Raw genomic sequence first — 58,421 nt, forward strand, 5'->3', positions numbered from 1 at the left:
ACAAAACCATGGTAGGTGTTACTGACTTCATGTGAAGCTTCTATCTTCCCACTAATTTCTCCAGAAGAGAAAGTCAATGTTGGGAGGTCAGGAACACCTGACGATTCACTAGTGATGACAAACAAGTGGGACCATTTTCTGTTTGTTTTTTAGTGTGGTAATGTCTTTTTTTATTAATACATGTTTTCAATACATAACAATTACACTCACCCTGAGAACTGATACATCACATAATCACACTTTAATCATTTGTACATCGTGTTCTCTGTCTCACCCTCCAACCTTCCCACATCTCCAGTGTGGCGAGGTCTTGAAGGAAAAAGTGAGCAAGATTTACCTGACAGCATGCTCAGGAATGGATTTAGAAGGACAAAATGCCGGTAATGGTGGCATTTAAGGACTATAAATGGGGGAATGTAGAGACTGAATAAAGACTGAAGCTCCTGGCAAGTGCAAGGGCCTGAGTTCAAGCCTGGTTCCGCCAAAAAAAAAAAAAGACTGAAATGAAGGAGCCCAAATAGGAAGAATTCACAGATTTTTGTAATTAAATGAGTGAAACTGGCCTTCCAAATTATTTGAAGAAAACAAGCCAATATCTTATGAATCCTGGCTGACATGTTTAAAGACAGACATACCTTATCTAACACCACATCGCTCTTCCTGAGTTCTAAGACCTTGGAAAGATACCGACAGAGCTCAGCGTTGGCCTCTCCCTCTGATGGAGGGGCTGCAATCGCTACATTTATAGCTTCCGTGGTCAGATCTGGAATAAAATGGTATGAACTTTATCCCTGAGGAGTTTTCTTTGTGAAATGAGGAAATTTTGTAAAAAGAGTTTGCGTTTGGTTGGGCACACAGATTTTTCAGTTAACAACTATCAAACTCAGTACAGTTCGCAGTACCAAACCCAGCCAAACTAAAACAAAAAACTTAGAGAATGATTCATCACACTTTGGAGACATAAACATGAGGAGTATGTCTCTATCATTACATGCCATAAATCAAGAAAAAACAAGACCTACCCTATACTACCCCGCTGACCAAGAGGGACCTAGTACCCTGAGAAGTGTCTTGGACTTGGCTCGCTGGAAATGGCACTTTATCTATAGGAAGAGCTCCAGCCTGCAGTTGGAGGAGCCACGCTTCAGCCCCGAAATGTGTCCAAGGAGTTGCACTATGAGGCAGCTCACAGGAAAATACAGGGCTACTCAGGAAAAGGAGAGCACCTTTTCTCTTACATGGATCGTCTCTTACATGACACATGTTTTTGTGAGACCCTTCTCATGCTGCAGTTCAGGGTGGTCTTGTGCTCACTCTAGAGCCCAGGCTGGTCTTGAAATTGAGGCAAGTTTAGCCTCAGCCTCTAGAGTACTGGGATTACAAGCATGCACCACCATGACACATTTTGAAGGCTTTTTTTTTTCCCCAGCACAATTCAGATCAATGGTTTTAGATTTTAAATTCACATAGGAATTAATGAGGGGCCTTAGATTACAGGTTTTCTCCCATTCCTTAGGCCAGTGATCACCGAACTAGACCAAAACACTTCTTTTTTCCTTTTCTGTCCAGTGCCTCTGGGTTTGGAATAGCACAACCTAAGAATAACCTAGGCCAGGGTCTCCAAGTCCCAAGTCAGGGACTAGTACCTGGTGGGGAGCGTGTTAGGAAGAGGACCACAGTATGAAATGAATGGTACAGGGATAAGCCAAGCTTCGTTCCTAGTGACAGCTGCCCGCACTACCTCCTGAGCAGCAATTCTGTCACATCGTGGTGGCATTAGGTTCTCGGAGGAGCAGGAGCCCTACTATGAACTGCACACCAGAGGACTCTAGGTTCTGTGTTCCTCATAACAATCTAATGTAATAGTAAGTTATGTCATTATAAATGACAATGACAGAAAATATGCAGAAAAGTAATTTGCTTGAATCATTCCACCCCTTCCCAACCCAGGAAAAACTGTCTTTCACAAAATGGGTCCCTGGTACCAAAAAGGCTGGAAGTCACTGAACTAGAGTATAGGCACATCCTCCCTAAAATACCAACTTTTTACAAAGTAAACATACAGTGGTTTACATCTAACTTGGTATAACTTAAATAGCATGTATTCACTTTCAAATACCTTTAACATGAGAATCTAGAATTTTTAAATGGAGAACCCTCTAACTGCAAATATGAAAAACATGCTCCGCTGTCACAGGACAAGCGGTCAGCTAAGTGAGATGACAGGAAGGTGGAAGGCGCAGGTCGAGAGTCCCACCACTCCCGCAAGTGTTCACACATACCTGTCACGGCGCTTTGTTTGGAGCCAGGCTTGGCGTGGATGGCTATTGTGACACAACCTTTAGCATCAACTGTCACAGGACCTAACGGACGGAGTGGCTTCTCTGGTTCCTTGCTCTCGTCTTTACTCTAAAATGAAAATCACACAACTTTAAATGGGTTACAAAATGTTTCTACTTACTTAATGCGATCTTCCCAATCCCCTTTATCAAGAGCCAAGACAAACTGTTTACCAGAGGTTCTGAACACCTGTAATACTCCCACACCATTCACCACTATCAGTTGCTCCACCAGGCCTTCTCAGCGCTCCTGCCTCAGAGGAAAACCTGACTTCACGTTGTACTTAGCATTCCTCAGAAGCAAGGACTATCTCTCACCTCTACCATTCTGTGATACATCCCAAGCCCCGCCCCTCCTAATTTCTAAATTCTAAGAAACTCTCACTTAGCACGAGAAGATCTCACCTAGGGATCTTCTCGCCAGTTTCCTAGTGCTGGGAGTACAGGCATGTGTCACCTTCCTCTCTCGGTTTACCGCTGGTGTTGCAGCATAAGGATGAAGTGACAACAGTGACTGATATTTAAGGCCACGCTAGTAATTTATTCGTTCGTTCATTCATTCAACAAGTAACCAATCGCAGGGCAGCGGCCGGCGCGCGGATCCCGGAGGATCAGCAGGACCCCTAGGACTGTAGCGAGGGAGGGGGCGGACGAACCACACAGCATGCGGCGCGGAGACCCACGCCTGGAGAGGCCCGAGCGGCTCCGCCGGGGGAGACGCGGGGCCGGGTCTGGGGTGCAATGGAGCCCACCTCGCCGCGACAGGGACGAGCGTGTCCCCATGGGACGGAAGCGCGCGGCCCGGCGAGGGGCGGTGGGGACCAAACCCGCGCCGCGCCGTCCGTGAGCCCCGCGTCTCCTCCGCGCCCCGGGACTAACCCTGCGGCCCACCTTCTGGACGCCACGGGATTCGCTCTTGGCCTTGCTTGCCGCGCCAGCTTTCTTAGGCATCTCTGACCCAGAAGGGAGCCGCAAAGCTGCGAAAAGCCTCAGCCCACTCTCGAGACTCAGCATCCCTGCCCCAGCGGCCCGGAAGCGGCCTCTGCGCCTGCGCACGTGGAGGTCCGGCGGCGCGCCGACATCCCGCGCATGCGTTCTTGCCCGAGATCGCCCTGTCGCACCTGGCAGGCGTAAGTCCGGTTTCCCGACTTGCAGTCTGAATTGTGAAGAGGCACAGGGCGCCGGGCTCAACGTTCCGTCACTTCTAAATGGCCTAGCAAGACCAACAGAGACCACAGGTGCCCAGCCGCAGCCTGGCCTCAGCGCCTCCATTCATCATCGGGCCACTACTTTGTGCCTGACGCCGAGGGTCCCACAACGTGGAAGAGGCAATATACTGTGACACGTGACATAGCAGCCTGTGAAACTGGGGGAGTGAACAGAGGTGAGATCATGGAGTCAGAGAGGACCTGAAGCTAGGGATCCGCACAGATCAATGTGCTGTTTTAGAAAGCACCAGCTGCAGTGTGGTCAACAGCGACACCCAAGGTAGGAAAATCTGCCACCAAAGAAGGAAAGTGGAGGCCTGTACTAGCGCAGCTACGCAGGGACTGAGAGCTGATCATTGTAAGGACATTCAGTAACTGAAGCTGTCCACTGGGGGATAAATGGATGTGGGAAGGAAAATGAAGAGTGAAGGCAGACTCCCAAGCTTGGGGCTGAAGGAGCAATGTGGAGATCTGAAGTGGACTGTTTTTGATGTAGATAATTAGGACATTGGAGTAGATCTATTCAGGAGATAACTATATAATCCAAGGTTGAGAGATCTGGGTTTGTAATAGATTCTGGAGTCCTCTAGGAGCTGGAAATCAAAGTCATGGCAGAATATTTGGAGCACATGGGGCCAAGAGTGCACCCTAAGGACAGGAATAAAAGTTACCGAAGGATGCTGGCCAGAGATAGGTAGTGTGACAGCTAAGGGAGGGCCCTTCAGGAGTGACAAGTGTCACAGAGAGGGTAAGGAGATGGCCACAGGAAAGTGGGTTTCAGTGGAGAGGAGAAAATGAAAGTATGAAGAACGTTTCAGTGACTTAACCTCGAAGGAGTAACTGTTTGGAGGGGCAGAGGACCCAGTATTCTTAAACTGAATGAATGTTAACAGTTTCTGAAAGTTGATACGAACGAGCCAGGAGAGGAAGTTACACCTAAGGTTCCTGAGTTGGGGGATCTGAACATGAGTAGAAAGAAGCTGAGGTACTCAGGTAAATTTTTTTGCTCCGAATGCCTTCAGGGCAGGTTTGGCTGGCTTGAGTTGTGGGGATTGAACCGCAGCAACCTGAGCCTGACTGCTTTGTTGAAGCAGCCACTTAAAGAGCTGAGCTAAGGGGCAGGCCCCCCTTCAGGTAAATTTGATGGAAGTAACTAAATTTCTATCTAGCTAATGGGGAGGTGTTGATGGTGTAAGGAGGGACAGTGTGATCAGAAATAGTGTGGACAGTTGCCACCGCCAAAGGAAAAGAGGGCTGAGGAGCAACAGAAGCACCCCACAAATCCACAGGCTGTAACCAGGTACACAGAGTGGCACTAAAACTGAAATCAGCTGGAATTACAGCTATACGGCAGACATCTTTGGCCGACTCTGCCAGCAAGAAAGGCAAGACAGGACTCAAGATTCACGGAAAAATACTGAGTGTGGAAACAAGTCTTAGTAGGGACTCACTATTCCTCTCCCATAGCTGGTGGATTGCAATACTGCAGACCCTAGAAAACACTCCTGCAAAAAACAGAGGAATATTATTTGAATTTTGCTTCATTTTTGTCTTTGTTCTTTTATTTTTACCTAATTTTATTTCTTTAACTTAATTTAGGATCTCACATTTGTCTCCCTATGTTCCTTTTATTTTTCAAATGTTATTTCATTTTTCCTTTCCCCACCTCTCCATCCTTACCATTACTGTCAGGCTTTATTAATCTTTAGATATTTGGTTGATGCCATTGTTGAATTCTTTTGTTAATGGTGGCATAATTGTATTTAATAGATACTGTACATCAACACTTGGTTTGTCTTTGTGCCTATAAATACAGATCTCTTTTCTATGGTTAAGGGTGGTACTGTGCTAGATCCATTAGACCAAATATAGTGTCCTACCCAACACAGAATACATTCTTCTCAGCAGCATATGAAATTTTCTCCAAAATAGATGATATAATAATCTGTAAAGAATGCTTAAGTAACTGCAAAAGAATCGTGATTATCCCATGCATAATACCAGATTGCAGGGCCGGAGAGATAGCTCAGTGGACTACGTCCCTGGTTAGGCAAGTGCAGGGACCAGGGTTTGATCCCCAGCACCACATGCCTCACCGGCCCCACCCCCCGGGGCATGCTGAGCCAGCCACTGAGTCCAGGCATGGTGGGGCATGCCTGTAATCCCAGCACTGGGGAGGCTGAAAACAGGAGGATCACTATGAGTACAAGCTACGTAGTGAGACCCTGTACCAAATACATAAAAATAAAATATCAGATTGTAGTGCAGTGAAACTAGAGTCAATGGCAAAAACCCCAAACCCAGAAATTATGCAAATATATGCAAATTAATATATTACTGAAGAACCAATGGGTCACAGAAGAAATCAAGAAATTAGTTCCTAGATACAAACAATAATGCTACTACAACATATCAGAGCCTATGAAACACAATAAAAATAGCCCTAATAGGGAAACTTACAGTTATGATTGCCAACATCAGAAAAGCAGAGCAAGCCCAAATAAATAACCTAATGATATGCCTCAAGGGCTTAGAAAAAGAACAATCCAAATCCAAAGCTAGTACATGGAAATCACAACAGAAATTAATGAAATGGAGACTACAAATAATACAATAAATTGAAGGGCTCATTCCTTGAGAGGATAAACAAAACAGACAAATTCTTGGCTAACCCCCCAAAAAATGCAAAGAAAAGATGCATTTCAATGCAATCAGAAGTTTAAAAAGGCAAAAGCCCAGTACACTGCTTAAGTCTAGATTATTAGCAACTACTTTGGAAAGCCTATAACCCAGTGAATTAGAGAATACAGAAGACATAGCGATTCCTAACACACAAATTGAGCCAAAATGATATAAGGACCCTGAATAATCCAATAATAGGCAATGAAATTAAGCAATAATAAAAAGAACCTACTGTCTAGTGAAAGCCTAGGATCCAATGAATTCACTACTGACTTCTACAAGGACTTCAAGGAATATCTATACTCCTCAAACTAAGGAAACTTGAGAGCGAAAGACCACTATCAAACTCATTCCTAGAAACTAGCATTACCTTGATTCTAAAAACAGGTAAGAACTCACCTAAAAAAACCCTACCAATCTTTTAATGAACACAGATGTAAAACTCCTAGTAAGATACTGGCAAAATGAATACAAAAATTAAAAAGATCACACATGGCCAAGTAGCCTTCGCTTCAGGGGTTCAAGGAAGACTCAACATAGAGAAATCAATAAATGTAAAATACCACATATTCAGAACCAAGGACAAAAATGACAATTATGTCAAGACACAAAGCTTTTGAGAAACCCAACATCTATTCATGATTAAATGCTTAAAATTAGCTAAAGAAGGGTCTTATTTTAAGCTGATAAAAACCATTTATGACAAATGACCAACATTATATTTAAAATGGGGAAAGGCTGAAAGTTTCCCCTCTAAAACCAGAAAGGAGACAACAATGTCCACTATGACCACCCTGTGCTGTATAATGCAGAGATTCCTCTAGTGACCTGTTTCAACTGTTCAGACGTAGGATGAAGGCACACCACTTATACTGACAACCTGCCACTGGAACATGAGACTTGTCTTCTTTGGGAGGGGGATAACAAGTCTGTACATCTTGTTTATAGAGCCTCAATATCTTTTTTTGTACAGTCCCCTTTTTAAAAAAAATCAGTGGTTTAATTTTGGCTGATTGTGCTGTATAATACTGTAGTTTTATGGTCTGCTACACATTATAGTCCTGCATACTGCACGTAATACGCAAGTAAAAGCGAAGTCATCAAGTTAAAATTTTCTTTGACCATTTCTTTGTTCCGAATACTGTAATGTGTACACTGTGTACAAATCCTCATTTAGCAACCAATTCATTTAATGATGCCATCACAGGAATGTAATTTGGTTGTTAAGGAATGACTGTACTCAAAACATTAATCAGGCAAAAAACAGAAAGGGAATAAATATAAGAAATCATTTCCACATGACACAATTCTTTACATAGAGGGCTAAAACATTCTACGAAAGACTTCTAGAATAACCAAATTAGCAATGTAGCAGGATATAAAATTCAACACACAAAAAGCAATAGAGTTCTTTTACACGAATAATACAACAATAGCATTTGTTCACCAGGAAAGAAATTAGGAAAATACTACCATTCACAATAGCATCAAGAAGACTTAGGAATGAACCTAGCCAAGAAAGTGAAAGCCCTCTACAATCAAAACTACCATATTCTGAAGGAAATAGAAAAAGGCATTGGAAAATGGAAGGGTATTTTTGTTTCTGGATAGGTAGAACTGACACTGTCAAAATGATACTTTCGGGGCTGGGGAGATGGCTCAGTGGAATAAGCGCTTCCCTGGCAAGCACAAGGGCCTGAGTTCAATCCCTGGTTCCGCCAAAAAAAAAAAAAAAAAAAAAAAAGATACTTCCAACACTTGTAGTGTTTAAATGTAATACCAATCAAAATACCAACAGCACTCCTCTCAGAACTACAGAAAATGATCCTAAAATTCATATGGAGCCATAAGAGATCTAGAATTGCAAAAGCAATCAAAGGCAAGAGCATAGGCAAACACTTTGTAAACAGAACCCCAACTGCACCAAGAAATAACATCAAAAATCAACAAATAGGATTATATCAAATCAAAAACTGCACATGGGCCAGGGAGATGGCTCAGTATAATAAGCCCTTCCCTGGCAAGCACAAGGGCCTGAGTTCAATCCCCACTTCCGCCAAAAAACAAACAAAACAAAAAACTGCATAGCAAAAACAACATCAACAGAGTCAAAAGCCTACAGAATGGGAAAAATTTGTAAGGCGCTCCTAAAGGACTAACATCTAGAATATATAAGGAATTAAAAAAAAAATTAGACCCCACCCAAATAAAAGATCTAATCAGGAAATAGGCAAAAGAAATGAATACAATTCTTAGAAGTATAAGTTGCCAATAAATACATTACAAAATTATTCAACATCTCTTGACAATTAAAAAAAAAAATGCAAACTGAAGCAACAGAGATTCTATGTTACTCCAGGAAGAAAGGCTACCATGAAAAAGTCAAATAACTGCTGATGAGGCTGTAGGGGGGTGGGAGAAGAAACAGTCTACATTGTTGATAGGAATGTAAATTAGTACAACCACTATAGAAATCAGTATGGAGATTCCTTAAAAAAAAAAAAAAAAAAACCTTACAAATTCTATCCAACCTAGTTATTCCCCTCCTAAATATCTTCCCCAGAGTAAAAAACATTACACTACAATGACACATACCCATGTTTACAGCAGCACAGCTTATAATAACTAAATCTTGGAAGTAGCTATCCAACAGTGAAGTTAAAAAAAAAAAAAAAAGCCACACTGCTATAAAGGCTAAGCAAGTCAGACACATAAGTTTAAATATCAAAAGGTTTCTCTTGTATATGAAACCCAAAGTATAAATAACATTTTAATGCATCTGCTGCCAAAGTGAGCACCAAAGTATAAATAATTTAAAGAGCAAAATAAAAGATAAAGAAAATAGGGGGCTGGGGAGATGGCTCAGAGCATTTGCCTGGCAAACACAAGGGCCTAAGTTCAATCCCTGGTTCCGCAAAAAAAAAAAAAAATCTTTTTCAAAGGAAAGGGGACCAAGAGATTAAGGGGTGGAGGGAAAAGAATGAAAAGAACCAAGATGTGTTATGAACATGTACCAACTCTCCACAATGAGTATAACCATTATATATTGGAAACATGTACTAATAAAAATTTTTAAAGGTGGGCATGCTGGCACAAACCTGTAACTCTAGCACTCAGGAAGCTGAAGTAGAAGGGTGCAGTGTTGGAGCACAGCCTAGGCTATATAATGAGTTCAATACCAGTCTGAACTGCATAAGAAGACTTAACTCTAAAAATTAAAATTAAAAACAAGTACACTTTCTACAGCTCCAAATAAAACATTAATGTGCCTGTAAAATTGGTATTCTAATAATCCTTCCCTAATCCTGCTATCAAGGTATGTAAAATACATGCTGCACACCTAGGTGCCTAGCATCACCCAGGTGTAATTAATAAGCAACTGTGAGATGACAGTTACACTGCTGTAGTTGTTCCTGTGAGCTGCTTCCAGAAAAGCAATGCATTCTTTTTTTTTTTTTTGGTCAGGGGGGCCTCTGTGCCTTCAGGGCAGGTTTGGCTGGCTTGAGTTGTGGGGATCGAACCACAGCAGCCTGAGCCTGACTGCCTTGTTGAAGCAGCCACTTAAAGAACTGAGCTAAGGGGCAGGCCCCCAATGCATTCTTATATGTTGCATTACTTCTATAAATGTAAAACAATTAACTAGAACCTTTGTTCCAAAATGGTAGTTTTCATTCAACTTTTAGAAGGAAAAAGAAAGGGGACAAAATGACAAAAAATAAAGGATAATACACATTTATTTCTTTAAAATTTCAGGTGATTTCTCAATGTCAGTAGAGTTGTTCCTTGTATATACCTTCTACTGCTGCATTCATTTACAATTGTTCGATGTAACACAGAAGGCATGTGAAATTCCCCACATCCCAAAGTCCCTCACTAACTTATCTCTGGCATATCATACTTTCAAAGGCAGAAGTACCTTTCGGTAATGGTTACTACTTTTTGCCACTTAATCTTTAGTTAACCAGAACCACACATTTGATATGTATTCCCTTAAAAAGAAAGATATATCCATAAAGACACAGTACCCAAAACGGAAAAATTGCTTTTTTTCAACCTCAAGAGAGCTTAGCATCAACATATTTCATGACCTTCTTGAAAATGTATAATGAAATAGTACTTTTGATGAAAAGCTTTTATTTCCTATTTAGAAAAATTCTTTGATATTTAAAAGAATTTTTTGTCATCTTCCACAAATATCTGGTATACTTCCAACTTAATTATAGAATTTTTAAATAACAGTCCCTTTTAAGGGAAAAGATTTATATTTTAAAAACCTGCTGTATATAAAAGTATATAAATGTCACTCTACCTTATATACTTCCTACCTCCTCCTAAAATAGATGTGCTGGTCACATTCATGAGGTCACAAATATTATACATATTTTACGTCTTAAATAGAACTGTGCGACAGAAAGCATATTTTTGGTAGGAGTGATTCTACTGGACAGCTTTATCATTTCAAAGTAGCTGTTAGAAAAGTTAGTAATTATGTTGCATTCTTGCTGCATAGGATGATCATGACATTGAAGCACTATCTTTAAATGATCATCACTCACCACCATCAGCTCAGTCTTGGGACTCATCAGCAGGACCCAAGACAGGCAGGCAGGTATGGTGACACAGCTGAATGATAAAGAATCTGGGCTTATATTATACCATTAGAAACTTCATATATATCACATTACTGTGAACTTATACAAAATCCAGCTAGAGTTTGAAAGCTATACTATATAATGCATTACTATACTATTAAAAAATGTCCTTTCCTATAAACCCATTGAAAAATTTCTTGGGCATTTATTAGGCCAAGTTTTAGCATTATTCCAAATATGAGTGAGCACGTATTTTAAAATTTCAAATATAAAGCCAGTTTTCCTAATATTCTGAAATCAGTTAATAGCAATTCTGCAGGAATACTGACCCATTTCATCTAACCTTCAAAAGTTAAAATAAAGAAACCAAACTGACTACATATAAAAGAATCTTTCAATTCCAAAACTATTGAAAGACCATGAGTCAGTTGATCTATGAAACAGTACAGGAAACAGCTGTATTTTTTATACTATTAAACCCAGCTCTCTTTTCTCCCAAGGTGACAAATGAAGTGGAAAATCTGCCTTTAGTTCACAGAGATTTAAATAAACATTTTCCTATTTCTCCTAAGAAACTACTACGTTTCTTATCTTACAATCATAAATATTCATGACACTCAAACTATTTTTCCTGTGGCCAGTTACTTATGTTTCAGTCAAGATTGTATGGTAGGTACTACTTAGCAAGATGTAGTAAATGTTAAATTATGTATAAAATATTATTTCTGGTATTTGTCCATCCTCTATTGAAGTGCCATTGTTATTGCCAGGGGAACTAAAGAAGAAGAAAACAGTCTTGCTGGCAGCAGGTGTTTCGTGCACAATTTTCTTCAGCCCTTTTGTCCCATAGTGGGAGTCTGGCCCCTAAACAGAAACAAAGGTTCATTAGCAGTTTTCACTTATTAGGCATTCAAGATAATGTGGTATAATTAGATTAAAAATCTATTACATTCATTAGAGCTCCTATACAAAATTCTATGCTAAATCATCTAATGGATGAAACTTTTATCAAGGAGCTAATGAATAAGCAAAAATATAGGATGTAGAGCACAGCCCTTAGAGAATACTGAAAAAATTTTAATGAAAAGTTATATTGTAAACATCCAACATACTACTTGAATAAAGAGCCCCTTCAGAAAAACCTTTCACAATAGAGCAGTGCTGAGATGCACTGTTTTTCTTAAAGCAGCTTCCTTCCTTTCTAAAAGGCTTAACTTTTGTTAAAAGTATAATTCTAAAACATGCTTTGTGCAATACTCAAGCATGGCCTGAACATTGTGGCACACTCCTGTGATCCTGCCAGCCAGGAAGGCTGAGGTAGGATCACAAATTTAAGCCCAACCTGATTTAACTTAGTGACTTAATACAACTCTATCTCAAAATTAAAAAAAAAAAAAAAATCAAGAAGCCTGGGGATATCGCTTAATTCCCAGCACACACATGTGCACAGGCAACACACACACACACACACACATACACACACACGAAACCATGGCCCATGTGCCCTGGGACGCTCAGAACCCTTACTTTGAGCGTTGCACATGCTGTGTAGCACACGTTGGGCAGGATTTCTATGGGCTCCTTAAACATGACTCTGAATGTGTTAGCAGTGCCGTCACAACTGAACCCGGTATCATTTTGTCCCAGAGTCTGTTTTTTTTCATATTCAATGATCTGTAATTTTTAAAAGAGAAGATACATTTAAGATAAATCAATTAAAATACAGTTCTGCAGAGAAAAATACAAAGCCCTTAGAACTGTCGGAATAGACTACTAAACCTCTCATTTTTTCTCTTTATTTCTAACCACCAAAAATGGCTTTAGGCATGCTGCCAGAAAATGGCCATTTCTCATTTGTCACAGTGTGAGTGAGGAAGATGTTGAGAACATGGGCTCAGCTGCAGAGGGTAGCCACTGTGGTACAGACTCCAGGATGTGCCCATTTTCCATATCTAAAGGAAGTGGGCTTATTGCTAGCCTGTCTTGATGCTAGGAAAATTCTTTTAACATTTCTTATATTTCAATGTTATTTACTGGAACTATAAATGAGCTTAAAGCAGTAAGTCTGTGAATGCTCAAAATGTACACTGTCTTTTCACTTTAGTTCTCTCCCCACTGGGTGAGCATGTGGGCCTCCAAGAGCTTCTGGAAACTTTCTTTCTGGGTTAATGGAAGTTGAAAAGGAAGAAAAAGGTTATTAAATGACAGCTACTACAGCACCAGGAGTTTGCCATCTTTCACTATGGTCTCCGGAGCTAGTAGTAGTGGGTGTGGTTTGGTGCTGACTTTCCAAATATTCAAGCCTGGAGTGTACACCCTGCTAGAATGAGACCTTGACACTACCCTCTAACACTGGAAACTGAGCCACGGCCATGTCTTAAGAACATGGCTATTTTTTAGGCATTAAAAAAAAAAAAGTGGTTCTCCACAAACAAGCTGATGGAGACAAGGAACTTCCACAACCAAAGGCCATCCTGGCAATGCCCAAACTTGCTACTTCTAGCTTCAATTTCTTTACTTCATTTCTCTAGAGTAAGGCCCCAGGCAGACCTTATGGAAAAGCCCTCTAGACGCTTCTAACATACTCCTGTTTTAGTTTTTTATCTTTAGAATCACTGCATGGTGCTAGTGATTCTAAAGATATTAAATTATCTTAAAAATGGAGCCTGGACAGATTTCATATAAAAACCTTTACTTCTGGCTTTTTGGACATCCTTAGGCTTTTATTGTCACATCGTAACTACTGGCAAGAGCTAAGCAGTGGTTGGCCTTTAATTATCCCATGTCTCAAAGCTCCTTGTCTCTTACACCAGGCCCTCAGTCTCTATTTAAGCCATCTGCCTATGACCTGGCCAGCATTCCAGTTGGCCACTTTGGACACAAGGGAACAGGTGGTAGTGACAGACAGCGAATCTGGAATAGGCATAAGACTGGCCGTCGGGGAAGGAAATGAAGACAGCTCTGCTATTTACTTTGATCACAGTATGTAGACTTTATCAATTTGTTTTTAGCTGCACCTCGGACTGAACTATCCCAACCCTTTACAATTTGGTTTTTACATCTTACTTTGAGACAGGGTCTCATTTAACACATTCCTGAACTTGTGATCTTCCTCCTTAGGCCTCCTAGAATGCTTGTATTACAGGAATGCACCACAATACCTAGCTGATGTCATTGGTTTAATCTACTTATAACTCTGCTGCCCACCCGTTTGTGCACAAGGAGTCTAGTGTCTTCTGTGACAGATAGCAGACACTGAAGAAGAATGGGGTTTCATCGTAGACTTCCAGTGAGGTTCTGGCCCCTGGCAGGACTGTACCTTATTTAGCCTGCTTAAGTGTATAAAGTACAACAGGAACTCATTTTGAGAATCTTTCACACTCTTCAAAGGTTTGCTGAGGTTTCTCAGTACTTAAAAACCATTGGATATTCCTTTTTGTGTGATGTACTGGTATTTAAACCAAAGGGTCTTTGACCCAAGCTAGTCTCTAGCCCCCATCCACCTTTTATTTTAGTTGTAATGGTTGATATATGGTATCAACTTAAGAAATTTATAAGTTTAACTCAGCAGGGGACCAGGGTCCTTTCTTTCCTTTTCTCTCTCTTTTTTTTTTTTTTTGGCAGAACCAGGGATTGAACTCAGGCCCTTGAGCTTCCCAGGGAAGTGCTTATTCCCTGAGCCATCTCCCCAGCCCCCAGGGTCCTTTCTGTAAATATCCTGAGCCTGTGCAAAAGGAAGGTGGAAGATGATGTGGGTGCTACACATCCAGAGTGGGTAACCTGCTTACAATATAAGGGGGGGGGGGAAGAGGCTTGTTTCCTTCCTCTTTGCTCTTATCTTCCCCTGCCATGAACTACTGCCCCTCTGCCACGTGCCACCCTACCTTGGAGCCAGCTGATAATGGACTGAAACCTTTACAAACTGTGAGCTAAATAAACTTTTCCTTTCTGAATTTGCATGTCGAGTATTTTGTTCCAGAAACTAGAAAAAGTAACTAAGACAACAGTCTTGTTAAAAGTTGGCCAGGATGGGCTCAAACTTGAATCTCTTCTACCTCAGCTCCTGGAGTGCTGGGATCATAGCTGTGTGCTGTCATACTGTGCTAGTTTTCCAACCTGTTGAAAAATCTTTCAAGTAAATAATTTCAGGTGGATTAAAAATCTACTGGTAATATTTACAATGGAACTTTCCAAATGGCTTATAAGAACAATCAATTAGCATACATGACACAAATATATAACCTGAATCTCACTATACAAGTCAGAGGAAGGGTCAGAGAATGAGCACAGAACTCACCAGTACAACCAGTAACGCAATTTAATTCTTCCATGGGGAGCAAGATCTCTCCTAAGATTGTGAGGTATTTTTTAGCTATCATCAAACCACATCTCTGAATATGAAGCATAAAACTAATATTTTAGCGTGGTTAAAGCTTTACTATTGGGCCAGCTAAATAGCTCAGTGGATTAAAGCACTTGCAAGCAGGTGCAGGGGCCAGGGATTTGATCCCTGGGTCTGGCGTGCTGGCCCCGCCCCTGGGATGTGCTGAGAAGGCAACTGAGACTGCACATGGTGGTGCATATCTATAATCCCAGCTCTTGGGAGGCTGTAAATAGGCGGATCACTACAAGTCTGATCTAGTAGTGAGACCTTGAACACCCCATAGACCCTTCCCTAAAACACACACACAAAAAAAAAAGAAAAAGAAAAAAAAAAGCTTTACTATTAATTATATTCTTAGTAACATTTTAGAGCAGGGGGTTTTTAGGTTTATCATTTACCTCCTTTTCTCATATTTTTCATGTTTTATTATTTATATATAAAAGATACACATATTTCATATAGTTTGTAAATAAAAATACATTTTTTCAAAAATAAATTTATTAATTAGGGTCTGCAAGTAATAGCTCTAAAAACATTGATTTATTGACAGGAAAACAAAGGTAGAGGGATTGAGGTGTTTGACTTCTGCTTCTGTTGGGGAACCTGTGGCCCCTCTGAAAAGAGGTGCAGGAGATCTAAAGTGTAAGACAGGCAAGGCGAGGTGAAGCAAGATGGGTTTGGACAGACATTCCCAGACTGAGGTTTTCCCAGCAGTTTCAAGTAAGGAGTCAGTTTCAAGGTCCTAAGTTCAAAGTACCTTGAGACAGGCGAAAGGTACTTTAAGATAGTTAACACACAGCAAAGGTGTCCTGCACAAGGAGAACTGCTATGCTGATGCTTATGGGAAGGACCTCAATGTTTTGAAACCAAGTTACTTAAAACCTTTCTCTCAGCTTAAAATGATACAGCCTAATTCCTCTGAAAATTATCCTGAAATGTGGATTTTTATCAAGATAATACTTATTATAGTCTTGTACACTGGTTTATAAATAATGGAGGAAAAAGTGTACCTGTATATTCACTTGATAATCTGTGGGACCATGGATAGAGCCGTATAAGCCAAACCCAACTACGCAGATTCTTCTATTAACTGTGAACCTGAGACAAAGAAGTCAAAAATGAAATAATCTACAAATGTTCATATTCTGCAGGTTTGTAATTTGATGAAGTATTACCTGGATCCAATTTTGCTTATAAAAGTGAAAACTACCATAGAACAGACATCTTTAGAAATGTTTACTTATAAAAACTTTTCTAAAGTAAATGTGAAGTTAACAGAACCCAAATTTCTATAAGAGGAATTCAACCTAAATACCCATTTTTTTGTTCTATTTTTATTTTTCTACTACTAGAGAGGGACCCAGCGCCTCATGCATGCTAGGCAGCACTACCCACTTCTGCTGTCCTAACTACAGCGCTCTGACTAGCCACATTCAGCTACCTAGCTCCTCCAGGAACACAGCTGCGTCAGCCATTAGAACCAAAGCCCATCCCCAACCACAACAACTCGTAAGTTCAACAAATACTTACTGAAGATCTATCATGTTTAGGTACCGGTCTTTCACTGGGGAACTAATGGTCAACGAGACAGACTTTTTATCCCTACTGAGCAGTTTACCCTAATGGCAAACACTGAAAACAAAAAGGAATAAATAATAATTGTGATAAGAGCTGTGGAGAAAGGAGACTGCTGTAACAAGGACTCCAGGTAGAACAGGGCCAGAGGTGTGACTTTCTATTAACTGTGAACCTAAGACAAAGTAAAAAATGAAATAATCCACAAATGTTCATATTCTAACTCATATACTTAAAACTCAATTAAGGATTAATATGAACAAATCCAGTTTTGTCATAATAACTAAGAAATAATGCCCTATCTTAACCCATTTTATAAATATATAAAAATTGACAGGCCAGGGAGATGGCTCAGTGGAATAAATGCTTCCCTGGCAAGCGCAAGGGCTTGAGTTCAATCCCCGGTTCCACAAAAAAATAAAACTGACATTAAACATCTATGCAACCAAAAGACTATATAACAATCTGTGATGCAAAACAAATAATTCTCAGTGTTTTCAGCCCGTGTTTCATTATTACTGCTATTACTAGCATACCACCGCCACTATAATGAATATTTCCTAAAAGCCCTGAGCTTCAGTTCTTACATGAATTGCTTCATTAATCATTGTAGCCGTCATATAATAGTTAACTATACTATTTTTATTATCCTAAGATTTTTATAGCTAAAGAAACAGGTTTTAGCTGGGTGTGGTGGTGCATGCCTGTAGCCCTAGCTACTCAGGAAGCTGAGGTGGAAGGTTCACTGATACTTACATATTTGGGACCTGCCTGAGGATGTATAATGACCTTCTGACAAAGGCAGCGGGGAGGAGGGAGAAATCAGCAGGGGGAGGAGAGAAGGAGAAAGAGAAAAATACAAACCGAGGTTTAGAAGAATACACTTGTTCCAGTCAGAAAGTGTGGGAGGGCTGGGACATAACTTCAGGTCTCTTTGGATCAAAGGCCCATGTTCTTTAATACCCATCCTGCACACCTCATTTCAGTAAGACGTCCATGTTAAAATTTTGCTAATATATTACTTATAATACTGTATTATGTAAACAATATATTGTTTTTAAAAAGCAGAAAATGGACCAAGGGTGTACGGTGTACTCAGAGGTACAGTATGCTTTTAGCATGCATCAGGGCCTGGGTTCAATCCCCAGCACTATATTCAATCCTCAAGATATGCAACTAAACAAATGAAGACAAATTTAAAGCATCTATAAATCCAAATAGTCCTGGTAACCTTTTGCATTTTTACTTTTCTATGAGCATATATGCACACTCTTAAAATCATTTTATATATATAGTTTCACAATACCTCACCAATCCCTTGTGGGATAATATGCTATTATTAATTTTTTAAAATCTAGGTTATTTACAAGGTGTTTTTGTTTATAAAACAGGCTCTTGTCCTGTAGTTCATGTAGTTGAACTATGTAGCCCAGACTGGACTCCAACTCAGTAATCCTCATCCTGACTGAGCCTCCTGAGCGCTAGAATGACAGGGACACATCTTCACACTTGGCTTGTTCGAAGTTTTCATGCTAATGCCATGGTTTAGAATGAAATTTTTCTTTCAGAAAATTTCTGTAAGTAGAACTGTTGATAAAATGAAAAGAACACTCTCAGAGCTTCAAGAAGATGCGGTCAGCTGAAAGTTACTTCCTGGAAAGATTAACATGCTGTACTCCTACAGATTCTTAGGGTATAATGGTGTATGCCCACAGGCTAAGCTAGGGGGAGTCCTGGAGTTCCAAGTTAGCCTAGGGCAGCTGAGTTCAAGGGCAGCCTGGAGTTGTGAGACCCTGTCTCAAAAAGTGGGGTGTGTTGATTTCTCTCTCAATCATGAGTATTTTAATTTCTTTTGCTTTTGAGAAACAGATGATTTTTTGTTTTACTTAGTATGTATTTAGTACAGGGTCTACAGGGTCTCACTACACAGAATGGACTCATGGTAAACCTCCTCTTTTCAGCCTCGCAAGCACTGGGATTACAGGTGTATGCCACAACGCCCAGTCTCAACCAGTATCTTAGCATGCCGGGGGCAGGGCCAGCACTACACCCTGGGATGGAGCCTGCCTAAGCAGGCACTTTAGTCCACTGAGCTATCTGGCTGGTCCTGAGAAACATGATTTTTAAGTTCTATTTATATTTATCAATGAGGTAAATAAAACATTTGCTCATATGCTGCTCACTGCCTACTGTATTTTCTTATTAATTAAATACCCTTGCTGTTCTTTTCTCAACTGGTGAGTTTGCCTATTTAACATAGCCTTGAAAGAGTATGCTGTATACAGATGGTGGTTACTTATTTTTGTTTATATCTGTTTAAAAAGTTTCACATTTGTCATCTATCTTTTAACTTGATGGTGATTCTGGACATAACTTTTTTCAATTATATGTAGCTAAATTATGACCTATGCTGAGTTTAGAGAGGGCTACTTCATCCTTATAGTGAAGAGATATATTCACTGGTTCCAGCTTTTGTAGTTTTAACTTGTGTTGAACACTGATACCTGGGATCAATAAGGCTCTAACTTTATTTTCTCAGTAGTTAATCCTTCCCTCATTCTAATCATGCTCTGAAGGCTCATTTATGTTCCCTTGGTTTCTGACCTCTACAGTTAATATCTTTCCCTGTTTCGTCTGTATCACTGTCTTTTGGAGATGGTCTTACTAAGTTTGCCTAGCTGGTCTCAAATTTTCAAATTTCCTGCCTCAACTTCCTAAGTAGCTGGGAGTACAGATGTATGGCACTTCACCAGACTATATACCACTCTTCTTTGTAGTATGACCAAGACCCAGCACAGGCTAGGCAAATGTTCTACCATTGTGTTGCACACACCAGCCCAGTACCACTCTTTTTAAAAAGATAATTTACTCTTTTGTATTAACTTTGAAATAATATTTCTAAGCCATTCCTATCTCAAAAAAAAATTGCTACAATTTTACAGAGACTAGCGAACACGGGTAGGTAATTAGAAGGGACCATCCTTACAGATCCCGCTCAAGCTAGAGCTCTCCAGTCCTTCCTAAAGCCACTTGCTGTAGGCTTCCACTTACTCCTACTGCTTTGTCATCTGTCATGGATGACATGGATAGCTTCTTCACAATATTTCAGTTAACACTCAAAGTGACAATATATCCTATTACCGTAACACAGTAATATGCCATATACAAATGTTATATAAGTGACTCAAACTTTTTTAAAGTTTATGTTTGTACCATTGTAATCATTTCTAAGTATAAAGTTCAAGAGCATTAAATATTAATTGTGAAATTGAAACCACTATTCATGTCTGAACCTAAGTTCTGATAGCAAACAGAAACAATTCTCCAATACTGTATCCAAGCATAGACTAGCTATTCTCACTAGCTTTCTGAGCTGATCCTGAGGTTTAATCAGGTGGACTAACTTCCAAAAGGAGCTTGACCATCACAGAGGAATCCTCCATATTCAAAAGGTTCAGAAGCACCGGTGGGTCACGAGCCAGGGGTAGGTTCCCTTAATTGTACACAACAGTTTCCCATAGCAATCCTGGTCAGCTGTCACAGACTGTCATGCTAGACTCGTGTAGGAGGAAAATTTGTTTTTTTCTTTCTGACACAGGGTTTTACTATTAGTTTAGGCTGGTCTTGAACTCACTTTGTAGTCTAGACAGGCATCAAACTCACAAAGATCCTCCTGTCCCAGCCTCCCCAGTGCTGGGATTATAGATGTGCACCACTATGCCAGGCTTTTTACTAAGTTTTTACACAGATTTCATTTTATGTATAGATCAAAAATTATAGTATAATTCAAATGTTCATTGACTTTTTTATGTAGGAGGCAGAATCACATAAATAAGAGAAAATATTCTACAGTCAGCTGGTTTTTTTGGCGGAACTGGGGATTGAGCTCAGGCCCTTGCGCTTGTTAGGGAAGTGCTTATTCTACTGAGCCATCTCCCCCAAGCCGTTCAGTTCTTGTTTTATGTGGTAGTTATAGTCTACAAAGTTGCTCCATACAGAGAATTAGCAAATAGGTAATCACTACTAATGGGAAAATATGAACATACATATGTAGACACATAGCACAAATGTGTATGCACACACATCGATTATAAACTTAATCCTAACCTGCTACATTCTATTTGCTTTATTTTACAAAATAAACAAATTCAGATATAGCCTCAAGTGTTTTGTCTGAAGCTGCCCCATCAAGAGTCACAGCTGGGGTCCAACTCACTTAATGAGACAGAGTTCCCTGCACCACTATCCCCCACTTCCACCACCATCACATACTGATTTTATAGATAAATTACAGCCAGCAGGTAAGCTCACAAATTTGGAAAAATAAACAGCATTGATTCAACTGTTTTATCTGGAAACACTCCTATAACACACCTGTATCCTGCAGTTGAAGCTGTCCTGTTATTACTGTTTTCAGGACACTTCAGTTTGTCCTCTAGTGCTGTGCTGTCATGCTTAATGCCTACACACTGAAGTACATACTTATATACTTACTTGTACTATCACTTACACTTACTTCTTTCAAACTAGATATTTACAAAATAAAACCATATTGTTAAAGAAGAGCAAATTGGATTTGGACTGGGGAATTACTAATGTCCATACCACTTGTGAATAATGAAGAATGGCCTCTCTCAATATTCAAGGCTTCGATTTCTTCTTAAAACTTTCAATGAGAACTATACTAACACTATTATAAAATAGATAGTAGGTATTCCTAACTTGAGGTTTCAAAGTCTGTTATACTACAGAATTACTTTAATCTACTAATAGTTATATCGAGAATAAAGGTCAAATTTTATCAATTCTTCTCAGCATCTATTGAGATCAAATTGTTTTTCTTTTCACCTACTTTTTAACACTGAGCCATTTTCTCCACCCTTCAAATAAACTATTTGCTCATATATTATTCTCCTATGGTACTGCTACATTCAATGTGGCAACACTTAATGTAGAATTTTTCCTTTGTAATGTAAATGAAGATGATCTATTTTTTTTCTTGTTAGACTCTGATATAATGATTTTGCATCCTTCAATAACTAACCAAGAATTTTCTTCTTTTAATGCTCAAGGAAATGTGTTCCTTGAATGTTTGATTACAACTCACCTGTGAAAACCACCTGGCGAAGGGACAGTTCTTTGATAACTTAATTTCTTCCACGGTAACTGGTCTAGTCAGGCTTTTCTTCTTCAGTCAATTTTGATTACTTATATTTGCCTATAAAATGATCCATTCCATCAAGACGTTCAATTTATTAGCACAGAGTAAACCCAGAATTAAACTCAGCATATGTTTATATTCCCATTTTTTGGATCCCTAAATGTGAACTTTATTGCTCTTACCAGAAGTTTATTTTATTGATCTTTTTAAGGAGCCAGCGTATGGATCTATCAGTTCTACTATTTTTAATTCACTCATTTTGTAATTACCTATTTCCTGTCTTTTTCATTAGGATTCTGGTTCTTTTGATGTCCATCTCCTAGCTACCATGATTGGTTGTTTACTTCTACTCTATTTACTAAATTGTCCTTTTCCTTTGTGTGTAGCTTTTGCCTCATCCTGTAAGTTCTCACATATGGTATACTCACTGGTAGTAGAATAAGGCTTTACAAATACATCTTATGTTCCCATTTTAAGGGCTAGGAGATGTGGATCAATGGGAGAGAATTTGCCTGGCACATGTAAGGTCCTGGGTTAGATATTCAGTAGTGTGAGGAATGGGATGGGGTGAGGCTAAATGTAAGCTCCCATTTTAACTCGAGTTTATAATAGTCCCCCACTCAACTGGAGCCCTATTCAACAAAATTGTTATTAATGACTAGTATTATATACTAAAGTGCTGTTAAATAACTGAAAATACAAAAGGCATGTTTTATGAAAACTAGTACTGATTTTATTTTGAAATTAACCTAAAGAGATACAGTACAGCAAAGATAAAATCTTCAGCAAGGTTGTATGCATGCACGCATTTTTCAGAAATTTTAATTTTTTTTGAGATACAATCTCACTATATAGTTCAGGCTGGCCTTGAACTCACTATGTAGCCCCAAGATGGCCTTCAATGCATGGCGATCCTCCTGCTTCAGCCTCTCAATTTCCGGGTTACAGGTGTGTACCACTATGTCCGGCTATGAATTTTGACTTTTTCCCCCAGAAACTCTTTTTTTGATACAGGGTCTCACTATGCAGCTTGGACTCGTAGTGATCCTCCTGTCTCAGCCTCCCAGCACTGGGATTACAGGAATGCACCACCACACCCGTTTCTGGAGCTGGCACAGCATGTTGTACCAGGGATCAAACTTGGGTCCTTGTGCTTCCCAGGCAGGTGCTTACAAGGTGAGTTATCTCCTCAGCCCTCTCAGAACTTTTGTACATGTATACTGAGATATTTTCCAGATAGCATCTATTCAAAGAAAAACCTTAACATTCAGCTTAGTAAAGTAAAACTGACTAAACTTTAGACTTAAAGCCTATAAAAGCAATATCTGATTAGCTAGGACTAGAAACAAATAATTGTGTATACTGGAGGACCCCACCCAATCCTTCTGCCTTTTCTCATTTCCTAAGAGGTCACTCTCACAATTTGGTGAAGAAATCAGGGTGCATTTGTGACTTCTTGCCTGTCATACTAACTTAAAAATGTATGGAGCACAGAAAGTGTCAGCTTAAATCGTGCTTAGTCATCTCTTGCAGTGTGAGGACAGGCTGGTGGCTAAGTATGAGGACAAGTGACACCTCTGCCCTCCAGCCCAGCCCAGCCCTCTGTGAACTGGGTTGGACAGCTACCTGATCCGGTCACTGGTCCCACTGTAGCCCCAGCGACTTTCCACCTGCTGAAACCTGTTGATGGAGCACTCCTTGCCCCGCAGGCAGCACCTCGGGCGGTCAATGTACTCCACACGGGGCTTAGGGTTGACAGTGAAATGAAGAAAGAGGTTCACCACTTCACGATCTGACAAAATGCCAGACTGAGCAGGACCTGCAAAACACAACCATAACCATCAGTGAATGCAATATCTGATTTCAAACTACTTAATGAGATAAACTCAAATCTGGAAGATGTAAAAACAAGGAAAGAAATCTTAGCATATAATTTCAGTATGTACTGAAGTTCCAATAAATCTATTTGAGGTTAGCCTAAATGAATATAAATGGTAAAATCATCAGTAAGCCAAAGCTTAGATAAAACCCTGAGTTACAGAAACCTCTCTGAATCCAACAACTGATCTCTGAATATCGGGCAGAGAGGAGCCATCCCTGAGAGCAGAACCACTCAAAAGGTGGCTGGCGTTCTCCTAACACCTTCTATGATCTAAACAATGGAATTTTTAGAGATGGTAACACACAGGGAATAATGCTTTATTTCAGGGTGTTAAGATGTTAGCACAAGGGACCTGGGGAGACGGCTCAGTAGAATAAGCACTTCCCTGGCAAGCGCAAGGGCCTGAGTTCAATCCCCGGTTCCAAAAAAAAAAAAAAAAAAAAGAGGTTAGCACATCAGAAGCCTGTGAGGCTGGAATACCTGCAGAAGCAGCATACTGTGTATGTTTGGGTTTTTTTTTTCCCCTTAAACTTATCTATTCTTTTTCTCATAAAAGACACCAGAAGATCCTTTTTATGGCCAGTAAAATCAGTCAAAGTAAGGAGACTTTGAAACACTAGAAATGTGGTTTAAAAGCTTTATTAATTTTAAAAAATTAGTTAAAAATGTAAATATTATAAAATCTATCACCCTATTAAATATGGCCCAAGGTTTATCATTTGCTATTTGTGGATGAGGAAACAAAAAGAAGGAAAACTATAACCACAAAGTAAAATCTATGTTCGTTAAAAAAAATCTAAAAGCAAAAAACTTGAAACTACACAAAATTGAAAGAGATAAAGGTTGAAAACTCAGCTTTCTCAGAATGGTAAATACTGAGACAAAAAAATTAAAATGCTTAAGGTGATTAAAGTGTGTGATAAAAAGGAAAGATGAACATGCAGTGACCACTGGTTCTAAAGAAACGATAGTTAATTCAAGCCTATTCAAGTGAGAATGTCCTCTAGAGTTGAGAGGTCTTCAATCCAAAAAAATATGTTATGTATCTCAAGAAAGTAAACAGTGTGACTCCAGGCAACAAAGGGGTGAATCAAAGGCTTTCAGAAAATTCATCATGTGAGAGGGTACACAAGGCATGAAATCCACAAACCGCTCAAAACCAAAGGTAATATGAAATCCTAAAAGCGTAAGGGGACGCAATGCATCTAAAGCAATTATTACTATTCAGGAGGCTGAGATGTATTCAATAAATAATCCAGCTTTTTTTCTCTCTAAGGGAGTCTATTAAAATAAACTAGGTATGTACACACATGTAATCCCAGCCCTCAAGAGGGAGAAGGAGAGGATCAATGCAAGTCTGAGGCCAGCATGGCAACACAGCAAGTTCAAGGCCAGCTTGGATTACATAGTGAGACTCTGTCTCAAAAAACAAAAGCAACAAGTTTTAAGCAGACTTCATTGAAGTTAGTCATACCTGCTGCAAACTCCTCAATAGTCATCAGTGGGAAGCGGATTAAAGGAAGTGCTTTTCCTAGAACTTTTTGTTTGTTTCCAAAGGTCACTGGCAGTTGCTGTCTCTGACATTCTGCTTCTGCCCAGCGTACAACAGCTCCAAAGAGTCGACTTTCTCGAATGCTAAGTGTGTCTCTTTCTAAAACTGCACAGAGTGTGTCTATAGATACAAGACAAAAATACATCAAAGTAAGTATATTTTATTCTTTGCCGAATTAATAGATATGCTTATATTTTCAAATCTCAATAAAAAAATAGGTTAGACTCTGTATAGGGTCTATACTTGGAAATATTAAGCTAAAAGAATTAAAACTCCAAAGTGTTTTTTAAAAAGTTAATGTATAGTTAACATTCAATTTCTTACCATAAATATGAGAATAAAGTATTTCTTTATAGTTTCATGCTACTTATTAAATAAATTCAAGCATGTATAGTAAGATCAGTAATAGCTCACAAGAAAGGCTAATCACATAAATTTATAAAGTCTACAGATTTCAATTCACCCATTTGTTCAGTACTATGTGCCAGGTACTCTACTAGGTACTAAGTTATCATTGAACTAAAAGTCCAGCCCTCATGAAACTCACATCACATTGCAGTAAAATAGGCTGATTGATTATATATGTGGGGGCCAGGGAGGTAGCTCAACAGCACAAGTGCCTGCCTGAGAAGTACAAAGTCCTGAATTTAATTCCCAGTACCAAAACCAAGACAAATTAAGGATTGGGGATATAGCTCAGTGGCATAGTACCTGCCTTGCAAGTGTGAGATCCTAAGTTTGATTCCAGGCACCAAAAAATAAAGACATAAATAATAATAAAAAAGATAAATTATAATAGGCTAGATGATATATGTAGGTAAAGTATCAGGCCAGGGGAGTGGAAAGTACAACCTGAACTGGTTCAGACAGTGGTAAGAAAGATGGGCTAGGTATGTTCATAAAGTGAAGGGGTGTATTTTAAGGGGGACTAATAGCAATGTGCCTCTCACTGTAATAATATTAACCACCCACTGTATTTTTTTTTTTTTATCATACCATGCATTCTGAAAGACGATTCAATGTATTTCTAATGAAACTGGATATGGGGTATGTAAAAAAAAGAGAAGTCAAAAGAGGACAGTAGCAAAGTAAGCACTAGAGAGGAAGTAGCACTGACTGAGCTGGGAATGATTATAAGAAAAATGAGTGTGTTTGGTGGGGAAGAATATGAGGTATAATTTGTAACATACAAACTTGAAAGCCCTCTACAACATCTAGTAGAAATTTCACAGCTGCACCCAGATCCTTACTCTGACTCTTCCTCTCATCATAGGCAAAAGTACATAAGTTCAGTCACTCTTAAGCAATAGCAGCTAGGAAGCAGTTAAGTTCTGAAGAAAAAGAGGCTGCACAGGCCAAGAGAACAGACAGAAATGATAAGCTATAGCCCAGCAGGCACAAAGAGGAAGTATGTGAAAAGCACACCTAAGGACTGAAAAGCACAGAAATTCAGAGTCTTATACAAAAAGAGATTTTAAAAAAACTATTTCAAAGCCTCTATGCATCACTCTACAGTTGAGTTCAATAACTGATAATTATGATAATGACAATAAATCACAAGAATCCTAAATTTTATTCATATATATGGTTTAACAAAGTCAGGTCAAGCAAAGTATTTTAGGTATCTTTCTCAAATGGCTAAAATAATATTTTGGTTTTAAAAAAGTATTTTTTCATATGCATGAGAAAATTATCTACATAAAACCTTACTCTAAAGAACTCAGATAAAATAGCAAAGTATTAAATACATAGTACTCAGACTTTAAGGATATACCACAGTTATATATAGCAGAAATAAAAATATTACAAATGATTAAATTTTCCAGAAATATCAAAGAAAATTCTATCTAAAAATATTCCACTCACTGCATTGGTCTATACACATCTGTCCTGAGAGCTACACACTTGCTGAATATCAACAACTGCTAATATTCGCTGGGTACAGTGGGGCACACTTGCAGTCCTGGCACTCTGGGAAGCTGAAGCTGACGCAGACAGATCACAAGAATGAATCCAGCCTGCACAACTGAGTGAGACCCTATTTCAAAGTAAAAACTAAAGAAAGACTAGAGGTATAGGTCAGTGCAAAGGCTCTGGGTTCAATCTTCAGTATTAAAAGGATTAAAAACAAAAACAAAAACAAAGTTATTATAGCTAATATTAAAAAAAAAAACCAAAACCACCAAATCAGCCCCTAAAACACAGAAAGGGTTCAACAATGCTAAAAATAAACTGGTTAAGCTTAATTTTCAAAAAGCTAACTTTTCTTCCTATGCTCACTAGATGGGTACAAACCAAGGCTTTATGAAGCATTTTCAGTTAAAAGAAAATTAATATGCTATACCTCAATCCTTGCTGGATTAAGAATATACAATGACCATATCTAATCATTCAATAGAAAAATGGGAAGCTTCCCATTTACATGTTTCTATTTTGTGTGCTAATAACCTCAGTAAAGATAAACATATAGTATATTTAAAAGCTTTTTCTACATATGCACATGTATACATACACATGTGTGTGGCACATCACCTGTCCTCAAAATACTGTCAATTCATTTTGTTAGAGCAATGTGATAAATTATCCTCTTCCTTTACCAAAAAACTCTGAGAGAAATGTCTCTTCTTCCATCTAAACCCTAAACAGGAAAAATTTGCAAATCCAATTCAGTGATATAAGAGACTCATGAAACCAGCTGCTTCTCTCAGCTCCTACAAATCTCTGCAATTCCCAATTTTTGTCAGATGCATTTAAGGCAAAATGGTTTATGAGGAAGACATAGGTAGAGACTGACTGAGCAAGAACTATAAAAGCAGGACAACCAAGCAATCACCCAGGCAGCCAGGCAGTCCACTGGTCAATAAGTACTAACTGAATATGTACTATGTGCTGCTGCTTTCAGGGCTAGAGATACAGTACGTAAAACAAATGACCTGCCTTCAAGGAGAATAGAGTCCAAGAGGGCAAAAGTAGACAACCAATGTAAAGACAAAAGACAAATACCTAGATCAGACTTTCAGAGAGTACTGCGTATTATGAGGAAAATAAATCAAAGGAATAGAACAAGGACTGTTTGGGTGTCTGTCTCAAGTAGGTCTGAGGCAGCCTGTCTCAGGCCTCATTTAACCTGTGACCTGAGGGATGAAAAGCAGGAAGCCATACAAACACAGTCTCATTTAATTTGAGATCTGTGTGATTAGAAATAGGATTCCAGGGGCTGGGCAGATAGCTCAGTAGAATAAGCACTTGCCTCACAAGTGCAAGGTTCTGAGTTCAATCCCCGGTACTACAAAAAAAAAGAAAGAAAGAAATAGGATTCCAACCAGAACGAAGAGCAAATACCTGAAATATAATAATCCTGACCAGTGAATATGGCATGTGAATGAGAGAAAAGAGGCAAAGTTCAATGTAGGTAGTGACTGCTGTTTAACAAAATTGTTTTCTTCCTGAGATGCGACTAGTATGCATTGCCTAACTTCCCCAAAGTTAGATGGGATCTTGCAAATGAATTCTGGACAATGAAATAAGAGGCCAAAATAAAGGTGCTTTTTCGGGGCAAGGCTTTTAATATGTAGGCATTTTCCCTGCCTACTTTCTCCCATCTGTCAAGAATACACAAACAGTACTCAGGCTCCAGGGAATGGCATAACTCCAAGAGCGAGCTACCCACTAACTATGACACTCCCTTGCACTGCTAACTGACAAATCTATTTTGTGTTTGAGGCAGTATGCACTTTGGGCTCCAGCTGTTACCACAGCCAACTTAAATCTGCCCTGACTAATGAGGCCCAATCATGGAGGGCCCTGGTAAGCTTTGTAAAGAGTTTGAATTTTACTCTAATTGTAGTAGAAGCAAGAAAGTCATTTGAGATGATTTTTTATTTCTACAGATCATCCTAACTGCTGTGCATAGAACGGACTGTGTGGGGAGCTAGAGTGGACAGAAGCTGTGACATAGGAGACTGCAGAGCTCTCCAGGAGACAGGGAACACAGGCTTAGCACAGAAGGTTAGAAACAGCCCTCCAACCTACTCTGAAAGCACACATGAGCACCACTGACAGACTATGTGGTACAGAAGAAAAGAAGCAATAGTAACTTCTGGGTTTTTAGCAGTCAGGTTCATGCTGATACCAAGATTTTAAAAGAGGCCAAAAAGAACAAGAAAGAGCTAACAAAAAGTGAAGAGACTCAATACGTTTTCTTTTAACTTTTGTTCCAGGTGCCTGCAAAATCTCCATATAAAAATGTCAAAATAGTTGGCTATATGAGCCTAGAGCCCAGAACATAGGGATTCAACATCCGTTCTTTGGGTTCATCAACACAGACCAGGGTTCACTCTCTATTCAGCCTTGTCATTAGATGCTCCCCCTCATTGACACATTCCTTCACATGCTCCTGCTAGCTTCAAATGTGGTCTCTTTACCACCCAAACACACCCATTCCTTTAGACTCAGATTAGAACTTCCTGTCAAGACTTTTCCAATACTAACCCAACTTGAGGAAATCCCATTTTCTGGAGTTGCACAGTAATTACTTTCTAGTTTAGAAAAGGCAAAATCACAATTTTCCCAAGGCCATCTCTCCAACAGAGGAAATTTTCATTTTCACTAATTGTTCCTCAATTTTTTAATTAGGTGCTTCTTTTTAACTTTTTTAAATTCATTTGGTACAGGGTCTTGCTACATAGCTCAGACTCATAGTGATCCACCTATCTCAGCCTCCCCAGCGCTGCGATTACAAGTATGCTCCACTATGCCCAGTTTTGATGGCTGGAATACAGTGTACCTGAGGCTCTGGGGTCAGCACAGCAAGCAGTACCGGGAAGCGAACCCAGGCTCTTGCACTTGCCAGGAAGGTGTTTACACTGCCAAGCTATCTCCCCAGCCCAATTAGGTACTTCTTTAATAAATGTTTTATTCTTCTTTAAGTTTCCTATAGAGCCCTATTGCAAGGTCATGCATATAGTGAACATTTTGATTAGACATCTTTTAAAAAGCAGTGAGGGCCAGTCATGGTGGTTTTTTTTTTTTTTTTTAATATTTATTTATTTATTTATTTAGGCGGAATCAGGGATTGAACTCAGGCCCTTGCATATGCCAGGGAAGTGCTTATTCTACTGAACCATCTCTCCGGCCCCAGTCACGGTGGTACAAACTTGTAATCTCAGCATTCTGGGAAGTGCAGGCAGAAAGAACACAAATTTGAGCCTATCCCTGGCAACTCGGCAATTTAGCAAGATCCTGTGTCAAGGGGCTGGGGAGATGGCTCAGTAGAATACGCGATTGCCTGGCAAGCACAAGGGCCTGAGTTCAATCCCCAGTTCCACCAAAAAAAAAAAAAAAAAGGCTGTCAAAACAAAAAATGAAATAAAAAAGGTTAGAGGATACAGCTCAATGTGACAGCCCTAGGTTCAACCCCAGTAAATCTAAATAAGCAAAAACAATGAGGTAGTTAAGACTTAGGACAATTGAGTTTTGTTTTTGTACTGGGAGTCAAATTCAGGACCTTGCATTTGCCAGGCAGGTGCCGTGCCATTAAGCTATATCCCTAGCCCAGAAGTAGTTAAAGACTTTTAGGAATATTTTCCCCAAACAAAAGTTAGAAAAACCATTAAAAAGGTAGATGTTATGGCTTATATCGAGATATCCCCACAAAGCCTCACATGCTTTGGTGCTCTGGGGAGGTATGGTACTCATCAGCGGGTTAGTCCATTGATGAGTTTATGGCTAGATGTGACATTGGGAAGTGAAGAGGTGGGATCCTGGGTGTGGCCTGGAAGAACCTATCTCCCTCCTCTTCCTCTGATTCCATGCTGCTTCCAGCCTGCCACTCCATGAGATATTCCTCCTCTAATATGCCCCCTGGCATGCAGCGCTGCCACCCTGCTGAGGAGCCAGGTGACTATGAAGTGAAACCTCTACAAACTGTGAGCCAAAAGAAAACTTTCCTCCTTTAAGCTGTGTGTGTCAGGTAATGTGTTTTAGCAATGGGAAATGAACTAAAGCAGTAGGCTTCCATCATTTGGAAAAAGCACTGATTTAAATATACCTTAAACAAGACCAATAGTTACTCATTTTAGTACTTAAAATGTAAAAATTCAATTTGTGGAGATCTTACCAATATCAATATCAGTAAACCCCTCTGCACTGATTGCATCCATGGTGTTTTTGTCGATTGTGTCCAGACAGAGACTTGCAAGCTGAGGTTCATCAAATAATCGAGCCTAAACATATAAATAAATCATCCTTTTACTTTATTTCACCTTCAAGATCTACATAGAAATGATGTTGTAAACAGCTACAATTGCTAATTACGAAAAAGCATCTACTTGTATCTATCAGTATACTGCCTATTTTTTATATACTGCTTAGTGTGATCCTTAGCAAACCCTCAAGATTAGGTAGGCAGACATTATTATCCTCTTTCAGATGAAGAAATAAAGATTTAGTGATGTATACTAACTTGCCTACAGTCATCTAGCTAGATGTTGTAAACTCTAGTATTGAAATCTTAACTCTTAGGGTCTTCACTAATCTATCATATCAATTGACAATTATACCACTGCAACGAGATCTTTCTTTTTTTTCTAACATTTCCTGTTTTGATTGGGAAGACAGAGGAACTACAAGAATTTTAGGGGCATTAGAGCTCTGGGAACTTTAGTAAAAATTAAGTCTAAAAAATACCAACCTCCCCCACCCCCAAAAAAAACCCTAGGGCTAGCAACACAAGAACAGGTAAGTAAACTCACATGCTAGAATATTATACAAAAATGACAATGAATAATACAGCTATATACAATATGGATGAAAAATTTAATCACGAAGAAGAGTATATAAGATGCAAGAATAAATACAATGGATGATTTCCTGCCAAGCTAACTTAGGCTTTAGGAAGTCAAGCTTACAATATGTGCTTTACCAATATGCACAATGTAACTCAAAAAAGGAAGTTTAAATATTTTTGAGATGTATTTCTTATATTTATTTGTTTATTTATTTATTTATTGGCAGAACTGGGGATTGAACTCAGGCCCTTGTGCTTGCCAGGGAAGTGTTTATTCTACTGAGCCATCTCCCTGGCCAAAAAAGGAAGTTTAAAAGCAGAAGAGTAGATGTCAAACTCAAAAGAAACACTGAGGAAAGGTATGGCGATAGGCATGCCAATCACCAGACTCATTCTGGGTCAGCTCTATTCCCATCAATAGTTCAGATAAACACTGAGTGCACATAAATATTCATGCGGGCCCTGCACAATTGGGCTGAGAAAACTGCCAATTAATCGACTACAGAAGTGGTAGCCATTATTTAGCATGACTATCAAGTGGTTCATTTAATTTTCAAGCAACATTCATTCTAAAGGATTCAGTAATTCAGATGTTAATGAACAATGATAAATATCTCTAAACTAGTTATGCTAGTTATGCTTTATGAAAAAAAGAACATTAAATATATTGGCTTTATAGTAAAAATTTGAAATTTGTATGCATAATATATAGGTATTTTAAATCAGAACAATTTTTTAAAAGACAGAATATAACAAGAAATACTATTCCAGGATTATATACTAAGCCCTTTTATATTATTTGTCAAATTGTTAATTTTAGTCCTAAACTTAAAAATAATAATATAAATTCATGTAACTTTCCTTTAAAAGTTGCGATAGAAAAAAAATTACCCAGATTATCCATCTTTTTTGCCCCATGTTTTTTTCTCCCTCTATGCATGCATATACATTTTTAATATGAACATTAATGTGAATACATTAGCTAATCTGGCTAAATTCCAACTTTGTCATTTGACTCAAATATGTTTTACAACATTTTTGCTTCTACTATAGGATTCAGTGTAGAATCACAGCTCATGTTTTTTTCCCTTTCTTTTTAGTGGTACTTGGGATTGGATCCACAGCCTTCACACTTAGCTACCTCCCCAGACTTTTTACATTTTTTTATTTTGAGACAAAGTCTTAGTAAGTTACTAAAACACCTAAGTTTTAGTAACTCAGCCTCAGCCTCCTATCATCTCCTGGAGTGCTGGGATTACAGGTATGTAATACCATGTCCAGTTGGTTCATGTTTTTTTTTTTAAATGTATTTGGTACAGGGTTTACAGGGTGTCACTAAATAGATCAGACTCGTAGTGATTCTCCTGTTTTCAGCCTCTCAAGTGCTGGGATTATAGGCGCACACCACTATGCCCAGTCTCAATCAGTCTCAGTGTGCCCAGGGGGCGGGGCAAGCACAGCATGCCAGGGATCGAATCCTGGTCACTGTACTTTGCCTAAGAAGGCATTTTAGTCCGCTGAGCTATCTGGCCAGCCCGGTTCATGCATTTTAAAAGTAAGAAACATAATATATTTTTCTAAAATCTGTCCTTTGTCGGCAGATGCTCTCATTGGTACAACTCAACTTTTTCTTTGATGTTCACATAAACTTTAGATTTTCAACCTAGAAAAAAATTTTTTATAAAAATTATTTTAATCAGAGTAGCAACTACCAGTCCTTAGGTTATACAGGTTGTATCATGTCCTATTGCTATGTATCTACTGCTGCTATATAAGAGTGAAATAAGGCTTCTCAAAACTTTGCCACTATTTCTGATACTTCACAAAAAGTGTTTTTCTCAGCATAAACCGTACTAGTACAGTATACTGGCTTTTGTCTTAGGACGCAGCTACCTGGGCCTTTCAATTAAATGAACACACTCAGTTCAAATAACTCACTTGGCAGGAACAAGAAGTTCACATGATTCTATCAGTAAAAATGCTGATATACTAGTACTGGGTTCTCAGGCCATCAAGACACTGAAGCATTCCTTTTCCTATCACAGGGACACCTATTAAATAACCTCTGCTATAAGATGTGTGTTCCACAAATACTGCTATCACCTGAAAGCCAAAAGAAATATACAACTTCAGGCCCCACACCAGACCTATTCAACTAGAATCTGCATTTTAATTAAAAAAGTTCAGTTTGATTTCTGAATTGCATAATTTAAAAAATATAAAAGTAGCAAAGTGATTCACTCTACATAATTAAAACCCCATGAACAATAAAGATTTCTATGATCAATAATTTACTAGTTTTAAAAAAATATAAGGTCTTACTGCATACTTCAGGCTGACCTTGGAATTCACGACATTATACAGGCTGGCATTCAATTCACAGACATTTTCCTGCCTCAGCCTCCTGACAACTTCCTAGATTTGTATTAAACTGTGGTGAAGAGAAAAAATGCTAGGAGACAGTACCTATTATTTACATGGTTTTGGTCAAGTTACTTCTCTGTGCCTCAACACTTAATGGTGATAAGAAAGCCTACACTGCATAAAGTTATAAGGACAAAATAAAATACATAAGAAATGCTAAGAGAGAGAGAGAGAAAGAGAGAGAGAGAGAGAGAGAGAGAGCGCAAGCGAGTGAGAGAGCTGCTGCTATAACGTAAAGATGGAGTGCTTCCCAAAGTCTAATGTACTAACTAAAACTTTGCTGCCCAATGCACGGATTTTTGGAGACAGGGTCTACAGATGAACAGTCCGGAGGATGCTTGGCACATCAAGGGAGTGACCTGCAGATGAGTCACAGGCGTGGGCCACGGGAGGATGGGAACTGGATGCAGTAGGTTACTTGGGGAATGGCAAGCCTATGGCATGCATGTTATTTGCTTTTAAGACAAAAGATAATAACATATGAGTGGGATTTTTTCTAAACTAAATTTTCAGTATTCAGGATTAATTGCAGTGTTGGCACTTTGCCATAAATAAGTGGGTTACAGTTTGGTCATTCATCTCTAAGAGGTTCGCCATCTCTGGTCTATCTTGTCCAGGGCCCATAACCTGCTTTCTGTAGGGCTCTTTTCCTTTCTCTCTGCTCTTGACTGTACCATGTGAGTAACCTTCCTCATCCATGCGGCTTCTGCCTCATCACAGGTCTAACAACACTGCAGCCAGCCAACTATGAAATAAAACCTCTGAACCCATGAGCCAAAATAAACCTCTCCTCCTTCAAGTTAGTAACAACAGGCATTTTATCGCAATATTGAAAAACCAACGAATACAGATGCCTGGCACACACCACCACTGCCTAAGATATTTTGCTGTTATCATTACCTGAGTGTCTGACATACATGAAGCTCTGTAATTATGTTCAAGAAGTAGTGTCATCAGCATGTTCTTTCTTCTACAACTACAAACACTTGATGGGAGATTTTTGTTTTTGAAGTATCAAATATTTTCTACATGACAGAAAGAACATTGAGATGGAAACCTGTTCTAGCTTCACCTGCTGTAAGACTTTGGATAGGTAGTCATTGACCCAGTTAGCCCATGTTTTAATTTTTCCATTTGTAAAATGAGAACTGAGTCATCAGTGATTATTTCCAGTACCTCCTAAGGTTCAACTTATCTGCAACAAAGTCTTACTATGTTTCCAAGGCTGTTCTCCAACTTCTGGGTTCTAGTCATTGTCCCACCCCAGCTTTTTGAGAATTACATGTATGAGCCTACATACTCTACAGAACCACACTAACTCAGAATTTTAAAAGCAATTCATATAAGAGCAATACAACACTGTCTAAAAAGAGAAACACTTTTATACCTGAAGAACTTTGGATTACAGACATTTAACAATTGCTACATAATAAATGTTAAGGACTGATTAGTGGTTCCACAAGTATGTTCAGTTCATTAAAAATAAGACTAATACACCTAAAATATGCATATTTTTCTGTATGGAGGTCATACTTAGTGAAAACTTGGTAGAACTTCTGAAAAGTACTTTAGAAAAGGCTTTCAGCTTTCTAACCTTTTCAAGAAGGTAGCAAGCTTCCAGATTTAGGAATACAACGTTAGAACTTTTCTGGAATTTAAATATTCAATCTTTATTTCACATCCAGCAAAAGCTGAGAACAAAGATGTCCAGGAAATTTCATGGTATAATACTTTCAATCAAAGCAAAAATAACAATGGCTGTTAATCCCAGCTCCAGTCCCAAGTAACTATCTAACCTTGAGTTACAATACCTCTTCTCACATGAGACTTCAGCTTCTTTATCTTTATGATTCAGCACTGTATTAATTCACACTTCTATTTTAAAATTTTATGACTCCACTGCAGTTCTCTGAATGCTACTGTAAAGCTAACTATACTTTAAAAATTCAGAATTAATTCTTCAGGAAGTACCAAATATTCACATATACCCAGTCTTCCAGCTACAATGATACATACCATAACTGTATTTACTTACCTGAGTAAGTAACATAAAGGCATTATCTGCTCTAAGATGCTTGGTGAGAAAGTCCACACAATGTGCTTCCAAGGCTGGGACAGCGTACTTCTTAGCAGTATACAAAGTGGTCATAACTGTTTCTGGGCCAATTTGAACTTCATCTGAATACAGAAATCTAGAAAACAATTTGGAAATTTGCAGAGGTGATCAGCCCTGTTATAGATCAGCAATTCACCAGAGCTAAACCATTGAGGAATTATAAGATAATGAACAAATGGGGAAATAATCAGGAATCTGCAGCCTTTAGGGTACTGGTACACACACACATCATCTCATTTTATTCCTACTGAATCCTGAGAAGTAGGAAGTGTCTGCATTTTACAAAGGATACAGAGTAAGCAAAGATTATGAGATAAATACAGGTCCCTAAGCCAAACCTTCAGAGTTCTTTTTAGTACCCCATAGCTGTTCAGGTTGACAGTGGTTCACTTTTCTCTCCCTCCTCAAAAGACCTCCATGAATGTAATTTACAATTAGCTAAGTCACATGTCTAAATGTTAAAATACTTATTCATTACCTGATAGTAGTGCCTACTTTTTTTTTTTTTTTTTTTTTTAATGTATTTAGTACAGGGTGTACAGAGTCTCACCACACAGCTCGGATTGACTCCAGGACTTGTAGTGATCCTCCAGTTTCCAGCCTCCCAAGGGCTGGGATTACAAACACCAGGCCCAGTCTCAGTCACAGTGTCAGCGTGCCTCAGGGCGGGGGTGGGGCAAGCAAGGCAAGCTAGGATCAAACCTTGAGGATGGAAGCCTGGTCCCTGTGTCTGCCTAAACAGGCCCTTTAATCTACTGAGCTAGCTATCTGGCTCGCCCTACTAGTGCCTTCGTTTCTGGGCATTTTTGAACTCTGTCTGTCCGTGTGTGTGTGTGTGTGTATGTCTGCCTCTGTCTGTGTGTGCATGTGCGTGTGCGTATGTCTCTCTCTCTGTCTCTGTCTCTCTCTCTCTGTCTCTGTCTCTCTCTCTCTCTCTCTCTCTCTCTCTCTCTCACCAGGGATCAAACTCAGGGACTTGTGCTTGTCAGGCAGGTGCTTATGCCACTGAGCTATATCCCTGGTCCTTTCAATTTTTAAATGTTATCTCAGAATTAGCATAACAGTCGGTCAAAAAGTAGAGTAATTGGGCTTTGGAGGAATAAAACAATTTAGTAATCCAGCTGGCTCTCCTTATCTTCAGGTTCCACATGTTGTGTATTCAACCAACCATGGATTAAAAATACACATTAAGCCAGGCAAAGCAATGACATTCCTGTAACCCCAGCACTGGGAAGACTGAGACCGAAGACCACTGCAAGTTCAAGGCCAGCCTAAAATACCTAGTGAGGTTTTATTTACAGAGGACCCTGTCAACTGTCACCAGCAACTGGTTGGGGGGATAGTCTATAGACAAGATTTTAAGTTGATTTCCTCTACCCCCTTCCCTCTAAACTCCTAGTCTAGACCTTGCTGGGGTTCTGCCACGACCTGCACTTTGGTCTCCAGATTCATCCAATCTATTTCATTCATCAGCAAGCTGCCAACTGCTTTGTCTTTTGTCTGCACTGTTGTCCTTCTGGTCTTCTCATCTCTGTAACAAACATTCTTTCATATTTCTTAATAGTCATTTTAATTGGGAGAACTAACTGTACTGAATTCCATTCCTGAATTAGAAACCTATGAAGTTTTTGTTTTCAGGATTAGACAGAGGTCTTTATACCTGACCTAAGACAGTTGTATTAGCCTTCTAAGCAAAAATTGCTAGAGTCCTAAAAAGGAACAGAAGGGGTGTTTATCACCATTTGCTTTGGTATTTGAGTTCAGTACAAACTTAAAGGGACAAGGGCCCCAAAGCTGGTTCTTTGAGAATCTCTCTGGGGGCTCTGGAACAGGGTGACCTGGAAAAGCTTCTCAGGGGAATTTCTGACAAGATCTGAAAAATAAAAAATGGATGGGAAGAACAGTCTAGAACAGAAGAGAATGGTGTTTTTAGATTACTCTGCATAACACCTTTCCATTCAAATTGCTTTTATATATTTTTGGTTTTTATAAAGGAACACTTTTAAGAAAACTGAAAACTTCAAGATACAGATTAAGAGTACTGTTCATTATATGAAAGCTTTATAATGGGACTCATCAGGAACTTTGGCTTTTTACTTGTCCAATTATGAGACAGAGTAGTTCATCTTCTAAAGCAGTTGGGTTTGCTTTTTAATCTTACAAACACCATGAATTAGAACTGAACAACCCGGTTCTTGCTTTGCATTGCTATTAAAACAATTAAAATGAAGGACACAAGCTTATTCACACCATTCACTTTGTATTAACTAGATTCACTCTTGGCCCTATTTTACTTCTTCCCTTTATGTTTCTTGTAAGACACTTGAAATTATTTTCAAGCAGTACAAATTGAAAATAAACTCTAGACTATAAACAATAAAAGCTGCTTGTTTTCTCCCCCCTAAGTCCTCCCTGTAGTACCAAGCACAGTGTGAGCACTCATTTAAGTCTTAATACATATGAACTAACCATATCATTCAGTATAGGTTTCTATGTAACACTGATAGGTAAATTTTTTTCACTTGTAACCAAAGAAGTACTTAAAAAATTTAAGATTCATCTTGGTTCATACTTTAATTACACCTTCTCAACATTCTATTGAATTATGAGAACTTCTTTAGTATAAAAGAAAACTAAGCCAAGATTTGCAAAATATAATTAAAACTGAAACATGACATAACAATCTTTTTTTGTTACTCAAAAGTAGTCCTCACATACATCCAATGATAAAAGCACAAGAAAATGACTGTCATTAAACAATTCCTGTTTTCTTCCCCCAAAGGTGGTTTTCAAAAAAGAGAAAACTCAGGTTGCACTTAATGCAGTTAAGTTTTTTAAAACTAATGTAAAATTTAATTTCATATTAGAAAAAAAAAAACCCTTAAGATTATGTATGAGGATCTTTAACTCCAAGTTTAATTCCCAGCACCACACACACACACACACACACACACACACAAAGAAATAAAGGTTGAACTATATAGTACTATTATCAGGTATCAACACAAATTTATATGCATAATATAGCTTTGCCCACTAAAAAAACTTTAAGAGTTTGATAATGAAATGATTAAAAAACAATGTCCTAATAGTAATGGAAATAGTCACACTACTATATAGTGACTCATTTCTTAAGATGTGCCCAAGAAGTCATGTCACCCAAAATTTATGCTGTTACACAGATTGGTTCCCTAAGGAATCTGAATTGGCTAAGTGAAGTGTGAGTCCCTCTGGCCAACAGAACACAGTGCTGCCACACTGCCATCTGGGACCTACATGGTAAGGAGGCCTGGCAGCTTCTGTTTGTATGCTCTCAAGAGAACCACTGGTCAAGGGATCAAGCTACTCTGCTTAACAGACTGGCTGGAGAAGGCCCGCAGAGAGGATGTGAGACCACACAGAGGAAAACACTCAGCCAGCCTGGATCTGAGTCTAACCTCCAGACGACCCCAGCCCCAGATGATACCTGGTATAGCTGAATGAGAAACCAGGAAGAGGCTACACAAACCACCCAGGTGATCCCAGTAATCCACACAACTATAAAAGATAGATAATAAAGCCCTTGTTTAAGCCACTAGGTGTTAACAGTGGCTTGTTCTATGGCAATAGATAACCAGAACATGCTGGGAGATATAAAAAGAGCTAGTACACAATTGTGGATATAATTAGGTAAAGCATGAATGTACCTGAAGAGTACTAATTACCTGTGCAGATCACCTCAGCAGAAAGAATGTAATGGAAGTGAGGCAGCCTTGAAGGCAGCCATTTAAACAAGGCCATCAGGATTGGGACCAGAGTGGACGATGGGAGAGGAAGGAAAAAAGAGATCAAGCTATGAAGTTCTTTTGCACCTGTGAGGTATTTAAACTTTACCCTGTAGGAAAAAAATGTTAAAAGATTCAGGGAAACCATGAGCATGTGAGTAACTATTAAGAGCATAAATGGAGAGTCTATAGATAGTAATCTGGTGAAGAAAGGCAGGGGGGAAAAGAAAGACAAGGAGAGTAGAATTCCAGAATGGTCCAAAAGAACAAGCAAATCTGTAGAACAGACTGGAAACAAACTACAACTTGAAGCCAAGCTCACAAGTCACATTCCAGCTGACCACAGTGTCATAAACAATACATTATTAGTGTTTTTAAATCCTGAATTTTGGGATTCTTTATTTATAGCATTATAAAAGCCGCCTGATACAGGTATACTATTCTGCGACTGCTTCTAAAGACTGTCCCAGCGTTTAAATGAGCTTACATAAGATGCTCAGGAACAGTAAATGGTACACAGTGAGCTCTCATTAAAAGACCTTTCTATGGAGGCCTACCCTTAGTTCAGTTGTTTAAGCGCCTGCTCATGCAAAGGCAGTCAGTCAGGGGCTGGATACCGTGGTTCGATCCCCAACTAGACCTCCCCTTCAGGCAGCCTGAGCCACACACACACACACACACACACACACACACACACACACAATCCTTTTCAATTTAAAAATGTAAGTAAATAACCCTTGCATAACCTGGGGAAAAAAGGCCCTTTTATTGACATGTCCATCTGCAAGGATACTGGACATTCTTTTGTGAAGGTCCAGGTGGATATGAGAGTTTGAAGGGGAGCAGAGTCAAGGATAAGAGTGGGAGCACATAATGCCACGCACTGGTGAAGAACACACGCAGCAGCAGAGGACACCATGCTAAGAGCTAGTTAACTCCCTGCCTCCTTTCAGTCACCCCTCATTTTTCTGCTCCCTTCTGCAACAAAACTTCTAAGGGCACTGCTTATATACTAGCTGTCTTTTCTCTCTTTCTTTCTTTTAATTTTATGTATTTGGTACAGGGTCTCACTATGCAGCTTGAACTCATACTGATCCTCCTGTCTCAGCCTCCCCAGTGCTGGGACTTGATCACCAGCTCAGTATGCCCCATGGGTGGGGCCAGCATGGCATGCAAACTGGAGATGCAACCCCGGTGCTTGCCAAAGCAGACCCTTAGTCCACTGAGCTATCTCACAGCCCTACTGTCTCTAGTTTATCTCCCATTTCCTCTCCAATTTACTTCAATCAGCTGAAATTATTCTTGACAGTTATCAATAGTTCCCATCTCATCAAAATTAACAATCAACACAATGTCATTTTATCCAACTCTCAAGAACATTTAGCACAGCTGCCCTCTTTACATGGTCAATATCATTTTCTTTTCTTTTTTTTTTTTTTTAACATAATTTTCTAATCCTTCTTTCTTAAAGCATTTCCTTTGGCTTGATCTTGAGGATGCCATTTGCCTTGTTTTCTCTCCTAACTGCACTGACTGATGTCTCATCCATTTCCTACTCCTGTTCCTCAAATGCACCTTTAAATAACTACTACCTCTTCAGGATGCCCCCCCCCTCCAAGGTAATCTCATCTGGCCTCACTGTTTACGTATCATTCATCCTCTCAAATTTACATTCTACCAGAAGCTTTCCCCTAAACAGATTCACATCTGTCTAGTCTACATCCCTACTTCAATGTCTTGAAAGCCTTCTTTATTTCTCCTTTCAAATATATCCAGAATTTGACCACTTTTCAGTACATCCTTTGTTACCTCCTCATACAATGTACCATCATCTCTTACCTGAACTACTGGGAAAACCCTTTTAATTCATCATCCTGCTTCCTATTTTCTTCCTCCTACAGTCTAATCTCCAAAGAGCTGCCAGAATCACTTTACATAAATTATAAATCAGATCACAGTGCTCCCTTCTTCAAAGCCCTCCATAGGATTTCCCTTGCATACCAGATAAAGCTCAAAGCCCTGCCTGGCCTCTTTTGGATTTCTTCTCTGCTTAAATCATATCTGTCTTACTCTTGCAGTTTTTCTAGTAGGAAAAATTTATGGCCTAAAACATGCTTTAGCATGTTCCTTCCCTTATGGCTTGATTATTTTTCTTCAAAACATTCACCACTATTTGACATATTACACCCACTTCACTAGAATATGTATTATGACTGATACTTTTTCTTGTTTGCTCCTGTAGCCCAGACACCACAGAGACTGGCACATAGCATTTGTCAAGTGAACAACTGCAGAGTATCATTTAAACGCTGGTTCCTCAAACCTAAGTTCAAAAACCACTAAGTAATATTCAAGTTATAAACAATAAAAGTATGCTCCAGTAACTCTGCTCTTCCAGTTCAGGAAGTAATTACCAAACATTTTTGTCCCACAATATTAAGTAAGTAAATCACCTATATTTCACACCCAGCCAATTCCTAAGTTTAAAAATCAGCCTGGATATCGATTTTAGAATACAACAATGACCAGGAAATAAAAGAAGGATGAGCACCATGAAAATATAACATGCTAAAATTAGAAAATGAGATACTAAATTGCACTGTGCTACTTTTCAAAGACTCTAGAATTAAGGTCTATTAAAGGGAAAGGATTAGCCTCAGTGAAAATATGAAATACGTATTTTTCCTTTCATTCTATCTAGCAATCTCAGTATTTTTTTTTCAAAAAGAAAATACTACAGCAATATTTTTTTGATCAGCGGTTCTCAGATTTAGCCAATGTAAGTATTACTCCAAGAGAGTATCAGAAAACATTCTCAAGGTCTCACTCCAAGCTTGATACTATGATATGGGATCTACACAAGTAACAAGTACCCCTGTAAATCAGCATGCCCCCACGTACCCCTGTAAATCAGCATGCCCCTGGCCCACAGATCATTTCCAACTTTGAAAATTTAAGGAGATAATGGTCAATCTTCAACTAAAAACCAAAGCGACCTTCCTAGCTTCTGGGTTGCTCTTCAGTCCTACTAAATACAACTTAATTGAATTACAGAAAAATATGGGACAAGAGTAAAGAAGCGAAAACAGGCCCCATCATCTTACCACACTAACATCCCTCGGCTCAGCATTCCGGTGTTTTCCCTCCTCCTTGTCTCTAAGTGTACAATGCCTATTCAGGGTCATTTCGCAGTTGGAGGCATGGTGCACATAATTCCAAGAGCTACTTGCCAAAAACATTTTACATATCATGACCTGGTCTTCATTTAAGTATCAGATTTAGTGACAGCATTATTTTCCATCAAGTGAACAGACCTACTGTTTCTCTCACCCTTTCCTACAAACATAGCTGCCTTCTTTATAAATAACGCTGCCGTAAATGTTTCTGTACGGAACTTTTCTTTTTCAAAAGCAGATTGTTTCCTAAGTGTGGGGGAAAAATCCAGAGCACCAAACATCCAAAAGGAAAAAAATCGTCGGAAAATGCCTCCCAGATGTTATGTTCAAAACTCTTTGTCGGGTTAGAGGGTTCCGGAAAAGTACCTCGCTGTTTTGATTTCCACTTCCTTATTCACTAATGAGGTTAAACATTCTCTGTATGTTTTTCTTTAGTAATTATCTACCCTTTGGATCCTGGCCATTTATTTCCACTTGTGTGGCTGTATCTCATACCTAATTTCCTTCTGCTCTTCCCGAGCTGTGGGTCTGAAAACGACCTATTCTGTCCCACTGACCTGCCTGCTTTTGCTTCACGATTAGTCAAGACTCTGCTACTCCGAAAACAACTTTCTTCTCGGGTGCCAAACCATCGTGGCATCCGACACACACAGGTCTCCAGGGAGCGGGCAGTTGACCCGGGCGTGAGGTCTGGACTGTCAGGGTCAACAGAGCGCTCCCCCCGGCTACCACCTACGCAGCGCGCCGCGCGAACCCCATCAGCCGAGGGGCTAACTCCGCCGCCCAGCGCCGCAACTGCGGGCCGCCCGCCCGCCCCCTCCCGGGTCCCGCCCCCGCTCTCCCGTGGCGCGGCGCGGCCCGCGTCCCCACCTGAGCAGCGCCAGGAAGGCGGCGGGCTCCACGTCGGGCAGCTCGATCTCGGCCGACGTGGTGGCCATGCCGCCGTTGAACATGGCGTCGAAGACGGCGCTGCCGGCCGCCAGCACGAAGCGGTGCGCCGGGATGCGCTGCGGGCCGCCCGCCGCCCCGCGGCCCTTGCCCAGCACGAAGCGCACGTCGCTCAGCAGCTCCGAGTTGAAGAGGAAGGCGAAGCGCTCCTTCAGCGACGCCTTGGTCGCCTGCCAGTTGTACAGCGGCTCGCGCTGCAGGGGCGGCGGCGGCGGCGACAAAGGTAAGGCGGGCGACCCGGGCTCCGCCTCGTCCCCCGGCACCGGCTCCCCAACCGCGCCCGGCCCGAGAGAGGACGCCATCATCGCGCTTCTGGCTGCGACCTCCGCCGAGCACTCCCGCCCGTCCCGCGGCCAACAGCGCCGGCCGCAGCGGCGCCGCCCCCGACCGTGAGGGAGGGAGCTTCCGAGCCCGCGCTTCCGGGAAGGCGCTTCCGGCGCCCCGCGCGCGCCCGCGCCGCTTCCTTCCTGCGGCCGCGCGCCCGAGCCTCTCCCTGCGCGCGCGCCCCCGCCTTTCCTCTCTGGAAGGCAGGCGCGTCCTCGCGGGCTTCGGCGCTGACACGCACGGGCGACGCAGGTGGCCTGGGGCACCGCTGAGGCTGTCGGGATTCCGAGAGCTTGAAACTCCTACTTCACGGGTGTGGTGACACACTTCTACAGTCTTAGAACTCATGGAAGCTGGGGCGGGAGGGTTGCTAAATTCGACAGCTTGGCGACATGGCCAGACCCTGTCTTAAAAGGAAAAAGGAAAAAAAGAAAGAAAACAAAAAACAACCAAACAAACAAACAAACACAAAGGGTGGAAATGTAGCTTGGTACCAAAGCCCTGGGCTCACTTCCCAGTACCACAAAAACTATCTTTGACATCATCAGGGTAATGCTTTAGAACAGAGGTGTCATGCAATCAACATTTTTTCTTTTATAATGTCATGAAAAAAAGTTTGAGGCATGCTGAAGGAGAAAACAACTATTTCTTCTATCAGATAAAGACTTAAAACAAGAGTGTAATTTATATGATAAGGAAAATAAGAAGATGAAGATGTTTACCAGAGAACTACAATCTGTGAAAAAATAAAGTGTCAAACAGAGATTCTGAGACGTACTGTAAAAACTAATGACTAAGCAGGGCCGGGAGATAGGACCAGTGTTCGATCCCGGTACCACATGCGAGTACCATGCCAGCCCGGTCCAAGCTGTGTAGAGACTGTACCAAATAAATAAAATATTTTTAAAAACTAATAATTGAATAAATTATTATTTAATTTATAGCTGTCGTGATTTGTATCTAGGCGTCCCCCCAAAGCCTCACGCAGTCATGGGGCGGCTTCTAGCGTTTGTGATTATTGTGGGTGTTAGCGCCACTAACTGTGAGCTAAATAAACCTTTCCTTCCTTCAATTTGGGTGTCAAGTATTTGTCCCAGCAATGAGAGAAGAGTAACTAAGACACTAGCACATTGAACACAGCAATACAGTGAAAAATGGAGAGAGAGGGGGAAAAAAGGTGGAAAACACAGCATGAGTTAATCCAAAGGACAGAACAGCATTTGCAAAATCAACTGGCTGTAAATATTCCCAAAAGGTTGAAATACATCCCTTACAAGTTGAAGGAGTTGTTACAAATTCCAAGATGAAATAAATAAAAACAAAGCAAAAAATTGCCAAGGATACAGCAAAATGCCCTTCAGGAAGGCTGATGATGCAGCTTAGTGGTGAAGTGTTTTCTAAGCATGCGTGAAGCCCTGGGTGCAGTCCTAGCACTGCTGAAGGGAAAAATGAGGTCAAAATTAGACAAAAACATTGCAGAAAAGGAAGATTACAGGTGAATGTCTTTGGTTAATATAAATGCAAAATTTCTCGACAAATGTTAACAAACTATATCCATCAACATAACAAAAGTATTATGAACCATGATCAAGAGAGATTTATCCCAGGAATGCAGTTTAATATCTGAAATCAATCAGTGGAATACACCACCATAGAATAGAGGATGAAAGCTATATAATTATGTTAATGTATTAAGAAGAAACATTTAACAAAGTCCAACATTCTTTCATTAAAAAAAACCCCTCGAACTAGGAATAGAAGAGAACTTTCTTACCCTGACAAAGAGCATAAGAATGACTCATGGCTAATCATAATTAATGGAAAAAGATTAAATATTTTCTCCCTACGATCAGGAATAAGACAAGAATGTCAGCCCTCACCACCTGTATTCAACATTGTACTGGAGGGTCCAGCCAGTGAATAAGGTAAGAAAAAGAAGTAGAAGCCATCTTGATTGCAAAGAAAGAAATAAAATTAACTAAATTTGCAGAATACATAATCTTATGTAATCAAAACAATCCTCATAATCCTGAGGATCAGGATTTTCTACACACATACATGTACACATACACAAAAACTACTGTAAGAAATAAGGTTATACCCAGCCTGCCTTGCTGGCCCTGCCCCTGGGGTGCACTGAGACCGCAATTAAGATGATGACATAGTGGTGTGTGCCTGTAATCCCAGCAGTTGGGAGGCTGAAAAACAGGAAAGATCACTACCGAGTCCAATCTGTGTAGTCAGACCCTATAGACCCTGTACTAAATACATAAAAACAGGTTAAAGAGTGAAAGATATAATATCAATATACAAAAATCTATTGCATGTCCATATGCTAGTAAGGAATAATCCAAAGGGAAATTAAATTGTTTCACTTACAGTAGCATCAAAACTTCAGTACTTAGGAATAAATGTAACACGTACACAAGTTATAACTAAAACTGACAGAATATTGTTGAAAAACATTTAAAATCTAGGTAAATTGTTGGATGTGGAGTCACACGCCTGTAATTCCAGCACTCCGGAGGCTGAGGCAGGAAGATCATTGTGAGTTTGAGACCAGCTTGGGCTACAAAGTGAATTCAAGTCCAACCTGAACTGCATAGTGAGACCTTGTCTCAAAAAAACAAAATAAATAAGAAGTATCTTAGTTACTTTTCTTGTTGTTGAGACAAAATGCCCACCACACAAAGTAAGCGGAGGAAAGGTTTATTTAGCTTACAGTTCTAAATGGAGGAAAGGTTTATTTAGTTTACAGTTCATGGAGGTTTCAATCCATAGCTGGCTGGCTCCGAGGAAGGGTGTCATGGCAGAGGGCATTGCAGAGGAGAGCAGTCTGGGGCAGAGCAGAACAAGGAGAAGACAGCCAAGCAAGAAGTAGCAGCAGCCGCCTGCCTCTCCCTTTCATCCTTTCCAGGCTACCCACCTTTTGGGTGATGTCATCCACATGCAAGCTATGCCCTCCCATTATCCACACAAAGAACTGTGTTAAACTAACAACTGACTAATTTAGTAATTATGCACCCTTAATCCCAGCATTATGCAGCCTAGATCCAGCCACTTCTATGAAGCCCCACCTGTGAGCACATGAGACTTTTGGGAAACATCTAGCTATACACTGTAACTAGAAGACACCGCATATTCATCAATCAGGAGACTTAACATTGTTGGGATGGTGATACTGTCCAACATAAACTTCCTCAGAATCCCAGCTGGCAATTTGCAGAAACTGATGAACTGATCCTAAAATTCATACAAAAATGCAAAGGACCTTCAGTGGCCAAAATAATCTTGAAAAAGGAGAGCCAAATCCTCTTGCTGATTTCAGATTTTATTACTAAGCTACCGTAATCAAGACAGTGTGTACTGGCATAAGGATAGCATGAGTCACAGTTCTGTTACTGTAACAGAATAACCTCGGAGGATACATTTACAAAGAGGAAAGGATGATTTAGGCTCACAGTTTAGGTTTGTAAGCCCATGATTAATTGGGCCCATTTGCTTGAGCCAGTGACAAGGTAGCACATCGTGGTTGCTTGCTCAGATCAAACCCATTTGCCACATGACTAAAAGGAAAAGAGGAAAAGACCAAGGGCCCAAAATCCCTTAAAGAGCATGTCCCCAGTGACCTAAAAACCGTCCCGTAAACTTGATCTCCTAGATGCTCCACCACCTTGTAACAGCACCAGGACAAAGCCTTTAACACATGAGTCTCTGGGACACATTTCCTGTCCTAAACTATAACTGACAGACATATAGATCAAGGCAAAGGAATTGGGAGCCCATCAATAAATGAAGACATCTACATTAAATTGATTTCTAACAGGGGTGCAAGATCATTCAATGGGGAAGAAAGAGTTTTCTCAACAAATGGTGCTGAGACAACTGAACAGTCTCATGCAAAAGAATGAAGGTGGACCCTTACCTCACACCACATACAAAATTTACTCAAAGTGGATCTTAGACTTAAATATAAAAGGTAAAATCATAAAACACATACATTTGGATAGAATTTATTACAAAATAAAAACAGTATACTGTCCATAGTGTTTTAAAACTTGTTTTCCCAATTAAAACATTGTGACAGTTGTCCTATGTCAAGGAGTCTTGGAGTGAAATGCTTTCACATTAAAGAATAGATGCTAAATAAACTGTTGTGAACTTAGATGAAGCTCCAGTTCACATGCTGAAGTTAGCTTAACTGTAATGTCAAAACTGGTAGCTCACAGGAAACAAACCATCATACTGTATACAAATATAGGAAAATCTAGAACCCGTCAATAAATGAAGACATCTAGCAGGTAAAATTTAGGACCAATTAAAGGTGTTAGTAACTGAAACTAACTGAAATTTATTAATTTAAAGGTAGTTCAATGAAAGGAAATGATACTGGCAATTATGACCTCAAACATAGATAGCTTGACTCAGGTATCAAAAAGACATTTCTATATATATTCTTTAACAAAGCAGTTTCTCTCTTGAGCATTTGGTCTATTCAAATATATTTACATAATAGACATAATAGATGGATATAGTGGTCCATTCCTATAATCCCAGAACTCTGAAGGCTGAGGCAGGAGGATCCTAAGTTTGAATCCATCCTGGGCAACTTAGCAACTAGACAGGCCCTCTCTCAAAAAATTTTTAAAAAATCTACAGTTGTAGCTCTGGGTTTAATTCACAGCATGCCCCCCTTCCAGTATATATTCCTTTGGTGAAACTACTAAGTATATAAGTGTCTCTCCAGTTTCAATTGTGATAATAAAATATGGGAGTTTCCATTAGGAGAGAGTTGGTTAAATCATGGTATATTCATATAATGGAACATTATACAGACATTAAAAGAATCGAGTGATATTTTATGTATTGATATGGAAAGTGCTCAAGTTGTATAGTTCAATGAAAAGGAAAGACTATAGGGCCAGGGAGATAGCTTGGCAATCTAAGCACCTGCCTGGCAAGTGCAAGGATCCGGGTTCAATCTCCAGTACAGCATGCTACGCCAGCCCCCTGCACCATGCTGGGCACCAAAACCCAGTGTGGTCGCACACACCTGTGATCCCAGCACTGGAGAGACTGAGACAGGAGGATCACTATGAGTCCAAGCTACACAGAGAGGGGTTGGGGGTATAGCTCAGTGACATAAGTGCCTGCCTGGCAAGCCCAAGGTCCTAAGTTCAATCTTTGGCACCCCCCAAACCAAAACCAAACAAAAACTACACAGTGAGACCCTGTACCAAATGAAAAAATAAATATTTTTTAAAAGGAAAGATTATTAAAATGAGCTATAAAGCTCATATATAAAATGTAAAGAGCATTTTAGTTTAGAAACTGTCTGGGTCAGTACTTCCTGTGTGAGAAAGTATACTTTTTCCCTTGCTTTATTTTTCTTCTCTGTACAATTATTATTTTATAATATAACTAGGACTACCACGAATTCAGGAGTGGGCCCAGCTTTTATGGGTCTGAAACTTCTACAGTGGTGGAGGCAGGCATACTTATGAAAAAGAACACAAAATTAGAAAATTGAAGTGCGTATTCTTTTTTGCACAAATCTTTCAGATTTCTTTTGGAGACAGAGTCTTGCTATGTAGTTGAGAGTGGCCTTGAATTCTTACGTAGCCCAGGCTGGCCTTGAATTTATGGCGATCCTCCTGTCTCAGCCTTTTGAGTACAGGGATTATGGCCATTTGCCACCATGCCCAGCCTTTTTTTTTTTTTTTTTTTTTTCATATTTTCTCAAGTGTTGGAAACTATTAGAAAAATTAGAAGAGGATTAATGATGAAAAAAACATAACAAATCACACATTTTAAAACAGCTGAAAAATACCACGAGCAAAAGAAATTCAAAGAACAACAAATTCACTGTCTTTTTTTCACTGTGCAACTGCCTGAACTTTTGTAATACTTACTTGCTGGGAACAGCTGAAGCTGGATATTGATCATATGCGGGAAGGCAGGACAAGGTCTCAGTGCGTGAAACACTCAAGCTACCTCAGTCTTGAGAAAAACAACCTATCTGGACAAACTCGGCTATTGAGCGCTAGGCAAGTTTGTGTCTCCGGACACTGACTTTGCAAAGATACGAACATCCCTACTGCTGTTCTTTGGGTCCTTTGTCAATCAGGCAAATAGGCCTCCACCTGAAGCCAACTCTTCTCTCTTGTCTATTTTTTCCTCATTCCTGCTGCTGTTTCTCCCCAGGGTACACCAAGACACCTATGAGTCCCTACACTTACCCCTTGCAGTTTTGCCTTCATATTCTTGGTTTCCTTGGGGAAATTATTTGGCAATATCATTTTCTAGAAGTCATATTTTCTTTCAGCATAATCAAAACATTTTTCTTTTTATTATTATTGATTCAGGGTCTCACTGCACAGTTTGGATTTGTAGTGATCTTCCTGCCTCAGCCTCCCCAGTGCTGGGATTACAGGTGTGCGCCACCACACCCTGTTTCAGGGCTGGCATGGCGTGCACAGGGTTCAGGAGCCAGCACAACATGCAGTACCTAAAACCAAACCCAGCTCCATGCACTTGTCAAGCAGGCACTTAGACCACTGAGCTATCTCCCAGCCAGATTAAAACATTTTTACTGGTTGTTTAAAGAAATTTCTTCAGCCTCATGGACTTCCTCTTTGAAATATTGGGGACTGAACCCAGAGCTTTATGCATCCTAAGCAAATGTTCTTCCTCTGAGCAACATCCCCAGCCCTTGGGAATATGTGACTTTTAAGGGTAGCTCTGAAATCTAGGCCACCCTCTTGATTTTTTTTTTTTTTTTTTCTGGTATGAGCTAGACTAAATGTTAGCAGTCCCAGTGAATTTAATTTTGTGTGTGTGTGTGAGTGTGTGTGTGTGGTGGTGTTGTTGTTTTCCACAGAAAGGGTGTTATTAGTCATAATTCTAATCAGTGAATTATTAAAGATGTTCCTGACGGTAAGACCCAAGTTCTCTTTTATAAATGTACCCCTCGGTCGGTTGGAAGGCTTTTCCACAGGCTGGCTTCTGGTGCGCTGTATCATTAACCTTGTTTTTGTCTATTACTTGTGTGCTCTAGAGCTAGGTCCCAGAGGCTCTATTTATATTATAATAAAACTGCTGGCCCTGTTTCTTCCTGACATGATGCTGACTGACTCAGGCCAGGAGGTGACAGGAATATTCCAGGAAACTCTTGCTTATCACTAGCACAAAAATTCCTCCAGGGGCCAGGATGTAGATCAACAGGCACAAGTGCCTGCCTGGCAAGTGCAAGGTCATGAGTTCAACTCCTGCTACAAAAAAAAAAAAAAAAGGAATTCCTCCAAAATCTAACTTAGCATATCCCCAACTCAGCTTTTCCTTCGTGCCAGACGCCATGGTGATGGTGGGGGGCATCAACATCATGGCAGAAGACCTGTCAGAAGCAGCAGTTTTAACCATCTGCTTTAAGATGTCTTATGCCGCAAATCGTACATTGTGTGAAGCTATGCTGAGGCCCCTCCTAGGCCTTGGAGGAGGCTTGTGCAAGAGAAAGTCCCTGAGCTTTAGCTTCATTAATTTTATGGTAAATCTGCCTCAACATAGTTAATGTGAAGAGAAAGCTTTTATAAAAGCCTGAAAACGTGGTAAGTACTCAGCAAATATTATCTGCTACATATTACCAATATAGTAGACAGTGAACTACAGCAGTATTGGAAGTTTTCCATTATAGATAGAGATACCTGTAAAGATACTGGATGAAGATACGCTTCATATTAATGAGTAAAATAGGGGTTGCTTCAGAAAAAGTTTCTTAAATTTATTGGAGTTAGATTACATACTTGCTACTTATATATCTGAAAGAATAAAGCTATATATTAAAAAGATGAAGAGGAGGAAAAAAACCCAAAAAGGCCAAACTGTAAAAGAACTAGAATAAAATTCAAGTGAAAATTATCTGCTTTGGGTATGGTGGTGCATGCCTGTAATCCCAGAACTCAGGAGGCTGAGACACGAGGATCTTTGTAAATATGAGGCCAGTCTGAAATGCATAGCAAAACCGTATCTCAAAAAGACCAAAAAAAAAAAAAAAATCTTCTTTTGAGTAGAAATGGCTTTCTTAACACCAAAGATCAAATCAATAAAATAAAAATACTGGCAGATTTGACTGTATAAAATGTTTAACTTCTGTTTACCTAAAAATAAGACATAATAAACTTTATTTTTTAAAATTTTTTGGCAGAACCAGGGATTGAACTCAGGCCCTTGCGCTTGCCAGGGAAGTGCTTATTGTACTGAGCTATCTTCCCAGCTCCCATAATAAACTTTAAAAAGACAAACTGGGAAGAATAGTCTCATGACTTATAACAAAGGTATGGTATTTACAAAACCTTTGTAGATCAATAAGACAAATACCCCCTTCCTCTTCTAAATGGACAAAAGACATAAAGAGCAAATGTACAGACATATAACGTTTCTGAAGTGATATTAAAATATGTGTGTCAGCCAGGCATGGTGACACATGCCCGTCATCCTAGCATTTGAGCAGCTGAGGGAGGAGGATTGCCTAGAGTCTGAGGCCAGCCTAGGCTACAAAATGAGCTCCGGACTAGACTGGACTACAGAGCAAGACCATATCTTAACAATAAAAATGTTAAAATGTATCCACAGTTTGAACCATATATGTCTTTTGTCCAAGCAAGTCTATCTGTTGTAATTTATCTTGAAGAAATAAGAGCTGGGTGTAAAATGCAAATGAAAACACTGTAATAATTTTAAAATAGAAGTGACCCAAATAGTTGATTAGATTATGACGCAATCAATCACATGATGAAGTGGTAAATAGCTGTTGAGGAGAGTTTTATTGATGCGCAAGATTCTCAGTCCCCTCCCCCTTCTTGCTGCTGTGACAAAATATCTGGTGCCCAAAATTAAGGAAGGAATGGTCTGTTTAGCTCCCAGTTAGTGGAGGTTTCAGTCCATCCTCAGCTGGTTCCAAGGCAGAGAGGCACATGACAGAGAGCAATAGTTTATGGCAGTGGAAAACAGCAAAGAGGAAAAGAGAGGAGTAGTGGCAACAACAGCGACAGAGAACAAGTCTGTCTCCCTTCTGTTGTGTTCAGGCTATCCACCCCAGGCCGGGTATAGCACTCACACCCATAATCCCAGCACTGGGTCATGAATCAATCGGAAACTCTAGAAGTCCACCTTGCAACTGCATAAGGCTTTTGGGGACAACTAGACACAAACCATAATAATCTTACTATGTAATTGCAGGGTGATGGGATTATGGGTGTTATGTCCCACTTTGCTCTTCAGTTTTGGATTTTTTTTCAGAAGAGGTCCCACCATGTAGTTCAGGGAAGCCTTGAACTCACTCTGTCATTATGTAACCCATACTGGCCTCAATTTGAGGTGATCCTCCTGCCTCAGCCTCTCAAGTGCTGGGATTACAGGTGTAAACCCCCACATGAGGCATCTTCTTTTTTAATTTGGGAGAAAGAAAGAGGTTGATTTGGGAGAAAGAAAGAGGTTGGGGTTTTTTTCTAAGTAAAAATACTGTGAGATGAGACTACACAAACATTTTCAATTTGCTGCCCATCATATAAGATGCCCTTTACTTCCCTGAGTTCCTCTGAAATGCCGTTAGTTCTCACCTCTCATTTGACTAAATGCAATTTAATTCAGTTCAACTCTCATTACAAGACACTAGGGATGAGATCACAAAAAATGATGAGAATATAAATTGGGCGTGACACACACCTGCAAATCCCAGGACTGTGGGAGACTAAGGTGGCAGGATTGCAAATTTAAGACCAGCCTGAGCAATTTAGTAAGATATTGTCTCAAAACCTTAAAACAAAGTTTTAAGGGGTAAGGGGCCAGGCATGGTGGTGCATACCTATAATCCCTACACTTGGGAGGCTGAGGCAGGAGGATCACTACAAATCAAGGCCAGCCTGGGATACAAAGTGAGCTCAAGGCCAGCCTGAATTGCATAGCAAAACAATGTCTCAAAACCCCCAAAACTGGGCATTCGCTCAGCAGACTAAGCACCTGCTTAAGCAAGTGCAGGGACCAGAGCTTCAATCCCCGGCACCACATGCCATGTGGGCCCCGCCCCAGGGTGCACTGAACCAGCCATTGAGACTGGGTGTGGTGGCACACGCCTGTAATCCCAGTGCTGCGGAGGCTGAAACAGGAGGCTCACTAAGAGTTTGAGCTGAGGCCCTGTACCAAATACATACATAAATAAATAAATAAACCTAAACTAATTAATTAAAAGTAAAATTAAAAAAAAATATAAAGGGACAAGGATGTAACTCAGTGTAAAGGCCCTGGGTTCAGTCCCTAGTAGTACAAAAAACAAAAACAGAAAATTGAAAATAAAAAGCCGATGAAAATACATCACTTTCACCAAAGAAGCTTATAATTTAGCAGGAGGGAGACTATCAGAGGGGTCCTGCTTAGCTAGAAAAAAATTTTTTTCCCATCTGCTAGATTTCCTTAAAAATATGCAGCCATTTGCCATATCCTAGAATAAATTCAGCTTTTTTTAATGGTGTTCTTCTTTCTTTCTTTGTCACTGCTTTCTGGAATCCAGCCTAGCAAAGGAATATATGTCCCTGTGTGTGCTAGTTTATAATTAGAACAAGTGTGTGGACTTATACAAAAAAGACCTACTGGCAAGAAAAAAAAAATAGTAAAACTTTAGAAAAGGCATTTAGGAGAAAAAATGGAGGAAGTGATCTATTTTGGAAAGTAATGCCAAAGAAGAGAGGAGATTTTAAGAGCCTTCGTGATTTGTATATTCTCAGGAGTGCATAGCAATGTAGCTGCAATTGGATGACCCTCTCTTTGAAAGGGTGACTATTGTGGATATAAACAGATGCTAAGCAGAAAGACTCCTGCTCTGCCCAGCCCGGGAAGCACGCAGAATGGCACTGTCCACGCTAAGGCTGGGGCTAAGCTCTGCCCTGCTGGGCCGAGCTCCAGACAAGGAGGGGGCAGCCGAGCAGGGAGTCTGCCCCCAAACCCCACTGTGCTAACCCAAGGCGCGGGGCAGTCTTTTCCCAAGAGCCCTGAGGTTTCTTTGGAACCCTAGGGTCACATTCTCCCCATAAATGACCTCTTACCAGCTGAGAAATGACCCTTTTCAGAAAGATGTCGTTGGCTTAAGAGCTGCAAAGCAACATGCCTATCTTTCTGAGGGTAAGAGCTTCTGAAAGTCTAGATGCTGTACAATCCTCATGGACTTCCTAAATCTGCTGTGTGTGTGTGTGTGTGAGAGAGAGAGAGAGAGAGAGAGAGAGAGAGAGAGAGAGAGACTAGGAATCGAATCTGGGCCTTTGTACTGAACTACATCCCTATCCCCTAACATTATTATCATTATTTTTTTTACGCTGAGATAGAATCTGGCTAAGTTGCTCAGGCTGGGCTTGAACTTGTCATTCTCCTGCCCCAGCTTCCCAGAGTATTGGAGTTCCAGGTGTGTGCCACCACCCCTGACTTCTAAATCTGTTCTCTTATGTCATAATTTGTCCTTTTTTTCTGACCCCATAAAAACATGCATTTTCTTGACCTACTATATCTGAACTAAATGTTAGATTATTGAAGTTACAAAAGTATGTCCGGGGGATTATCACAGAGGCATGTGGAGGGAAACAGACTTGCTAATTATTTAGACGTCAGGGCACTCTGAGCAGCTTGTTTAGAGGCCATATTAACCCAGGGGCTTAAGTTTCCAGATTACTGTTTCTGAGCATCAGTTTTTTCCTCATTTATTTTCTTTCTTCCTCCTGTCCTCCCTCCCTTCCTCTCATGTACTTTTAACAATTTTCTCCTTTACAAATTCCATTTCTCGTTCAACCTGGTTTCATGTGAGGAGGACAGAAGGGAGGAGAGCACAGCATAGGATCACACTAGGTGTGGTGGCGCACACCTGTAATCCCAGCACTCCGGAAGCTGAAGCAGGAGGATCACCGCGCTTCTGAGGTCATCCTGGGCTACACAGTGAGTTCAAGGTCAGCCTAGGCCACACAGCAAGACACTGTCTCAAAAAAAAAAAAAAAAAAAAAAACCCAACCCCCAAACAACACATACCATGGAGGGACACAATTTAGGCTTAAATTCTGCCCCCCTCTCCTTGTTGGTTGTGGTTTTGGACAATGTATTTGGCCGCTATACCGCAAAGTGTGACTGTAAAATGCAGACTGGAGCATGTGTTACATAGAATTGTTATGAAGATTAAATAAGATAGCATCATAAAGGCCTTAGGACAGGGCCTGGCATAAGTAAGAGCTTTATCCAGGTATTTTAAAATAAAACACATCCAACTGTTATAAAATAGAAATGTTGGGCCAGGGATGTAGCTCAGTGGCACAGTGCCTGTCTGGCAAATGTGAGGCTGTGAGTTCAATTCCTGGTACCAAAAAATAAAATAAAATACAAATGTCTTTGAAAAACAAAGCAACAAACAAATGTCTTTGAGCAAATTAAGAGTGAAGACCTTAGATTGGTGAATTTCCTAAGACGCTGAAGACCTGAAAATGTCTTGGGCTTTTGTTCTAGAGATATCAGCTTTGCTGAGAAAACAGCCCTTCTCGGTGAACTTCTCCCTACTTTGTCCTGCACCAAGCCTGACCCTCGTTCCTAGGTGGCTGTCTTTGGCTGGCTCCTCTGGGGAAGGAAAGGTGACTTTGATTGATGGATTGATTTTTTCTGGATTTAGGACAGGGTCTACAGGGTTTCACTAGGTAGATTTGACTCATAGTGATTCTCCTGCTTTCAGCCTTCCAAGTGCTGGGATTACAGGCATGAGCCACCATGCCCAGTCTCAATTGCTGCTTTAGCGTGCCCCAGGGGTGGGGCCAGCATGGCAGGCCCGGAGATTGAACCTGGCTGCTGAGCTCTGCCTAAGCAGGCACTTTAGTCCACTGAGCTATCTGGCTGGTCCTGTGATTTTGATTTATGATCATGCAAGTTCTCTGTTCTTTCCGATGAGAAATTGCAAAATGTTTGCGATTCAAGAAGATCAGTGTGTCTCTCTGATTTAAATTTGTTTTTATTTGTATCCCAGGCCATCCTTAAACTTTTGATCCTTCTGCTTCAGCCTCTGGAGTAGCTGAAATTTCAGGTAATTACCACTGTGCATGGCACTGATTAAAATGTTTTTGTTTCTACTTTTTTTTTTTTTTTTTTGAGACAGGGTCTCACTATGTAACCCAGGCTAGCCTCGAACTCGCAGTAATCTTCCTGCCTCAGCCCCCCAAGTGCTGAGATTACAGGTGTTCACCACCATGCTCAGCTTGTTTTTACTTTTTATTGTGGAAAATTTCATGCTTATACAAAATGAGAAGATTCCTTGATTTAATAAAAACTGTTTTTAGATCTGTTTTTGTTAGAGCTTTAGCCGTTGAGTGTTGGCAATCAGGACACTTGGGGTTCCTGAGGCCGGGAGCCTGCTGCTTCGCATAGTGTCTTTCCCTCACTGTGATGCTGCTGAGGGCTTCCAGGTTTGGAGTTTGGCTTGGTCATTTTTTTTTTTTTT

At 40.0% G+C, this 58,421-nt stretch overlaps 2 protein-coding genes across 3 annotated transcripts; both read right to left on the minus strand.

Moving 5' to 3' along the window:
* Window positions 1–361: 361 nt before the first annotated feature.
* CUNH15orf40 (chromosome unknown C15orf40 homolog) lies at window positions 362–4,599 on the minus strand. Its single transcript, XM_023712401.1, has 4 exons — window positions 3,219–4,599; window positions 2,283–2,409; window positions 636–763; window positions 362–400 (listed from the first exon to the last, which is right to left on the minus strand). Exons 1-4 carry the CDS (start codon window positions 3,609–3,611, stop codon window positions 362–364), a joined length of 687 nt encoding a protein of 228 aa, XP_023568169.1. The 5' UTR covers window positions 3,612–4,599.
* Window positions 4,600–9,945: 5,346 nt separating this feature from the next.
* On the minus strand, window positions 9,946–45,192 carry Btbd1 (BTB domain containing 1). Of its 2 annotated transcripts, XM_004623481.2 has the most exons (8): window positions 44,513–45,192; window positions 36,622–36,778; window positions 31,494–31,599; window positions 25,298–25,495; window positions 23,568–23,760; window positions 16,216–16,303; window positions 12,349–12,495; window positions 9,946–11,685 (listed from the first exon to the last, which is right to left on the minus strand). In XM_004623481.2, exons 1-8 carry the CDS (start codon window positions 44,893–44,895, stop codon window positions 11,527–11,529), a joined length of 1,431 nt encoding a protein of 476 aa, XP_004623538.2. In that variant the 5' UTR covers window positions 44,896–45,192; the 3' UTR covers window positions 9,946–11,526. The 2 variants fall into 2 exon arrangements, with proteins under 2 accessions (XP_004623538.2, XP_023566551.1); XM_023710783.1 differs by lacking the exon at window positions 16,216–16,303.
* Between the last annotated feature and the right edge of the window lie 13,229 nt (window positions 45,193–58,421).

The sequence above is a fragment of the Octodon degus genome, unplaced genomic scaffold, assembly GCF_000260255.1.
Source record: "Octodon degus isolate 3935 unplaced genomic scaffold, OctDeg1.0 scaffold00002, whole genome shotgun sequence".
NCBI classification, from domain to species: Eukaryota; Metazoa; Chordata; class Mammalia; order Rodentia; family Octodontidae; genus Octodon; species Octodon degus.

Bases quoted from the DNA above. Each gene is read 5' to 3' on its own strand.
- Btbd1 (XM_004623481.2), bottom strand. From the start codon at position 44,895: ATGATGGCGTCCTCTCTCGGGCCGGGCGCGGTTGGGGAGCCGGTGCCG. The intron at 23,761-25,297 runs GTATGACTAACT...TGTGTTTTGCAG, and splicing joins TATTGAGGAGTTTGCAGCAG to GTCCTGCTCAGTCTGGCATT. The intron at 16,304-23,567 runs GTAGCTGTCCAA...TCTTTGTCTCAG, and splicing joins GGGACCAGTGACCGGATCAG to GTTCACAGTTAATAGAAGAA.
- CUNH15orf40 (XM_023712401.1), bottom strand. From the start codon at position 3,611: ATGGAGGCGCTGAGGCCAGGCTGCGGCTGGGCACCTGTGGTCTCTGTT. The intron at 764-2,282 runs GTATGTGTGAAC...ATTTTATTCCAG, and splicing joins CAAACAAAGCGCCGTGACAG to ATCTGACCACGGAAGCTATA. The intron at 401-635 runs GTATGTCTGTCT...CCCCATTTATAG, and splicing joins GCGATGTGGTGTTAGATAAG to TCCTTAAATGCCACCATTAC.